At 36.3% G+C, this 72,089-nt stretch overlaps 4 protein-coding genes and 1 long non-coding RNA gene across 5 annotated transcripts; 1 reads left to right on the top strand and 4 right to left on the bottom strand.

Annotated features, from left to right (window-relative positions):
• Window positions 1-13,146: 13,146 nt before the first annotated feature.
• Window positions 13,147-15,405, bottom strand: LOC306856448. The gene is made up of 3 exons (XR_013783016.1): window positions 13,535-15,405; window positions 13,373-13,462; window positions 13,147-13,279 (listed from the first exon to the last, which is right to left on the bottom strand). It is a non-coding gene; the product is annotated as an uncharacterized lncRNA (long non-coding RNA).
• Window positions 15,406-16,357: 952 nt separating this feature from the next.
• LOC306855566 (putative ATP-dependent RNA helicase DDX52) lies at window positions 16,358-25,490 on the bottom strand (the record flags this gene model as incomplete). Its single annotated transcript, XM_079394331.1, has 10 exons — window positions 16,358-16,367; window positions 16,729-16,804; window positions 16,893-17,043; window positions 23,045-23,164; window positions 23,732-23,822; window positions 23,964-24,085; window positions 24,181-24,366; window positions 24,916-25,046; window positions 25,135-25,360; window positions 25,476-25,490. The coding sequence occupies 10 exons, from the start codon at window positions 25,488-25,490 to the stop codon at window positions 16,358-16,360; spliced, it is 1,128 nt and encodes a 375-aa protein (XP_079250457.1).
• Window positions 25,491-27,204: 1,714 nt separating this feature from the next.
• LOC306855565 (uncharacterized protein) lies at window positions 27,205-30,048 on the top strand (the record flags this gene model as incomplete). The annotated part of the gene is made up of 1 exon (XM_079394330.1): window positions 27,205-30,048. One exon carries the CDS (start codon window positions 27,205-27,207, stop codon window positions 30,046-30,048), a length of 2,844 nt encoding a protein of 947 aa, XP_079250456.1.
• Window positions 30,049-37,857: 7,809 nt separating this feature from the next.
• Window positions 37,858-48,928, bottom strand: LOC306855895 (hepatocyte nuclear factor 1-beta-B). Its single transcript, XM_079394842.1, has 9 exons — window positions 48,384-48,928; window positions 46,830-47,029; window positions 45,590-45,866; window positions 44,666-44,886; window positions 43,238-43,383; window positions 42,719-42,839; window positions 38,904-39,053; window positions 38,724-38,821; window positions 37,858-38,572 (listed from the first exon to the last, which is right to left on the bottom strand). Exons 1-9 carry the CDS (start codon window positions 48,752-48,754, stop codon window positions 38,552-38,554), a joined length of 1,605 nt encoding a protein of 534 aa, XP_079250968.1. The 5' UTR covers window positions 48,755-48,928; the 3' UTR covers window positions 37,858-38,551.
• Window positions 48,929-54,587: 5,659 nt separating this feature from the next.
• LOC306856024 (HEAT repeat-containing protein 6-like) lies at window positions 54,588-70,884 on the bottom strand (the record flags this gene model as incomplete). Its single annotated transcript, XM_079394989.1, has 20 exons — window positions 54,588-57,813; window positions 58,839-59,043; window positions 60,463-60,559; window positions 60,661-60,785; window positions 60,995-61,117; window positions 61,197-61,331; window positions 61,407-61,499; window positions 62,598-62,720; window positions 62,805-63,160; window positions 63,278-63,377; window positions 63,913-64,119; window positions 64,201-64,378; window positions 66,828-67,102; window positions 67,220-67,363; window positions 67,499-67,600; window positions 68,489-68,603; window positions 69,126-69,241; window positions 69,321-69,461; window positions 69,550-69,657; window positions 70,591-70,884. 20 exons carry the CDS (start codon window positions 70,882-70,884, stop codon window positions 57,182-57,184), a joined length of 3,669 nt encoding a protein of 1,222 aa, XP_079251115.1. The 3' UTR covers window positions 54,588-57,181.
• Between the last annotated feature and the right edge of the window lie 1,205 nt (window positions 70,885-72,089).

Here is a 72,089-nt window from a genome sequence, read left to right as displayed (position 1 = left end):
TGGGGGAAAATTATTTGATCCCCTGCTGATTTTGTTAATTTTCCCACTGACAAAGAAATTATCAGTCTATAATTGTAATGGTAGGTTTATTTGAACAGTGAGAGACAGAATAACAACAACAACAAAAAACAGAAAAATGCATTTCAAAAAAGTTATAAATTGATTTGCATTGTAATGAGTCAAATAAGTATTTGATCCCCTATCAATCAGTAAGATTTCTGGCTCCCATGTGTCTTTTATACAGATAAGGAGCTGAGGTTAGGAGTACTCTCTTAAAGGGATTTCTGCTAATCTCAATTTGTTACCTGTATAAAAGCCAACATGTCCACAGAAGCAATCAATCAATCAGATTCCAAACTCTCCACCATGGCCAAGACCAGAGAGCTGTCCAAGGATGTCATGGACAAGATTGTAGACCTACACAAGGCTGGAATGAGCTACAAGACCATAACCAAGCAGCTTGGTGAGAAGGTGACAACAGTTGGTGCGATTATTCACAAATGGAAGAAGCGTGACTGTGAAGTTCCGGACTAATTACTAATAGCAACCATATCACCCTGTAGCCCAAGACTGGTTGCCCACTGAAGCTAAGCAGGGTTGAGTCTGGTCAGTACCTGGATGGGAGACCTCCTGGGAAAACTAGGTTGCTGCTGGAAGAGATGTTTGTGAGGCCAGCAGGGGGTGCTCACCCTGTGGTCTGTGTAGGTCCTAGTGCCCAAGTATAGTGATGGGGAAACTATACTGTCAACAAGCACCGTCCTTTGGATGAGACGTTAAACCGAGGTCCTGACTCTCTGTGGTCATTAAAAATCCCAGGATGTCCTTCGAAAAAGAGTAGGGATGTAACCCCGGCATCCTGGCCAAATTCGCCCATTGACCTCTGACCATCATGGCCCTCTTAATCATCCCCATACACTGATTGGCTTCATCACTCTGTCTCCTCTCCACCAGTAAGATGGTGTGTGGTGGGCGTTCTGGCACACTATGGCTGCCGTCGCATCATCCAGGTGGATGCTGCACATTGGTGGCGGACGAGGAGATCCCCCTCACATTGTAAAGCGTTTTGAGTGTCTAGAAAAGCGCTATATAAATGCAACAAATTATTATTAGAATTTAAAGTACGTCACAGACATTAATATTGGTGGCGAGCCAATACATCTCGCATAAACTGTCTAGGATCATGCTTCTTAAGGAGGACAATAGCGTGTGAACCGGGGGTGACTGGATTGCCGTCCACCGCTGACCAGAGTGAGAGGATCCTGAGTTCGGAATGCCCTTGCCACAGTAGGAAGCGCCCGCACTGCCTGGAGGAGTGGATTACCACTGACGTCTGCTGAGCGTGCTTTGCTGGGATGGATTCTGATTAGGAAACCGACTGACTGTAATTGCATAGGATCCTAATTGAAACGACTATAATTTAAACAAAGGTACCTGTTTTCAATCTTATTTTATTTTGTTTGTGGCTCAAGAGAGTGAAGTGGCTGTTTGTTTTTGGCCCCTACGAACACGAGCAGCGACACAGGCCTGCAACAGGAACTGAGGGTATTTTCTGTAGTATTTGTCGGTACAGATGTATATTTTAATATAGTCAGTTGTGAACTGAAGTGGGCCAGTCTAAGGCATGAAACTCCAGGGCTGAAAAGGAGTCCCACTCCGGCCCTGCACAACAAAAACAATGCCGATGGTGTCCTTCATTCACAGGTTATTGACATTTGTAAGTAGCACGGATAAAGATGTCACTATCAGCCACTTCAGAGTTCCTGCTACCGGTGCAAATTTAACCAGGAAAACAGTCAGAGGGGAAAATTGGTTCTCTAGGAACCGCCATGCTGGCAAGTTCCTAGAACTGAGTTATTAGAACTATGCATTGTGAAGGCTCCTAATGAGCAGAGAAGATAAGGATCAGACTTACTGTCAGCAGCCTTTTTCAGAAGTTGCTTGAGAATGTGAACTCCTTTCTCATCCTTGCCATTTGACTGAGCATATTCTGGCTAAGTACACTCTGTACTCCTTTCCTATCTGTGGGACATTTAATTTTCACAATGGCATTGATTTTCTCACTGTCTGGCTGTATCCCTTGACTTGACAGTTTGTTTTTGTTTAGTTTCTGTCCACTTAATCTGATCTTCTGCTGAACTTTGGTCAGTCTACTGTTGTGCTCTTGAAGTGAAAATCCCCAAATGATGATGTCATCAGTGTATGCTCTGACTCCTTCAATAATGTTCTCCATCGCTCTGTGGAAGATTTCTGAAGTAGAAACAATTCCAAATGGCAGGCTAAGGAACGAAGATCTACCAAATAGAGTGTTGATGGCACAGTACTTTGTGCTGTCTTCCTCCAGACGTGTCATATAGGCACTCACACGATTGGTGAGTTCCAAACAGGATATATCGCCCTCCGAAAGGCACTTCGGAGTGAAAACAGTCATGGCTGCCATATTGAAGGGTCGTTCCAAACCGATGTGCTCAAAACTGGCCACTTCAAAGGGCCCTACAGAATGAGGGATTTCGAACTGATGGACACTTCAGGGCCTCATAATCCTTTGCGCTGATTCTTTCCATGATGTCGGCACCTCTGTGTGGGCACGATGATGGCGCAGAAGGGCACTTCAAGAAACAGTTATTTGGTCCCCAGTCCCCAGTCTGACGTAACCTATCCCCAAAGCTTTATGGGTAATGTAGTGTAAGACACACCCCAACACAACTCCCTCCCACAAAATACTATACTTATATACTTATAGAGTATATCTCTATAATATACTTATAACAGCATTAGGAAACAGAAAACAAGGTTACGTAACCCCTAGTGGATGTTAATCCCCCTATAAACAATTACAACAGAAAAGTGAAACTCACAACAAAATCTAATTTATGGAAGCACATGTTTAGCAAAATTCAATTTGAAATGTAATATGCAAAATGGCATTGTATTTCTGTATTTAAATGTGCATTTTCCCATACTTACAGTATGTGCAACATTTAGTGCAAAATGAAAATTGAAAATTCAATTATATAATTTAAATTTGCCATTTTCTACACTAGTTTTAATATGCAAATTATAAAACATATTTTAAAGCTTTATAAGTTGCAAAATTAAAATGAAAATGTATTACCCAAATTACTCAGATATGTTTAACATGTCCAAGCAAAATTTTAAATGCTGTTTTTCCTAAATGCATTTAGACTTAGCGGTAGGACACTTGGGATTGCATTTTCATTGTGATACAGCATGATAATTGTAGCAAAATGCAGTGAGAATTTCAAAATGCATTCTGAGCCAAAGGTGCAGCAAAATGGTGATTTAAATGTCTTTTATTTTTCTTAAATGCATTGGTACTTACATATATGACGTTTCAATTGCATTTTCATTAAATACCCCGCAATGAATATAGGTCAATATTCACCGTTAACCAAACGCTTTTCACCTGCCTGAACATCTCTCACTGTTTACACTCGGATTGATGCACATAAGCAAACAGACAGTGCTATACACTTATGCATTAATATGCATTTTGTATATTACATTTCAAATTTAATTTAGCTACACATATGCTTCCATAACCCACTACAGACGGCTTTTTTCTGAGGGTAGCTCCACTTTGTGTTTGGATCAGGTACGCTCTAAAAAAATGCTGGGTTAAATACAGCCCAGTACTGGGTAAAATATGAACGAACCCAGCGATTTACCCAGCGGTAGGGTTACTGCCCGGAAGGTTGGGTTAAAGATGTAACCCAACTGTTGGTTGAAAACAACCCAGCATGTGTTCTGTCCAATATTTACCCAGCACTGGGTTGTATTTAACCCAGCATTTTTTAGAGTGTAGGATCCTGGTTCCTTTGCATGTTTCACCACTGTGCCTGCTGTGCCCCATGTTTTCTCCACATGCAACTTTAAGAGAACCTCATCTCCCTGGTGTAAGTGGGGAAGTGTACGGGCAGAATGCCTTTTGTCAAAGAAGTGCTTCTAAGCTGTTTTAAACTTGCTGCAGGCGGATTTGATGTGGATGCAATTTCCTCTCCAGGACAGGCAGGGTAGTCTGGATTTGGCGTCCCAGCATTAGCTGAGCAGGGCTTGCCCCCATAGCTGCAATTGGGAGTGGCTCATCTAGTTTTGTTTTGTATGTTTAATTTTTACAGATTTCCTGCTCTTTTATTCAGGAAGAGACATATTTATATTGACATATTCTAAGTCGCTATAGACCACTTGAAAGACACAGAAGACACAGATGATTGTAAAATGCCTTTATTTGAAGTATAAAGGGTAAGATGTTAAGGTCTTGGGAGGCATTTCTCTTTCTTGTCTTCATTTGCCGTTACAACAGAACTGGTCTGACAGAGTTTTTCACCTCTAGAGAGAAGAACTGTCACCTGCAGAAAACAAAAACAGTCTTTTAATATATTAAGACGCTTGTCATTCAATTTTGAAGTGGAATTAGCAAAGCATGTAAACCTACCAGATGTTGTTTGTTCATGGCGTACGTCTCCCGGTCATTTATTATCACTGCACCTGATCCTTTAGGGTTTTCCACACACTGGACAGGGGTCTAAATATACCATTGCATTTGTTAATGTCATGAATTACTTTTAAAAATTATTAAATAAATAAAATTTATGAATTATTAAAAAATTATAATTAAATGCAATTAATGTCATCATTGATTCATCAGTAATTAATCTATTAAATATTTTGATCAACTAATCTGGTGTATATGATATAAAGAGTATGATAGTATAAAGTATTATAGTTTATTTCACAAAATCCACTTTTATTTTTCCACTGCTTTTTTTCAAAAATTAATTTGAACTATGCGCTAGAACTGCCAAATATAAGCATTAATGTAAGCTGTTTACTGTAAGCATTATTAGAAATGCTAATTTTTCTGACTTCTTTCGGAAATACAAACATTTCACACACACATATACCTTAATTTGACCCATTGTTTGTTGATAGGGGAGGCAGAATATTGTACCCTGAAAACAAATGCAAATAAAACCATAGTTAGCAGGACCTCAATCCAGAGTGTGACTTACAAGGAAGTTTGAACCCCGCAATGAAGACCTGAACTCCTCAAAAGAAGTCATATGTTTAAACTGCATGTTTTATTACGACTCTACACTGAAGGCACTAAAAACGCAATTTTCAAGTGATTGTTTTTTTTTTTATTATTCAGTTTATCATATGCAAGGCAAGGCAAGGCAAGGCAGTTTTATTTCTAAAGCACATTTAAAACAGCGACTGCTGACCAAAATGCTATACAGTAAAAACATAACAGCATAAAATTATCAAAGAATTAAAAATAAAATACATCCCCAACAATCCAATAAAATAAAACATAAAATAGCAACAGATTAAAAAGCTAAGGAAAAAAGATAAGACTGGTAAATGCTGGTAAATCATTCCACAGTCTAGGGGCGGCAATTGAAAAAGCACGATCTCCTTTTAATTTAAGATGAGATTGAGGCACAGAGAGCATCATGCTATTAGAAAACCATAATATTCTAGAGTTTCTAGGGTAAAGAAGATCTGTAATATATTCAGTAAAATACATTGACCGTGTAATCCCTTGTAAACAATGACGATAGCTCATGGATCGGGCCTTGTAGGTTTCCAACCTTATGTTTCCAGACCAGAACTTTAACCACTACACCACAATTTGTACATAAAGCATATTTGATACTATGTGTTACAAAGTAATATTCACAACGGTAATATTCAAAAGGCCTCGTTATAGGTCTATAGTGGTAAAGCAGTATGATGATCTTGATGGATGAAAAAGTGCCCGAAACAAGAAGTCAACAAAACATTCAACTAAATAATAAATAATAATAAATAACATTAGCAGCAAATGTAAGATTTTAGCCATTTATAGACTCTATAGACTAAACACAGATGTAACCTGCAGCCACAAAGCTAATAGGCTAACATCCCGTTTTTTTGTTGTTGTTTTTTTCAGACATCTAAACGTAGCACTGCTGACATTGTTCCACACAATACAAGCTTTAATAGTTACTCAATATTATCATATCTTCTTTAATAGTAATGATAGAGTGATAAAGGTTTTGGTGGAATATTTATACATAACTTACCATATCAACTATCCTTTTCCCCAACTTTGAACAAAAGTGTGCGTCTAATAAAGGTCCTCCAAATACTAGCAGCAAAAAGTTATATAGATACAAAATATATATGAATAACAAATAAAATGTCAAAAAAAATAATTACACCACTATATAAATTAACCATATATTGTTTCACTATATAATAAATGTATATATGATAATTATATTTGGACAGAATCAGTAGGAGTCACAAACTTTTATTTTAACAACTAATATTGCCAAATATTGTAACAGCACATTTATTACATGCTTATTACAGGCTTTATAAATTAATTAATTAATAAAAAGCCATAAAAGCAAATCAAGCAATTTGTTTCATTTAAACAAACTTATCTGTCACTTTCCTGTCTGTAACCTCCACATTTTGCTGCTGTCTTCATGTCCTGAACTTATAGAGAATAGAGGTTTACATCCTTTAGTTGCTCTTCAAGGCTCTTCTGAAGGTTCTTCCATGAGCTTTGGTCTCATTATCAACATGACAAATGTGAACATAGTTAAAAAAAAATTCTATTAAATTATGCGTGTGATGTGGTGGTTTTCTTCAAATGAAACCGTTATATATGCAACAGGATGCAGTTCTGCTGATCAAAAGCCAAAACCCCACAACCCACTGAGAACGAGCATGCAAAAACCATGTGAGCAGTTCTGATTAGTTCCCATAAAATAACATTAAATATGCTTTTGAATCAGAATCAGAATGAGCTTTATTGGCCAAGTATGCTTACACATATGAGGAATTTGTTATAGTGACAGAAGCTCCACAGTGCAACAGGACACAGATGATAAAAGAATTATACAAATATCCAAATAGGCAATGTACAAAACAGCAAAAACACAAAATATGATCCTTATAACAACAAATGCATTATTAACTATAGAGTTAATAACTATGATGTTATAATTATTTAATTGCATATAGCTTAACTCATTTTCAACAGTCAAACATCATGTTTCGAGGTTCAATTTTGTATCAGTTTCTTGAGTAGGATTTTTCATTCCTGTATTGTCTTACATGAGAAACATTTCATCCAAACATGTCAAAAATGCTTTTATAACTTTAAGAAGACTTCATGGGAAAATACATATTTTGTGTTTCATATATATATACTAGTCAACATTTGAAGTGGATCAAAACCTTTCATCAAAGTTGTCCTAAAACCAAAATGTGTTCTTATCTTAGGACAACTTTAACTTTTTTTGATCCGCTTGACTACTGTATGATTGCTTGAGTGTTGAAACGTTGTGCTTGTATGGAAGTTCAACACAGAAGTGAAACATCAAAAGCCTGATTCTGCCTCAAGACCCAAGAGCTGCTGAATCAAGCTATATAGGAATTGAATGTGAACATGTTAGCAAACAATTTCTCCTTGTTTAAATGTGATGTTAATTTCTAACACAATACACGTAGCTGTAACATTTTAATGTAAAGGTTAGTAAGCAACAATAGAGTATGTGGTTTTAAGACAAGACAGCATTATGTCACAGAACTGGCATACTGCCTTGCTACACACAGTAGGGACCTGAGCAGAAGAACACCCTCTCCATGGTCAAACAAGTGAAGGTGGACCAGTCTTGTTATGGAGCTGCTTTGCTGTTGCAAGAAGTGGAAATCTTGGGGAAACAAATGGATTCTTTGAAGTATCAGTCCATTTTGACAAAGATGTGATGTTTTGGGGGACTGAATCTCATGATTATTGGATTTTCCAACAGGACAATCATTACAAAGCATACATTCAAATCTTCTGAAGCTTGGGATTCGTAGAATGTTCTTGAGTAACCTGTTTGGTTTCCAGATTTAAATGTCATTAAAATATTTTTGGAATTTGAAGAAAGCAAAGGCAACATGAAAAACTGAAGGAATGGGCCAAGATTCCGGTCTCAGAAGCACTTTAAAGGGTTAGTTCACCCAAAAATGAAAATTAGCCTGTGTTTTACCTAGGTGTATATGACTTTCTTCTTTCAGATGAATCCAATCAGAGTTTTATTAAAAATTGTCCTGGCTATTCTAAGCATTATCATTGCAGTAGGTGGGTGTTTCTGTTTAACAGTCCAAAACACGTTAAATAAAGTGACCACATCCATAATAAACCGTGCCTCACACGGCTCTGGGGCATGAACAAAAGCCTCCTGCAACGAATTCATGTGTTTTTGTAAGGAACATATTCATATTTCAAATTCATATTTCACATTTAATAAACACTTTTCTCTCACTTCAGGTATCTGTCGTACATGGAAGCCGTTCCAGCGGATGACATACGAGTCACACGCGCACCCATGAGATATGCTCGCGAGTTTGTTTACAGGAGCAAAGGAAGCAAAGTTTCCTTGCATTAAATTATCCAGTCATGGCTTCCTGTTTCACAGAAATATACACAGAAAGGAAAACAAAGTGCAAATTCCCTTAATCATCCATCACAATGACAAAAACCAAAGAATATATTTCTGATATATTTCAGTGAAATTCCTATTTCCACCATCAGAGCAATAATTAAGAATTTCCAATCAACATAAAATGTTACAAAACTGCCTGGAAGAGGACATGTGTCTATATCGTCCTAATGGACGGTGAGGAGGAGAGTTTGAGTGGCTAAAGACTCTCCAAGGATCACAGCTGGAGAATTGCAGAAAATAGTTGAGTTTTGGGGTCAGAAAACCTTTAAAAAAAAATTATTTGTCAAACAGCACCTACATCACCACATGTTGTTTGTGAGGGTCTCACTCATCCAAAAACAATCTCGAGCATATTCAGTTATCAGACATGACTCAAAAACAACACAAAAATGAGTCACTGAGCACAAAACCAAGCTTCTGCTGGCCATTCCAGTCCTCTGACCTGAACCCTGTAGAAAATGAGTGAGGTGAACTGAAGAGAAGAAGCACCGTCATGGAGCTGTGAATCTGAAGGATCTGGAGAGATTCTGGATGAAGGAATGGTCTCTGATCTCTTGTCAGGTGTTCTCTAACCTCATCAGGCATTATAGGAGAAAATGTAGAGCTGTTAAACTGGCAAATGGAGGTTTCAAAAAGTATTGAATAAAAGGGTGCCATTAATTGTGGCCAATGTGTATTAGAGAAAAACATTTATTTCATAATGATGTTTCACCCCCATTTTAAATTCTTATTCTCCAATGAAAGGTTAGATTTTTGTGAAGTTTCTAAATAAAATATCAAAAGGATTAACAATGCAGATTCATTTTCACAGCCGCCTTTGATCATATTTAAGGGTACCAACAATTCTGACCACGTGTGTATGTGTTGGCTATTAAGAAAGGAGAAAAACAAACCTTGTGTCAGAGAGTCACCACAGTCACCGCAGTCTCCACCAACGACACTCACCAGATCCCAATCCCCTGATTTCTGATCACCGCCACCTGTCAGCACTAATCAGCAGCACTATATCCCTGCACTCCTCCCGTTCACTCACTGTCTGGTCTCAAACATTCTATGTTGACTAACCTGACCCACTTACCTTTTGTCTACCTACCAGTTGCTCCTGTGTTCCTATCCCCGTTCTCCATTGCTCCTGTGCTCCACCGTCTCCATGCTCCACTGTTCCCTCCGGATTAGGAAACAAGGACATTTACACTCAGATAAGCCCCAAGAGACTTTTCCATTCCCCGCCTGCTTACCCGGACTTACTGCTCATCTCATTCCCCTCTGCGCTGCGTTTCAGTAAACCTGTTGTTTGTATTGCACTTACCTCTGTGTCATCCTAAGACTGCACTGAGAGCTATTTTATTAAAACGACTGAATGCAGAAATGCAGATTAAATATATATATATATATATATATATATATATATATATAACAGATTATAATTAAAGTAACTCAATCAATCATTCATTAAAATGATTCTGAGGATTATGTTAATACAAACATATGGGTGTTTCTGTTCAACAGTCCAAAACATGTCAAATAAAGTGCGCACATCCATAGTAATATGTGCCTCACACCCCACACTCCGGGGGGTGAATAAAGGCCTCCTGTAGCGAATCCATGCGTTTCTGCGCTATCTGTCATAAGCGGAAGCCATTCCGGCAGATGACGTAGAACGTCGGCGTTGGGTGATTAGTGGCAAATGCTGAGAGAGAACAAACCGTGGATTTGTAAAGAAAAATGTCAGAGGATTTCAATATAAGAACATTTTGGAGTGCTCAAAATTGTAAATATGAATGGAAATATACTTCAGAGATATTTTACTCATAAGAATTTCTAGGGGTACCAATAATTGTGTCCAACGTGTATTTGAGAAAAACATTTATTTCATAATGAGATTTTTCCCCATTGTGAATTGCTTTAGTTCAATGAAATGAAATGTTTTTTTTATTAAAAGATCAAAAGGATTAATAATGCAGGTTTATTTTCAGAGCCTTCTTTGTTCATATTTACCAAGAGTAAAAACAATTCTGACCACGTGTGTAACACTTAACACAGTGCCATCTAGTGGCTTTCTAGAGTAACAGGCACAATCAGTTGATATCATCATATCCCACTTTCTTTAAAGAAACATAAACAAGTACATTTATTTTATAACACATCATAACTTGCACTTAGTATAACATGAACTAAATGTTTATGTTTGCACTTTTTATACAATTAATACAAATTATAATCTATAAACATTTTCTCATTGCTATATTTTTAGCAGTCTCTTACAGATTTAAGTTTTTATAATGTGCCTTGCAGATCTTCTAAGTGGGAAAGAATGACTGTTGTATGATGTACGAGTGTGTATGGATTGTGAACACTCACTGTACATATGCTTATTGTTGTAATGAGTTATAGACTTAACTTACAATAAAAAGTTATAGAGTTAAGATAATTATCTTAGCAATAAACATTACAACCGACAAATTAGATCAGGGGTTGGCAACGTCGGCCCTAGAGTGCCACTGTCCTGTAGAGTTTAGCTGCAACCCTAATCAAACACACCTGAATCAAGGTCTTCAGAGTTACTAGGGCTACAGGCAGGTGAGGTTGTTTTCAGGGTTGGAGCTAAACTCTGCAGGACATCGGCACGTTGCCTACCCCTGAATTAGATGATGACAGTAATGTTTTTCACATACCATGGCTGCAGTGCTGGAGATGTCGAAGAGCAACTAAAACTGTCGTTGATCAGTTAATGGTGTATTTGGATCTCAAAAGTGAATGTATCTGACTCTTGTCCTTGGAAATTCATATCTATTCAACTTTTACTAACCTATAGATGTTTGTAATCATTCTAAATGAAAAATAAATAAACAAATAATAAAAAATTTTGGCATGTATTTGTGTGTTTGGTGACCCCTATGTCACTTCCACATCAAGCCATCAGATTCATCCCCACAGATATGCAGTGATAAAGCACAGTTTAGATAAAATCTCCTGCATGTTACTTTATTATGCACTTATCATGTAATATTAAGTTTCAACTAGACTATAGATGGCGATAAAGAACCTAAAGCGTTCAAGTTTGTCTTTGAACATGTGGCCGTGTACAAATTGGAGATTTTCTTCATTTGTATCTACACTGCTGTCAATAAATGTCCAGCTTGTCCAGACGAACCAGTTTAAGTCTGTGTGATACCTTTCATGTCTTTGTAGACTTTGGCTTCATGTACAAAGCACTTTCTCGACCCGAACCTTCATTCATGATGCTCAGCAATATGTTGAAATGATGCCATTGTCAAAAAAGATGCAGAAATCCAATACAGAAATGAATATGGAATATGGTAGAAAAATACAAAGAAAGTAAAGCAGAAAAATGATTTGTGAAGATGATTCCTGGGTCACTGCCTGGAAAAGACTGACAGATTTCAGATATATCTCAATGATCTGGAAGTGCACAGGACTCCTCCCAAATGTGCAGAAATTCATTGGTATGAACTTTATACAAGATTCAACAAGCCAACCATTCACTTTAGGAATTATAAGAATCAGGAAATTTGACAGTATCAGTTCTGATGTAGTTTCATTAAGTCATCAAATGTTTAGTTTTTTTTGGTCAAAATGAACCAATTTTTTGGTCTCCCTCGCAAAACAAACAAGCAAAGCTATTATGGGAATGGCATGTATGGGAAATTAAATGACTTAATATTTTAGCAGGATGCCTTTTCATGCATTTGGCTTTAATACCATGACTGAGGGGAAACTCTTGAGCAATGCACAAACCTCCAACTGCTCCCCGGGTATGTGTGTTTGTGTGTGTGTGTGTGTGTGTGTGTGTGTGTGTGTGTACAGGTTTATATATCCTGGTGGGGACTTAAACCTGAATACACACAGACTCATATAGAAATCCTATTATTATTATTTATTTTCTAGACTGCCATGTTTCAGTCCAGATTAAAATGGAAAAATATAGGCTTTACATGCATGTAGGCCTAAATGAAAACAAGTAAATACAGTTTGACTTCCTTTCTTCTCTGTGACAAGCAGATAGACACAGAAAGTTGAGCTTGCAGCGCTGCTTTGTGTAGAGGGGTAATGATGGTAAACACTGTATTTCTGCTGTTCCATAAGCGCCACCTCCCATCAGAGAATGAACTTATTTTTCAGCCCGTCTGCTGATTTTGTTTAGATCAATGCGAAAATCAGTCTGAATTTGACACAACAAACATACAGTGCTATGAAATTTAACTGGTTGCTAATATGAATATATATAAATGTATAAATAAGCTAATATATTTCAAAAAATCAAACAATTCAGATAATAATGTATCTAGAATTATTCACGTATTTTGAAGTGCCCATGATAACACCGTACATGACACTGACACTGTTGCTACACTCACTGGCACAGCGTCTTCAAAGCATTCACGAAATACAGATTTAAATCGACAAAATGCGATGCACCTTTCTTTTCAACATCATCTTTTTAAAATCCATCTCTTACCACTATCTTGCTCACTTTCTTTCCTATTTTTACAATAGTTTTGTGTTGGATGTTTCCTTTTTACAGAGTTCTTGCTCCTTTATTCAGGAAGCAGCATATTCATATTGACATATTCTAAGTCGCTCTAGACCTCTTCAAAGACACAGAAGACACAGATGACAGGAAAAACCCTTTATTTAAGGTATAAAGGGTAAGACGTTTAGGTCTTGGGAGGCATTTCTCTTTCTTGTCTTCATTTGCCGTTACAACAGAACTGGTCTGATGGAGTTTTCACCTCTAGAGAGAAGAACTGCCACATGTAGAAGACAAAAACAGTCTTTTAATAAACTAAGTCGCTAGTCATTCAGTTTTGGAGTGGAAGTAGTAAACCATGTAAACCTACCAGGTGTTGTTTGTTCATGGCGAATGTCTCCCGGTCGTATATAATCACTCCACCCGATCCTTTAGGGTTTTCCACACACTGGACAGGGGTCTAAATATACCATTGCAATTGTTAATGTCCTGAATTACTCTTAAGAATTTACAAACAAACAAACACATATACCTTCATTTGACCCACTATGGCTTGATGATGATGGCAGAATATTGTACCCTGAAAAATGCAAATAAAACAGTAGTTAGCAGAACGGCAATCCACAGTGTAAGGAAGTATGACCATCGTAATGAGGATTCGAACTCCTCAAAAGAAGTCATATATGTTTAAACTGCATATCTTATTATGACTCTGCCCTGAATGACTCTTATTATGACTCTGCCCCTGCCTATTATATGCAATGACGATAGCTTATGGCTTGGCCTTGTTGGTTTCCAACCTTCGGTTTCCAGACAAGAACTTTAAACACTACACCACAAGCTGTATAAAGCATGTTTACAACTGTATGTGCTACAAAGTGATATTCAAAACTGTAATGTTCAAAAGGCCTCATTATAGGCCTCAGTTTAAGTGATTAAGCATCTTGACGGATGAACAAGTGCCCAAAACAAGAAGCCAACAACAATTGCTACTAAAAAACTAAATAATAATGAATAACAGTAGCAGTAAATTTAAGATTTTAGCAATTTATAGACTCTATAGTCTAACTACAGATGCAACATGCAGTGATTTACAAAAATAAAAAGGCTGCAATAGGCTAACAGCCCGATCATTTGCCTAAACCTAACACTGCTGTCATTGTTACATGCTTTAAATCATTCAATAGTTACTGAATATATTGTCAATATCTTATTTGATAGTTACGATAGAGTAAAAAACTTGTAAATATGAACATATCATGCAATATTATTTCATAAATAAATATTTACACACACCATGAGAACCGGGATTTTTGTAAATGACAACAAGAGGGTGCGCCATCTAACGAAGGTCCTCCAAAGACTAGCAAAAATATTATTACCAATAAAAAATATATGGCTATCAAAATAAAATTGTAATAGGAATAAATAATTATGCCACTTTATAAATTAAACACATATTGTGTAACTGTATAATTAATGTATATTATATAATAATTATTTCTAGACAGAATCAGTAGGTGTCACAAAAGCTTGAATTTTAACAACTAATATAGTCTAAGATTGTAATAGCACATTTATTACATGCCTATTACAGGCTTTATAAATAAATAGATAAATAGCCATGAAAGCAGATCAAGCAATTTGTTTCATTAAAACAAACTTATCTGTCACTTCCAGTCACCTCCACATTTTGCTGCTGTCTTCATGTCCTGAACTTATAGAGAATAGAGGTTTCCATCCTTTAGTTGCTCTTCAAGGCTCTTCTGAAGGTTCTTCCGTGAGCTTTGGTCTCATAATCAACATGACAAATGTGAACATAGTTAATAAAAAAATAATCCTGATTGACTGACTCATCAAATGAGGGATGCTGGTGGTTTCCTAGCTAAGGGAAACCGTTTACAAGAATGCAAAAACAGGATGCAATAGTGATGAAAAACCAAACAGCACAACCCACAGAGCATGCGAATAACATGTCAGCAGTTACTTCTCTGATAACTTCGCAGGAAATAACATTTAATGTGCTTTTGATCCCCTTATAACTAATGCATGATTAACTATAGGTTTATTGCATAATAATTATTTCATTCAAATAGCTAAATCCATTTTCAACAGTCAAACAACACTCGTGAAGCAGAGACTGAAACTGAAATTGTGCTTTGTATCATTTCCTTGAATTCAGACTCTGGGTAGATATTATATTTTTTAAACATTTCATCCGTGTGTCAAAATACTTCTGTAACTTTAAGAAGACTTCAGGGCAAAATATACATTTTGTATATACATATGTGTGTGTGTGCGTAGAGAGAGAAAAAGATAAAAGGCAGCCACTCAGAAAAGAGATTTGCTTGAATGTTTCTTTTCTCAAACTTTGTGTCTTTATTGAAGTTCAACTTCAAATTTCGCAATCTGTGATCGCGTGCAGTTGCTGACACTCCACCTGGAGGATTTTTCTGAAGAACAGCAGGCAGTTTAAGTGTTCAGGACAAACAAGGGACTCATGAACAACTATCACTAAACAAAAAAAAACACAGCTTTGGATCACGTGGCGGCGTTCAGGTAACAACACAGTATTAAGAATCAAGTGTATGTAAACTTTTGAACGGGGTCATTTTTATAAATTCAACTATTATTTTCTCTTGTGGACTAAACATCTTTTATGTGAAATATCTTATTCAGGTCAGTACTAAATAAACAATAACATGCATTTTCTATGATCCCTCTTATTTTGGTAAAATAATTAACATTTTGCAGATTCTGAAAAGGTGTATGTAAAGTTTTGACTTCAACTATATATTGTCAGTCCTGTGTCTTGTTTCCCCCTCCTCTCGTGTCCATATTTGGCCTTCCTGTTCCTGTCCTCGTTCCCTGTCCTCATGAGTTAATTTGTTCCCAGCCCTGCGTTTAATTGCCCCGCACCTGTTTCTGTTCTTCCTCGTTGATTTCCCTGTGTTCTTAAGCCCTGTGTCTCCCATGTCCTGTATTGTTCGTCAATTCCCGAGCTCCTCGTTCTGTGTTTTGATTTGAATAAACCTGTCTATTGGATATCTCCGTGTCTCCTCGCTCCTTGCTTCCTGTGCGGCGTGACATATATATCAATTAATTTTATTAACAAAAACAGGGCAAATGTATTAACATGGTAATAACACTGTAATGACACATATGTTTGTGCAATCACTTATTAACAAGTTACTGATCACATACAATGTGGTTTTAGTTGAGAAATATTATGTTATGGCTGTTTTATAAGCTTATGCTTCACCAGGTCCAAACAGCCCCGGGAACATAATGAAAACTTGTTTGCCCAACACTCCACAACATCCAGTATATTCTGATTGGCTGTTTTGTGATCATCTCACATGGCACTGAGGTGAAAACACAAAAAAACTACTTGATGCTTGAATCTCAGCATACCATGCACACAATACAGTGACGAGACATCACAAGTCTGACCTGCATTAAATCGCATTTGATCAAAACAAATCATTAAACAGACCCTCTTTCAGTTTATGATGCTAATGTTTTATGGAATGTAAAATGGAACAGCACTATCAAGCTCTGTTCCAACTGTTGATTGTCATAAGATCTTCACACAGTCTGATCAACATTCACTTTATTAGAGACAATAATATGGATAGAAAAAAAAATTAGAGATCTTACATTTGGACATTTGATAGGCATTAAATTTCAGGCAATACTATTAAAATTGTAGAGTGCTGTTATTACCTGAGAAGGAGAGGTTTGTCATCTTCTGTGAAGAAAGTTATTGCCTTTCCTTTGTGCCCTGCTCTTCCAGTTCGCCCTATAGAGAAAACAAAGCAGCAAGCTTAGTATAATAAGGGTAGATAACATGAATTGTCTACTCAAATAATAAGCTACAACAGACTAACCGATGCGGTGGATGTATTCCACAGAAGTGGTAGGGAAGTCGTAGTTGATAACCAGGTTGATGCCCTTGAAGTCAATACCACGGGCCATGAGAGCAGTGCAGATAAGCACCCAGATCTTCCCCGAACGGAAACTGCTCACAACATTGTCCCTCTAATGAGAGAGACAAAGAAAGACCAGTTAAAGAAAATATTATATATTATACTAATATTACATTGGAGATCAAAATTAAAGAACAACCTACGATTTCCTAAAATTTAAGGTCACAGGAGTAGAAGGGTTGTTTTTAAGCATATTTCATAAATTAATTGCATTCTGAAGCACAGTATTAAAAACTTAAACGAGATATTTAAAAAAGAACTGATCAAAATAAGAGACAGGGTTCAAGTCAAATGTCAAATTCCCTGACTTTTCCCTGACTTTCACTGACTAAAAAGCTGAATTTCCATGACCTATAATAAATGGAAAAACAGGCCGCTGTTGTGCTGAGCCTTTTTTTGTTATTGTTGCTTTTTTACCATTAAATGCTCTTTGATATTTTTTACACTTTTTTTTTTTTTAAAACTCAGTCTTTGAAGAGGTCATTTTGTAGCCAAAGCTACGGTGGCCGAGAGAGCTCAACGCGCTGCAACTTCAGAAAACACATGCAAATAGAAAAAGCACCAGCAAATCAAGAAAACATCTTCATCAGTTTGACAGCAGGGGCCTGTTTCAATAAGGAGGTTCAACCAACTCTGAGTTAAAACTTGAACTCTGAGTTGACTTACCCTGAGATGGGAAACTCTGAGTTTTCGGTTACAGAACAGCTGAAATGAGTTAGTTCAATCAACTCTGAGTTGACTGACTCTGAGTTAAGCGCATGCACCACGACTATGAAAAGTCATGATCAGCGGAGCGCCGAAATTACGATTCACCATGGCAACAGCTCCCGCCAAAAATATGTCAGCGTGCGTACCTCCGTCAATGCGTAACATTAATTCTTAATAACTGTCTATAACTTAATAACTGTTATAATATCTGAGGTGAAAACTGTAAATTATTGAACTAATATTCATTTTAATGGTATCTCATGGCCACAAAAAAAAAAAAAAGACAGAAAAAGAAACAAGAACGTGGCAGCAGCTAAAAATGAAGTATAAAACACAATTGAATCAAGGTAAAGCTTTAAACATGAAAGGTTCATGGGTGTGGGCTAAATGACTTTACAGACTTTATTTGACATTAAATATCATTCAGTGTCTATTTCAATGCGCTGCAGCTTTTTCCACATAGTCTAACACTCTTTTCACATAATTAAATATTCTCTAATCCAACCTGTTACATTTCTTAATTAGAGTAATAAAATTAACTACTGACAAGAAGGCAGAGGGAGAACCTGGACCAGCACCACTGACAGATGAAGAGGAGATGGTCAAGTATTGGAAGATTTCTAAAATCCAAAAGGAAAAATAATAACTTTTGCTTTTGTATTAGGAAATAAAAATGACCAAAAAATTGTAATAATTTGCTTATTTAACAGCTGTAGTGGTGGTTATGGCTCGTATACCCCTCCATCTGGCATCCTTCCATTTCATACAGTAATCATGCTTGTCATCAATGCATCCAACCACACTGGAAATCCTGAAGGAAATTCTGATTATTTCAGGTTACTTCCACAGGTCACAGAAAGATGTTATCAAGTGAACATCATTTATCAGATTAGCCTCATTTAAACCCATTGCTACACCATTGACCTACAGTCCTGTGATACTCCTCTTTGACGGATTTGTGCCCAGGAAAAAATTCCCAGAAAGAGCGTGAGAGCGATGCACACTTTACTTAAAATCTGCATATCTTATAATGTGCTCTGCCTCTCTGATGTTTAAAAGAAAACTACCATTTAAAATGGTACCGCTCAAATAAATATGCACATGAATACGGTGTAAAAAAACATATAATAACATAAATAATAGGCTATAAGGTATTTAGTCTTGTTTCCATGAAGGAATTTTTTTTTTAAATATTATTTTATTTTCCAAATTATCTGGCAATGGGGTAAGAAATTAAAATTAGCCTATTCCTGTTTCCGTTTGCATTAAGATTATTTTTCTTACACTCTGTAGAACAATTTGATATTTTAACAAGACTAAATATCTAAAAAAAAAGTTTTCATGTATAGAAAATGCATCTTAACTTAAATTTTAAATGTTTGTACTTGAAATAAGACAAACATACTCAGTAAGAAAAGCAATTTAGCGGCGTGAATGAATGAATGAGGTATTAAAACATCGCTTACACTTTAAAAAGGGGGAGGAGACCGAAAGAAACTCTGGGTTTACCAAAGAAAACCTGCTCCCGACCAGGTTAGGTTCACAGAGTAAGTTGCCATGGTAACTGACTCTGAGTATAAGTTACCTCTCTTTCAGAAACGGGCTTGACTTACTCTGCTTTCTCAGGTTTAACATACCTCCCATTCTGAAACCGAAAACCCAGAGTTTCCCTCATTTCAGGGTTAACATACTCAGAGTTTTCACTTAACCTCCTTTCTGAAACGGGCCCCTGGTGGTGCAAATGCTCACAACACAAACAAATAAAGAAACACTGCAAATGCTCACAATACAACCAAATACATTTTATATGCAGTGCATTTCTTTTTTTGGTTGTGTTGTCAAATTGCCGAAAGTTGTTTTCTTAATTTGCAGGCGTTTTTTTTCTATTTGCAGTGCGTTTCTTTCTTTTTTTTTTTGGTTGTGTTGTGAGCATTTGCAGCGTGTGCGTTGTAAAATTGAGGAAGTTGTTTTCTTAATTTGCAGGTGTTTTTTCTATTTGCAATGCGTTGAGATCTCTCGGTCACCGTACAAAGCTCCCAAAAACCGGTACAGCCTGGTGGCCTGGTGACTGCATTTGACATCGTGATAGCCAGTTGACGAGCGGGAAGGGAATAAGATGGCGCTGAAAAAATAGCCCAGGGCTCAATGCTAAGGATTTTTTCAGTGGTTAAAATTATTACTTGCCCTGTTAATATTTTCACTAGCCTTGCCACAAAAAATAAATAAATAAAATAAAATAGTTGCTGTTATCAACTTTGATTTTTGTATTCTAATAAATAAACTTATGACACCAATATTTTAGATACCAAATTTTTTTTACAAATCTCGATTTCAATGTTAATACCACAGCAAAAAAAAAAAAAAGTATATATATAAGTTCAGTATCTAATATAAAGTTCAAACATCATTAAAGATAAATAAGAACAAATGAACAAATTGCAAGTAATAGCTAAATTAAATATATAGCACAAAGATAGAAATGAAATTTTGCTTAAGTTTTTATGTTTGTAGGTGTTCAGGTACAGAAATGGAATAATTACTTATAAAATAACATTTGCATATTCTTCACTCTGTGTTGCAACATTGCCATTTGAAATTAGTGGCAAGGCAACCACTGCATTTTAATCATGAATCAATCCAAAAAAAATAAAAATGCAATGTTTTTAATTAATTTTAGACTGCATAATTTCAAAATCTGAAGAAACAGAATGGTGTGACTTTAGCTTTGTGAAATTATGCTACGTGAAACAGAAACAGCAGACGGGCTGAATGAGACACAATTTGACTCTTTGACAGCAGGTGGCGCTTATGGAACAGTGATAAAGCGTTTCCTTGGTTACCACTATAAACACAGCAGTGCTGCGCGTATTAACACTCATTTAAATGCATTATACAGAGGCAAGATGAAAAGAAAACGCTGTGTAAACTTTTCTGAAAACAACCAGTTCCCCTCAGAAACACATTCAAATAAAATTCAATGTTTAGGATTCCTATATTTCGCACATTTTGAATCTTGTTCTGCCTGATATGGTATTTTCTCCTCTTTGCGTCCGTCTTCAGCATCTCTGGCCTCTGTTAATGGCCTTTTACAGACTAATTAAATAGATTAATCATTGTTAAAGCTACAAAGTTACTTGCCAAGACGGGCATTTTTATACTTTTGTATATATTTGGCCATATATTTGCGAGAAAGATGCTGTGAGAAACTCAATTCAGGGCTCGCGCGTGTCCGAGACGCTGCTGTCTATACACGCTGTTTACACAGGTCACAGCGCGCAAAGTACTGAATGGAGTTGACGAACAAAAATCCCTGATATTCCATGACTTGGACAATAATTCCCTGACTTTCAATGTCTTGAATAGACCTTTTAAAATTCCATGATATTCCAGAAATTCCATGACCCGTGGGAACCCTGAGAGAGCACTTACAGATACCTCCAAGTTAAAAGTGTTTATCTGGCGTCTGGAGCTAATTTATATGACAAACCCTATTTAAGTGACAGCATTCCTCTAATTATCACTGAGACTGCGGGCCGCACTAAGGTTACTGAAAGCCTGCGACAGGAGGTTGTCCAGATGAAGGCAAAAGGGATGACCCTTTCACCCACTGCAAGCTAATTCAAGTCCCCCAAAAAGACTGGTTGTCCACAAGGCTGGTCGTCAAGACAAATGCATGAGAAGAGAGAATTATGTGGAATCGTTTCAGCACTAAACAGGGTAAGGATCTGTCTCGGCACGTTTAAGAGAAGCTGGACTGAAAGCGCACTCTGCAGTGACCAAACCTCTCATTAGCAAAAATAATCAAAAGGCTAGGCTCACCTTTGCTAAGGAGCAAGTTTAATTTATTTGGGTCTGGTGGGAAAAATTTAGTTTGGCAACAAACTGGGGAAAGACTGAAGCCCTAGTGCGTAAAGAAGTCAGTGAAAGGTGGAGGAGGATTATAATATCTATGGGATATTTTCAAGAGAAAGATGAGAAACAGTCAATTCAAAAATACAGACGAGCTGAAGGCTCAATAGTGCATCAGCAGAGCCACAGGCTGAGCTCTTCCATACCATTCCTCACTGATGCTGGAGTTTGTGCTAAAGGAGCCCCGACCAAGTATTGAGAGCTTAAATTAACATACTTTAAAAGAACTTGAACATTTCTGTTTTGCATATCCTTTTTTTGATTGATCTTACGAAATATTCAAATATTTTGAGTTACTGGATTTTTGACTTTTTATTAGCTGTAAGAGCTAATCATCAAAATTAAAACAAAAAAACTTTTGAAATGTTTCACTTTACATGTAATGTGTCAAGAATATATGAAAGTTTCACTTTTTGAAATGTTCCAAAAAAAATAACTTTTTCACAATATTCAAATTTTCTTAAATGCACCTGTATAATGCAATATTTTTGAGTTACAGGATTTTTTTGTAATACAGCTATGTTTTAATTATCCAGCATTGCTGTTTTTAAGTCACTTATTTGTATGGTACTGTACAAAGTTGTGTTAAAACATAATTAAGCCCTCTTAAACAAAAAATACCATGTTTGAGCTGTTATACATATTTTAGCCCACACATTTGCTAAAGTTGAGCAGCAAATATAAATCAAAAGAGCTCTCACGAAAGCTCTAGAGAAGAATTAGTTTTAAGTTTTGTCTGAAATATGAAGATCAACGTTTTATGGAGTGATGTAACCAAACTGGAACTTTTTGGACCCATAAAGGTATGTCTGGTACAAAAAAGGCAAAGTTTATGAGCAGAACTACACCATCTCCATGGTCAAACATGGAGGTGGACCAGTCTTTTTATGGGGATGCTTTGCTGCTGGAAGTGGACATCTTGACTGTATCATAGATTTGGATTCTTTGAAGTATCAGTCTATTTTGACAAAAATTGTGATGTTTTTGGTGAATAGACTAAAGCTCATGATTATTGGATTTTCCAACAGGACAATCATCCCAAAACAGACATTCAAATACACTGAAGCTTGGGATTGGTCGTAGAATGTTCTTGAGTGGCCTGTTTGGTTTCCAGATTTAAATGCCTTTAAAATATTTTTGGAATTTGAAGAACACAACATGAAATCAAAGATTATCAATGACCAGGAAACTGAAGGAATGGGCCAAGATTGCAATAGAAAGGTCTCAGAAGCTTGTAAGATAACGCTGAGATAACGTTCACTGGAGGTTGTAAAGAATACAAGATTCTCTACAAAATTTTACATATGGGGGTTGAATAATTTTGAATGTTTAGAGCCAATTAGATTTTTTCCCGGTTTCAGCAAATTTACGTCCTCCAATCCTTTAACGAATGATTAATGGTGTTGTTTTAAAGATAATCTGGTACTTTTATTAACCTGCTGTTGTGTGCGAGCCGCATGGATCACATCCACGTTTATTCCCTCGTACACCAACTCATGGAACAGCTCTCGGGCACGAACAAACTGAACAAACACCAACACTGGTGGCAGAAATCCCTGAAAGAAAATGATGCAAGTTATGACAATTTCAGTGCTAAAAATTAATTTTTTTATTTATTATTATTATATTTTGTCATGAGAATGACATTACACTCAAGGATCTCAAAGCCACATCCTAACTCATTGTTATTTTCAGTTCACCTTTACATCCACTGCATTAAAAAAATACGGTAAAAACAGTAATCTTTTTAAAATCTAAAATAACTTTTCTACTGTAAAATGCTATTTATTCCTATGACAACAAAGTTGAATCAATTACTCCAGTCTTCAGTGTCACATGATCCTTTAGAAATCATTTTATTATGCTGATTTGATGCTCGAGAAACATTTCTTATTATCAATGTCGAAAACAGTTCTGCTGCTAATATTTTCATGGAAATCATTATGCATTGTTTTCAGGATTCTTAGATGAATGTAATGTTCAGAAGAAAATGTATTGACAATATTTTTATAACATTATTAATATCTTTACTATCATTTTTTAATCAGTTCATCCTTGCTGAATACAAATAATAATTATTTCAAAAAATATTTTAAACATATATAATAAATATACATACCAACTTTCTTTGCTGTCTTGGGCCCATATTTTTTCAACTCCTTATTGATCATGTGAACTCTCAAGCCCACTCTTTCTGACAGCTTGAGCGACTCTCTGTGAATCTAGAGAAAAAACGAAGATGCTAGTCTTTACTGCATTCTGTATGCCAGTCAATGTGTTTAAACTGTCAGCAATATATAGATTATTTGTTGTAGTCTACAGTAATAATCAGCACGAGGTGGGCTGAAGGTTTACCCAAGCTCTCTGGTGGGGGAGATGATGAGGGCTCTGAAACCTTTGTTGAGGGGCTGGCGAAGGTGGGCCAGCAGGGGCAGACAGAAGGCCATAGTCTTACCGGATGCCAGGATCTCCCTTTTCTAAAACAAGCACATCCATGATGGGATCAAAACACTTAAATGAGCATCAGGAAAACACACACATTTATATCTGATGCAACAGAAACATGTCATACATGCATCATGAGAGGAACGGCCTGCATCTGTATGGGTGTGGGGGTTTGGAAACCCGCTGCCTTGATGTTTTGAATGATTCGTGAGTCCAGATCATTCTCCTTCTGCAGCTCTTTAAAAGTGGAAATAGAATCTGGAATATCTGTCCCGTGCACGTTAATCTGGTTTTGGTGCCGTATTTGACTCACCTAAAACACACAATCAATATTGTAACAAAAACCATCCATTTGTTTTCCCCAAGTTTAATTAGATCCATGTAGATACATAAATGTAAATTTTAACACCGTGCCATAACACAAATCACCCAAATACCATATCAGTTACTGGCTGATGTATTACATTTATTTCCTCTATTTTTATTTTTAAAATTCTCTCATATTCACCTAACTCAATTTAGGTTAATATTTAAAAACAATACTATTTCAATAACCCTGTTAAGTGCAATCTAAGGGCAAAACTCAATATGAACATCTATTTTTCATGCTGTACATTCATGCACTAAATTCAACAAAAGCGTTTAAAACAAGTGTTTTTTATTTTATTTTAGTTTTAATTTTATTGTTCATATACACAAAATGTACAGAATTTTAATATCAGCCATGACATGAAAATAATTATTATCATTGGCCAGAATTGATATCATCCCCAGATCTTATTATGTGAAATTACACAAGAATATTCAAGTGTGACCAATCAAAATGAAAAGTGGTGTGAAAAGCAATAACTCCTCTTTGTACCTTCTCCTGATGAAGCTGCATCAGTCTTTTTAAGGAGGGCTTGTCTTTAGACTCCTCCTTGGGGTCGTTCACCTTTTCTTGGGATGACATCCATTGGATCCCATCTCCCTCGCTCTTCTCAGTCTCTGCATCTGTTTCACAACAGTAAGGAGAAAGAACTATTTGAAATCTATAGCCACTGAATTGCTAGCGATCAGAAAATATTGAAAGATGACTTGCCTTCGGATTTTTTCTTAGCTCCTTTCTTTTTCTTTCGTGCTGTCTTCACTGGTTCAGTCCATTTCCGTTTCCCAGAGGCCTGCTCTTCATCACTGCCTTCTTTCTCTTCTTCACCATCATCTTCACTTAGTCTGGACTCCAGAGAGGTGTTCTCTTGTGTCTCTTTACCAAAAAAGCTGATTCCAGCCAGCTGGTTTGAGCTGTCCTTGCTCTGAGACTTCACTACCTAAGAGGAGTTACACAAGAATGAATAATGACCAAGTGTTTTGGTCATTATTTTGGTCATTAAGGTCATTGTTTTGGTCATTAAGTGAGCATGTGTTTATTTGTAACACAAGTACAGTAGCAACCAGCATTCCTGTTTCTATAGGCTGTTAAAGTGGTTTAAACCATGCAAAATATCAATAATTGTCTCACACAACTTGCTAATGCACTCTTTTAGCATTATTTTGGTTTACTCGGATTAGCATTAGCACTTTAAGGAACATTCAGTGGGAAATAGAAACGCATGTTAGCCATGGGCCAGTATTTCGTAAATTAACGTTATTCCCTGTGTTTTTACATTTTTAACGTTTTAGTGTCTTTTGTAGATCCTAAGTATTAATTTAATACAGCTGAGTCACATTCTGTATGTCTAAATTCTACTAGGCTATATTTAAGATTGCTGCCAGGCAACAAAACAAATACCTACACAAAAGATGTTGCAATGTAATGCAGAAATTTGTTGTAGCCTAATGATGTTTAAATTATGTATTGATATAAATGAGTGAAACAGCATGAGCAAGAGAGAGTTTAAACACAACATTCAAGAGCAATAAATCATTAACTAAAATAAAACTCTTCCTGTGACAGAAGTAAATAGAGTAGTAGAGAGAGCTACTTCTCATGTGATTAAGATAAGGAATCTTACTGACTACTCTGTCTGTGTGGCTCAAGCTTGCATCCAAAGGAGAACTAAAGCCTTTTCATAAAGAATGACAGCAGAGCCATCCCATGATAGGACAGGAAACGGTCCAATAGGAAAACACATAATCACACATACCTGTACATGATGAAATTATAATATATGCTTTATAAATTATAGCCTATACATGAGCAGAATCAGGTTAGGTTCATATGCCATATAGGTGTCTCATTCGGTGTGAATCTATGGGTTTAGAAGGTCTGTGAATGTATATGTGGGTTTTACTTCAGCTTTTTTTCTCCCTCAGATTACTTCACTTCCTGTTATACAGCATAAAACAAGATCACCATGTTGTTTTCAAGGGTTTTAGCAGAAAAGGACTAAAAGAAGAGGTGAGTCTTTGTGAGTGAGTAAGATGTTTCATTTCTGTGTATTGGCAGCTACTGTAGGAGGCATGTTGTAAGTGTTCTTTTTAAGTCTATTCTATATTACCCTTGATAGGAATGGTTGATAGCATTGATTTTAATTTAGACAATAATGATTTTGCTACATATCATACACTGGAATGTTTTTGATAAAGGACTATAGTTTTCCTGATACAGAGGATTTCCTGAAGGGAAAGTTACTTGACTTGAGAACTATTGCATGTTTTTAATTTTTAAATTCTTTTATTTTTCTGAACAATTATCGTGCAAACTGCTTTTTGTCTGTCTGTCTTCTGTAAAAATGCAGCAAACAGAAATTATTATTTTGCTCCTGTTCATGTTGATGGAATGAAGTATGGCAGGTTGTGTTGCAAAGTTTCGCTTTTATTTTTGAGAGAGGATCAGTTTGTCATTTTATCATAACTTCAGATTTTTGATAATTTTATAGATTGGGGGTTTATTCACTAATTCACTTCGGTGTAATTTCTTATAATTTATGTAATAATAAAAAACGTCTTTTTAAGAATTTATAGAGATTTATTAAAGTGAATATATATATAAAATGTATTACATCTTTGCCTTTTTAATTAGTGATTTGAAATAATTCATTTTTTTTTATTATTATTATTATTTGTAGGAAATGCAACGTCAAGGTCCTGGAATGCTGGGCAAAGGGCGCAAAATAAATTAATTAATTTAGGTGAATACAGTGCATTCCCAGTTTGACATGTAAAAAGAATCATGGGAAAAAACATGGGAACACTACAGCAACTCACATTATATATGGCCCTCTGTGGTTTCATTTCCCCATCAAGTACATTTTCCTTAAAGAACTGCACAATCAGTACTCCCCTAAGAGACATGCAGCCGAAAGTACTTTGCTACAAAATGGGCTTTTTCAGGATTCCGCAGATACCTAGAAATACACGGATTTTAGATGTTTCCTTCAATGCCTTTGCACAGATCCAGATTGAAGACTTTAATCCGTTGTCAAACTTACAGGAATTGAACATATCCAACAATAAGATCTCGCAGATTCAAGAGGGTGCACTTGACAATCTCTCCAATTTATCCCATCTCAATCTGGCCAGCAACAGACTACAAGGAATCTCGAAAGGTATGCTGCACGGCCTAACCAATCTGCTGGTGCTACGTCTGGATTACAATTATATACAAGACATTGAAGAGTCAGCTTTCAGCATGCTTCAGAATTTAAAGGTGTTAAACTTAACAAAAAACCACTTCTATTATATAGAGAAAATCAAGCCGGTCCTTGCATCACCATTTTTGGAGGAACTGTACATTGGAAGCAACCATTTTGATGCTTTCAACTCCTATGAAATGTCAACAAAGCCCTTGGCATTAAAAAGATTAGATTTTTCCAACAACCCTTTGGCAACATTTCAGCTCACTGACAATATATTTCCAACTCTCAGTCACCTTGATTTATCTTATTGTGGTCAAAACGGAACCATGACATGGAATGTTACAGAAAAGACATTCTTTACCTCAGTGAAAACATTATACTTCATGGATGTTCATATGTCAGGCCAGAATGCTGCTAATGTGCTTCAGAGCTTCAAAAATGTATTGAATAAAATCAGGCTTAATGCAAACGTTCGGTTGAACAAGACTAACCTTCTGCTCAACGCATGTTCTTCAACGCTACAAGTTGTACGGCTAAATGCTAACAAAATAAAACACCTAACCGACCACATGTTTGATCCCTGTTCTAACCTGACGGAATTAGATTTAGGAAATAATGAAATATCCCAGTTATCACAGAGTATGTTCAGAGGATTTACACAACTAAAAACGCTGCGTTTGCAAATCAATAAACTGACTCAAATAACAAACTCCTTTCAAATGCTCTTCACTCTCGAGTTCATTGATCTCAGCAGAAACAGCATCAACATGCTCACCTGTGATGACTTTGCCAATTTAACACAGGTGAAAACTCTGTACTTGTATGGTAACAAAATCGCAATCATTCATTCCTGTTTGTTCAAGGACCTGAAGAGTCTTGAAGTCCTCAAGCTTGGAACAAACAATCTGTTAAGGATCGGTGATGCTTTCATCAATGGGCCACATTCCCTGTTGGACCTGGAACTTAATTTTAATAAGTTAAGCAAAATCGAAAAGAAAACTTTTAGGAATGTGTCACAGCTGAACAATTTGTCCTTACAAGACAATCAGATTTCAGACATCGAAGACCATGCATTCGAAGGACTGAATAACCTGACGTCTCTAATGCTGTCATCAAACAAAATATCAGCTAAAACATTAACCAAACACCATAATGTGTTCTCAGGCATGCCCAACCTCAAAAATCTAGATTTGTACACCAACAGCATTTCATTTACTGATGATCAATTGAAATACCCTCCCTTTAAAGACCTGAAGCAACTCAGAGTATTGGCCTTACACAGTCAACGTCGTGGAATCGGCAAAATACCCTCAAATCTGCTTCAAGGTTTATCCTCCTTGGAAATGTTTTACGCTGGAAACACCAATCTTGCTAATCTGAATCCTGATACATTCCAGTCCTGCCCCCAGCTCTGGTTTTTGGATCTCTCCAAGAATGCGCTGTCCGAAGACCACTCGATCCCGACTGAGTTGTTCCACCCCATTTCGAAGCTAACCAAACTCATCCTTTCGAGAACACAGCTACGCTTGCTGAACTTCCTGTTGAACGCAAATCTCTCCAGACTTTCAACCTTAAAAGCTAGGGGCAATGAGATTGACACGATCAACAAAACTCTGATTGAGTCACTGCCTCGACTAGAGGTCCTCGACTTGGAGAAAAACACGTTCACTTGCGACTGTACCAATGCATTCTTCATTGACTGGTCCAAGAATAGTAATTCTACTCAGGTGGTTTATTTGAACAAGTACATGTGTAGCTATCCTAGTTCCTTGCGAGGAATGAGCTTGTCTTCTTTCAACACCGAATCCTGCACCTTGAATATCGACTTCATCTGCTTTCTTTGCAGCAGTATTGTAGTCATTCTCACCCTCCTCTTATCATTCGTCTGGCATTTTCTGCGCTTTCAGGTCGTTTATGCATACTACCTCTTCTTAGCCTTCCTTTACGACAGCAAGAAGAAACAGAATGGTTCAACGTTCCAGTACGACGCCTTCATTTCCTACAACACCAAAGACGAGCCTTGGGTAATGGAGGAACTTATTCCCAAATTAGAAGGAGAACAGGGCTGGAGACTGTGTCTTCACCACCGAGACTTTGAACCAGGAAGGCCAATAATAGACAACATCATTGATGGCATATACAGCAGCCGCAAGACCATCTGCCTGATCACTAGGAACTACCTGAAGAGCAACTGGTGTTCAAGTGAGGTCCAAGTGGCGAGCTTCAGACTCTTTGATGAGCAGAAGGATGTGTTGATTCTGGTGTTCCTGGAGGACATCCCCACACATCAGCTATCTCCATATCACAGGATGAGGAAGCTGGTTAAGAAACGAACCTACCTCCGCTGGCCAAAACCTGGAGAAGATATTAAGGTCTTCTGGCAAAAGCTAAAAATGGCTTTAGACACCAAAGAGATCATAAATCAGATCACAGGATGAACCAGTGAGGATATTAGAATGGAATGGAACACTCTCAGAAATAAAAGGTACAAAAGTGTCACTATTGTACCCTTTAAGTACTAATATGTACTAATACGTACCTTCAAGGTACCAATATGGACTTGTTAGGTACAAAAGTGTACCTTTTGAAAAAGTACCACCCCAGTGACAGTTTTTGTACTTTTTTTCTGAAAGTGTACAGTATGCTAAGAGTCTTCCTGTAAATTTAACTGGACATAAATTGTCTTTTTTTTTTTAATAACACCTTTGTGAAAGCATTTAAAAAAATATTTTAACTACCGTTCAAAAGTTTGGGGACTGTACTTGATTCTGCAATGTTTTTTTTCTCTTATGCTCTCCAAGGCTACATGTATTTGATCAAACAGATCCAACAGTATTATTGTGAAATGTTATTACATTTTAAATTTAAAATAGCTGTTGTCTACTTGAATATATTTTAAAATGTCATAAATTGCTGTGATGGAAGATCTCACAGTGTTACCATACTCTTATCACAGATAAAGTGAATTAAATGCAATATTTGTCAAATAAAAAATGTTTTGGAATATAATTACAGTATTTTGTGATTAAACTAGTTTGTGCATTTATACTAAATGGCTGTTAGACCACTTTTCTTCATACAAATACCTAGAACCATGTAGGCCAAGTTCATTTTTATACCATGGTATTGAGGTGCTATAGGCCTGTGTTTTACTGGTTATCATTATGAATGCTATATGGAAGACCAAGTGTTAATTTTAATCACTCAAACAGTCAGAATAATTCAATTTCACCATATAAAAATGAGGTTTTTTTTTTATAATGAACATGAATTTACATTTGCATCCTAACAGATTTAATCCTGCATCCTGAAGCTACTGTCAAATGTGCATTTTTAAGAGACAAAAAAGTAATATTACTAGTATTAGTTCCAACTTGCCTCAACATCACCTGCCAGGAAATGTCTAGTATAGCTAGCAAGACCTTGGTTAGCTATCCGGTGTATTTAAACTCTGCAGGACACCGGCGCTCCAGGACCAAGTGTGGTGACCCCTGCATTAGAGCATGCAGAAACTAAGAAATTCATTTTTCAATTAAAATATTTATTTTGTTGAGGACAAATAACTGGAAAAGTGTCAAGAATTCAAAGACATGAAGTGTTTGTCGTTCTCAGCATAGTCATTTAAAACCACAATTAAAATCTGGCTTCTACAATTTTCATTTATGAGCAAAAATCTGCCTTTAAATTGGAGAGAAACAAAGGTTTGAAATTTATCATGATAATTATTGATATCGACTGATTTAAAACATTTTATTGTGAATTTGTTTTGGCCATATTGTCCAGCCCTACTTTCAAGAGAACGATGCCATTTTCTTTTAATGCCTGATAAAGTAGCATTTATGAACACCGCTCCTCTTTGTGTGCAGCCATCACCGGGGAAACTGCTGTATTTTTGCCGTCCAAAAGATGCCAGAGACCTATTGACAGAGAATGAATGTGCATTTTCAATAAGCCTGTTTGTTGTTTTTGTTCATATCAATAAAAAAATCCACCCATTACGCAGCAAACACGCAGAGCTGTAAATTTTTGGGGAAAAAAAATGGTTTTAAGTCTGAAATGTGCTGTTTATCATTTTATAAAACTTTTTTTTTTTTTGTGTGAAAACCTTTATCTGAGCTGTAAACCATGATATCGATTTAATATGTTACTAGACATTGCTCTATCCCGCTCGTACCATAGAAATCTTAAAAAAAAGGTTACAAAAAGCCTTAAATTTGATTTTAAAAATTCTGCAGATACCATGTAGGCCTAAATAGTTAAATAAAATCCCTTCCTTTATATTTGTTGATATTGTGTTTTGAAAAGGAAGACAGACTGCATAGGGCCCAGATGTTGAAAGGGGCCCATAATGGGGTCCAGAAAACTCAGTGGAGGGGTGCAATGGGTCAAAGAAGAACACGGTACACTCTGATCAGGAGTGGTTCTAGACCCCTTTTAGATTGTCATTGACTTTTTTTTTGTTCAATTTGCACACTGAAAATGGGTTGGAGCTCTTATTTTTGAACTCTTAAAGCATACCAGATTAATGCATTTAAATTTAAAATGCATTAAATTTTCTCCCGGGGGGCATGCCCCCGGACCCTCCTAGGGAAGCAGGCCCACCCACCACTGCCTCACTAAGGGTGCTTCTCAATTCTTATTTGTGCATCCTAATTTCCTTTCCTTGCTTCCTTTCCTCATGTCTTAGCTACACTCCTCTTAGGATACGAGGGAAGGATGCAAGGAAAGGAAATGAGGACGGAGGAATCAAAGGATAAACACTGGAATATTCTTGACCACTCAAGCGTCACTTAAAAGTGTCATCACACTAAAGGGATCTGCCCTTATGTTGTTAAAGTTTGTTATTTAAGGCATTCATAATAAATATTAATAAAGCAAGATAAATATTAATAAAGAAATATATAACGTGTGGTTTATTTAAACTGCATAGGTAAAATATAAATGTAAATTATTGTGACAGATGTGAAGGGGGAGGAGAATTTATACGTGCGTCACGTTTAGTCGATAAAACACTTCCGCAAAGGATACACCTGTTCATCCTCGCTCATGACTCCTCAGAAAGCCTCCTCGATCGGTTTCCGGGGCATCGGATGGAGGACGGAGGAGTGAAGAAACAAGGAGGGATATTGAGAAGCACCCTAAGTCTTACATGAGCATGATATCGTATGAGCCCCCAACCACATCCATTAATCCCTGATGTTTTGGCTGCAGCCCCAGATGTTTTCAAATCCTAGAAACGCCCCTCATCATAAACAAACAATATTAGATGTGTGTCAATATAACGGATCTGTGCATTTATTGCGTTAATAATGTCACTCACAGCTCTTAATTAAGTAACTTATTGCTTTAATAAGTATTTGTGTATATATACTGAAGAAGGTGGTACATGATCTTGGTAAGCAGTTTGACAACATCAAATATTTTTCATCAAAAATTGTGCTCATTAAGACACCAGCAGACATGCTAATCCAGCACAAACTGGTGCATGAGATGTCACCAACATTAAGCATTTGAACCTAAAAAATAAATACGAAACTGGGTGGGAACAGAACCCCCCCCCTTCAACTAGGCTGTTCTACGGGCCTGCTGCTTAATATAGCGCCATCTGTTCATGAATAAAGTCATAAGTGTCAATTTTTCGAAATTGAGATTTATACATCATCTGAAAGCTGAATAAATAAGCTTTCCATTGATGTATGGTTTGTTAGGATAGGACAATATTTGGCCGAGATACAACTATTCAAAAATCTGGAATCTGAGGGTGCAAATCTAAATATTGAGAAAATCACTTTTAAAGTTGTCCAAATGAAGTTCTTAGCCATGCATATTACTAACCAAACATTACGTTTTAATATATTTACGGTAGGAATTTTACAAAGTATCTTCGTGGAACATGATCTTTACTTAATATCCTAATGATTTTTAGCATAAAAGAAAAATTTATAATTTTGACCCATACAATGTATTTTTGGCTATTGCTACAAATATACCCCAGCGACTTAAGACTGGTTTTGTGTTCCAGGGTCACATATACTATTTAAATACCAAGGGCTATATATACCAAACAATCAGGGGCACATGACACAATCCAACCAATGAGGAACAAGACACATGACTTGGACAGCCAATCAGAACATGATACAATGAACAAAGGAACAAATAGCAGGAATACAAGAGGGCAAAGGACACATGACTAGACAGGAACATAACTAAAACTCCAAAATAAAAGACATGAGAGCAAAGAACAAGAAACACAAATAAAACCCAAACTCCACGTTACATTTTCAGGATTTTTTAAAATAGGAATCTTTACTGTCACTTGTTCAGTTTAATACTGTATATCCTTGTGAAATAAAAGTTTAAAATAATCTTACTGACCTTAAACTTTTATATGGATTTGCATTTTTATATTTTATTTTCAAATTATTTGCAGAACTCCTGTAAACATAAATACAATAATATATACCTTACTTTAAAGCGTTTGATGACTGAACAATATCTTTAGTCAGCATGTTTGAAACTGTCTAAGTGAACAAGTCAACAAGATGTCAGTAGAGGGTCATTGTGGGCTGATGTTTGGCCCACACACTGGACCCCCTGATAGCTAGACAGAGGGGTGGAAATGGTCAAATAATAATGGCTCTTTCTCTAATTTTATCAGACCAACATCATATTGTAATTACCATATAAAGCCAGTAAAGCCTGGAACTTTTGCGTAACACCTGAAAAATTACAAGAAAAGGTCTGTTTACATGGAGAGAACAACTCTCACAATTGTTATGTTGGTCATGCATTACCAGAAGTTCATTAAAACAATAGAATCATAAATGACCACTCAAACCTTATTACCGCTGAAATAGAGCGCATTTTGGTGCAGAAGTAGAAGTAGAAGTAGAAAGGGTCAAAACAAACCCATAAACATAACATTTCTGCTTTTAAAATGTATTGGATGATTTAAACATTATGTTCTGTGGTAATCTGTTGATAAAACAGCTTGTTTTGAATCTGGAACATTCCTTTAACACCAAGCTATGGCAGTGTGGGATGATAATGGAGGGTTACAGGAGTAAAGTAAGCTTTTCTGTCTCATGTCTTTCTGACCTTTGACCCCAGTGAGTGTCCAGCAGAAGCTGACAGGATCTCTTCTGCCGACCTATTCTGAAGGGCATGTCTGCACATTCATTGCTCTACTCCTCCACTTTGTCCTCCATTGTCCACATCCCAGCATGTGTCCTCTGCTGCCTCTGCTGGACTATAAAGGAGAAGCTATTATGCTAACCGCTAATGTGTTACAATTGCAATACTGATTCAGTTCATACACAGACTAGTTCAGAGTGTTAAGATCCTCATCTATGACATGTACTGTATCTGCAGAAAAGTATGACAGAAAGCTTTAACTTGTTACTGATGATAGAGATCTTATAGAGACTGTTTGATTTAGTTTACCCCTCAATGTTAATTGTGCATCAACTATCAAACATGTACTAACATGCAGTTCAGGCTGCATTAATCATGCATGAATCCTTATGACTCTGGTTGTAGTTAATGATAGCTCTTGATTGGTTCATAATTAGCTCCTGTCTTCACTAATCATGAGTTCACGTTGAAGTAAGTATTAATTCAGGTATTAGTACATGATTATTAATATACCATTATTGTAAAGTGTTACTGATGTTTTCTGTTGAGATTAATGTTCTTTCACTAATATGCTGTTATTAAATAAAATTAAATAAAATAACCTGAACAGGAGAACTTCAGGAACATCTCAGTCTCAACGTTTTCTTAACATTTAGGGATAGTCACATAATTTTAATCTTTGTCTTTTGTGTGTGTGTGTGTGTGTGTGTGTGTGTGTGTGTGTGTGTGTCTGTGTGTTTTAGAATTTAACAACTATAGGGTGAGGAAATGTACAGTATCTTGTTGACCGATCCATATCTTAACTTGACTTATTCATAAATTGACAATTTAGCAAATGGTCACAAACTCCTTCAGAAGTCATTTTAATATGCTGATTTAGTCCTCAAAAAACATTCATGATTATCAATGTTGAAAACAATTGTGCAGGTTAGTATTTTGTGGATCCTTTGATGAAAAGAAAGTTCAAAAGAACAGCATGTAACAAAAAAAAAAAATCTTCTTTCTGAACAGTCTCAAATGTAATAACATTTTGTTTTGGGCAACAAACAATGATTTTTCTTTAATAAAGGAGCGACCCAATACTGCATGTGCTAAATGTTGCATATTTTATAGATGCATATTATTTTCTATAATATAAAAAAGTATAATATATATACAGTCGCGTGGTCAGAATTATTGGCACCCTTGGTAAATATGATCAAAGAAGGCTCTGAAAATAAACCTGCATTATTAATCCTTTTGATCTTTTTTTTGTCACAAAAATCTAGCCTTTCATTGAACTAAAACAATTTAAAATGGGGGAAAATCTCATTATGAAATAAATGTTTTTCTCAAATACATGTTGGACACAATATTTACAATTTTGAGCACTCCAGGGGGATTATGAACATTAAATTATCCAGCCATGGCTTCCTGTTTCACAGAAGTATAAATAGGAGGGAAAACAAAGTCCAAATTCCGTTAATCATCCATCACTATGAGGAAAAACCAAAGAATATTTTTCTGATGTACAGCAAAAGATAATTGAGCTTCACAAATTAGTGAAGAGCTAGAGCAGTGAAAATTCCCAATTTCACCATCAGGACAATAATTAAGAATTTCTAATCAACAGAAAATGTTATGAATCTGCCTGGAAGAGGACGTGTGTCTATATCGTCCTAATGCACGGTGAGGAGGAGAATTTGAGTGGCTAAACACTCTCCAAGAACCACAGCTGGAGAATTGTAGAGAAAGGCTGAGTTTCGGGGTCAGAAAACCTTAAAAAAAAAAAAAGGCAAACAGCACCTATATCACCACATGTTGTTCGGGAGGGTTTCAAGAAAAATTCTCCTAGCTCATCCAGAAACAATCTCCAGCATATTCAGTTATCAGACACGACTGGAGCTTCAAATGGGACTGGCTTCTATGGCTCAGATGAAACAAAAAAATTAGCTTTTTAGCAGCAAACACACGATAAAACGATGCCATGTGTACAATGAAATATACTGCTGTATTTTTGATGTTGTGGGCCTATATTTCTGCTGGAGGTCCTGGACATCTTGTTTAGACACATGGCATCATGGATTCTATCAAATACCAACAGATAAAAAATCAATAAGTGACTGACTCTGTTAGAAATCTTATAATGGGTCATGTTTGGATCTTCCAACCGTACAATAATCCAAACACAAACCTCAAAGACAACACAAAAATGGGTCACTGGGCACAAAAGCAAGCTTCTGCTGGCCATTCCAGTCCTCTGACCTGAACCCTGTAGAAAATGAGTGAGGTGAACTGAAGAGAAGAAGCTAAATTTAGAGCAGTTAAACTGGCAAATGGAGGTTTCAAAAGGTATTGAATAAAGGGTGCCGTTAATTGTGTCTAATGTGTATTAGAGAAAAACATGTATTTCATAATGATATTTCCTCCCATTTTAAATTCTTATTATCCAATGAAAGGTTACATTTTTGTGATTTTTTTTAATAAAAGATCCAAAAGGATTAACAATGCAGATTAATTTTCTCAGCCTTTTTTCGTCATATTTACCAAGGGTGCCAATAATTCTGACCACGACTGTAAGTAATATAATATAATATAAGTATAACATACAAAGTATAAATTTTGTAAAAATTCAAAACCACTGGCATTTCAGTTGTGAAAATAAATCAGTAGTGGTTTTCTTCAGTGTCAAAGACTGATACACTGGTACAGTTTACTTAAGTAGTAATCCACTAATTAATCCCCAGGGTCTTGGTTTCTGTAATGGAAAAAACTGTAATCACATGCTAGAGAAGTCATGTGAGAAGAGCAAAGGAAATGACTTCACCTGTTCACTTCCTAAAGGTGAACTCAGATGATACGTGCATGCCCTTTGACCAGTAAGACAACAAGGGAAATAGACCTAACTGGGGCATGGAAAACAAAAACACACCCTTTTATTGCCCATCTCGGTCTCCTCCACCTCTCCTTCACACATCTGAGTTTCCATTAGTGTGTGAAAACATTTACAATGCAAAGCGTGGTCCTACTTTATGATACATTACCGGACAAAACTTTTTGCTCCCATAAATAAACACATCATGTTTGTCTTAAAGTAATAAAAATGAGCACCAGAGTCAGAAGATATTCTTCAAAAATGTATTATTGATCAATTTACACAAATATAAATATGATTGAGGTGATTCCAAAACATATAAAAACAGCAAAACCTTTAGGCAGTTATATATATATATATATATATTCTACAATGGAGTATAATGGAGTAGTGTGAAATCAATCCCTGAGAAGTAATTATATTTATAGCGTCTTTTGGGATCACTTTTATGTGCAAGTCCATGCATTGAAATAGAAAGACCATTTTGATGTTGTGAAGAAATTTTGAATTTACACAGTAATGTGATGATTTTCTTTTAGAATATGGGATACATTTCAAATCTCAAAGGTGTGCATGGAAAAAAAAAAACATATCTCTGATTGACTGACTACTTGTTTTGCCTGAAAAGTTGACCTTATTTTACAACAAACCATATTTTCTCATTTAAGCGTATGTACAGTATCATTGAGGATTTCATCACCTAAAACCATTAGGTGTGAAAGCTTCGGCTCAGTATTCAACCGTCAAGTTCTGCCATTTTGTTCTGTCATCCATTATGGCTTAAAGGTGTAATATATCAATCACTAGTCTTCATTTGTTGCAGAATCCAGAGGCAGTGCTGCTCCTGTTGGTTCGCCATGCTGACAGGTTACCAAAGTAACCGAGAAACACAGATATCATGCACTGCTGTTGCTAAGCTGCCGAGGAAGTTCTCGCTCTGGTGCATTTGTTCACCAGGCCTGCAAAGGACACTGCAGTGACAACAGAGAATAATGATTATACACCACAATAAGCCATACAGATATGCACAGTTTATGTATATAGAGAGAAATATCTGTATAAAAATCTATCCACCTTATTTTGCAGAAAGTATGCTATTTCCTGTGAATGTGCAAGACTGACCTGCTTGCTGGAGCCCAGGTGTGTGATGGTGCTAGTGTCCATGGTCGCGTATCGAGATGGATGGGAAAACTGAGCAGCTTCTTGTTTGGGAGAGTACACTGAAAAAGACATGCAAAATGTGACTTTTGCACACGAATCACAATATTTTCTGCTGTCATAGGCAAAAAATGGTGTATTTACTGTGTGACTGTGTGAAGGGCTGCTGGGAGATGTGAGCTGTGGTCAGCTGTGTCAGGCTGGTGCTCTGAGGGAACTGCATGGGCTGCAGGGTTGTGAGTCCAGACACACTGTTGATGACGGGCACACTCTGAGACTGCGGAGATGTCAGACCTGGAAAAACATAAAAACACTGTTATCAAAGTGTTCAACAAGAATTAAAGTAATAAGAATCCTTTATAGATACTATGCCTAATATATGACTTAAATTACACATATCAGAATTATTATAGTTAATTAAAACTAAACTAAATGATAAACTGACTTTTTACTTTAAGAAAAAACATTTCTTAAGCATAAGAAGTGGACATTTTGAACATTTACAGAACATTCAGAAATAATGCTATATAGAGTGCATTCAGAAAGTATTCGACCCCCTTCACTTTTTTCAATTTTGTTATGTTGCACCCTGATACTACAATTTTCTTAATTAATTTTTTTCTTATTAAGCTACACTCCGTACCTCAAAATGACAAAATTAAAACAGAATTTTGGAAATTTCTGTAAATTTATTAAAAAGAAAAAACTGAAATATCACATAAGTATTCAGACCCTTTGGAACAACACTTGAAATTTCAGGTGCATCCCATTTCTCTTGATCATAGCTGAGACGTTTCTACACCTTGATTGGAGTCCACCTGTGGTAAATTAAATCGATTGGACATCATTTAGAAAGGCACACACCTCTCTATAAAAGGCCTCAAGCCATGAGATCAAAGGAACTGCCTGCAGAGCTCAGAGACAGGATTGCATAGAGGCACAGATCTGGGGGAGGCTACAAAACAATTCTGCTGCACTGAAGGTTCTCAAGAGCACAGTGGCTTCCATAATTCTCAAATGGAAGAAGACACATGAAAACACACTTGGTAAGGTAATTTACACCTAAGGGGGAAGTGGTGTGGTGACCCATACTCGGAATATGTGCTCTGCATTTCACCCATCCAAGTGTACACACAGTAGTGAACATACACCCGGAGCAGTGAGCAGCCAATGCTGCAGCACCCGGAGAGCAGTTTGGTGCCTTACTCAAGGATCTCACCTCAGTCGTGGTATTGAGGGTGGAGAGAGTGTTGGTTATTCACTCCCCCACCTATAATCCCTGCCGGACTCAAACCCACGACCTTCAGGTTACAAGTCTAACTCTCTATCCATTAGGCCACGACGGCCTCTAAAGGACCCTCAGACTCTGAGAAACAAGATTCTCTGGTTTGATGAACCTCAATTCTAAGCATGATGTTTGATGCAAACCAGCTCTGTTCATAACCTGCAGAGTACCATCCTAAAAGTAAAGTGTGCTGGTAGCAGCCTCATGTTGTGGGGGTGTTTTTCAGCGGCAGGGATTGGGAGACTGGTCAGGGTTGAGGGAAAGCTGAATGGAGCAAAGTACAGAGATATCCTCGATGAAAACCTGTTCCAAAGCGCTTAGGACCGGGCCGAAGGTTCACCTTCAAACATGACAATGACCCTAAGCACACAGTCAAGGCAACACAGGAGTGGCTTAGGGACAACAAATGTCCTTGAGAGGCCTAGCCAGAGCCCTGACTTGAACCCTTTCGAACATCCCTGGAGAGACCTGGAAATGGCTGTCCACCAACAGTCCCCATTCAACCTGACCGAGCTTGAGAGGATTTGCAAAGAAGAATGGCAGAAAATCCCCCAATCCAGGTGTGCAAAGCTTGTCGCGTCATTCCCAAAAAAGAGTCGAGGCTGTAATTGCTGCCAAAGGTGCTTCAATTAAGTACTGAGTAATAAATTCTTTAATAAATTTACAGACATTTCTAAAATTCTGTTTTCACTTTGTCATTCTGAATGAGAAAAAAATAGAATTAAAACAATTGTAGTATCAGGCAACATAAAAGTGAAGGGATCCGAATACTTTCTGAATGCACTGTAACTTAATCATTTAAAACTTTTTTTTTTTTTTTTTTTTTTTTTTTCATTAAATTCACAAATTCCCTGAAGTTCCTTCACAAATCCCATTTTGGGAAACCTTGACTTAATGTACTGTTTAATGCACTTCATGTTGTTAATAATAATGAATGGAATATTTATTTTTCTTTGTATTTTTATATCAACTGCACAAGATTGTCTTATTTAAATCAATGTCATAAACGAGTTAGGCCAAAAGTAATAAAAATTTACCAAAATGTGTAATGAAATAGTTTTGATTTCTATATATAAATAAAAATGGGGGCCACATTCTACACTTTTCAGCATTTTAAGTCCATTCATAACATTCTTTTTGTGTCAAAACAGTCTGATTATAATTGTACGTGTTTGTTTGTATCCTTAAACAGGATGATTTTGCTATTGTACCTTTAAGAGTTGAATGAACATGTAAATGGACTCTGTTATGACTGCCTGACGTCTGTTTACTGGCTTAGGCAAGTTTGCAAACATGGACTCAAATGCGTGACCAACCCATAAAATGTGTTCTTGTGTTACTGTGGTGGTCACACACCTCAGTACTCAAGGGGGCGACAGAACATCTGTGTCCTTAAACCAGTGTTACCATTCAGGTAGCTGGAAATAAACATGTTTATAAGATCTAACATTGTTTATTTGAGAATCCATACCAGCACAGCGATAGTGGCTCAACCAATCCACCTTGGAGATAGGGCTGAGTGTTTGACTTACTAATGAAAGGAGGAGGAGTGTTTGGGGAAATTTGAATTGGTTTTTGCAACTCTATTTGAGAACTAATTAGAAAAAATGAATGAGGACATTTGGACAGTATAGGTTAGTGGTTCTCAAACTTTTCAGGCCAAATACCACATCAGAAAAAAATCAGAAAATATGGAATAATATTCATAGAAAGTACACTGTAAAAATAAATCTGTAAAAATAGGGCCCAATGTACTGCATTAATATGAATTTTCTGTATTTATTTTTTACTGTATTTATTTGTTTTACCTGTATTTTGACGTTCGCACATTGCGCTGTGTTTAAGGGCTAATGGAAATGTCTGTTACTGTCCTGGCAGAAAATTTCTATTTTTTTTACAGCACATGTCAAAATGAGGGCTATAAAAGCATATTCAAAAGGGGATGCATAAGGATAAATTAAAAGTGCATTCGACTTTAGAAATAGAACTCTAAAAATGCTACAGTAAAACCTGTTTAAATGTAAGTTACCTGGCTTAACATATATATTACTATGTAAAAATTAAACCATGTAAATGGTTTGACATTGTATATGTAATTGTAACATGTTTGTTTTTTTTGCAAGCAAAACTATGAATGACTGTTTTTACATTAAAAAAAACAGTAAAAGGACATTCCTAGAGAAGTCCCTGCATGACAGATCACATATAATTATATTTTACATAAATATTTTATGGTGTGTTATTTATTTATTTATTTTTTACATTTTCTGTAATTTAGTTAATTTATATTTCATTATTTTAGTGTCATGTACTGTATGTTACCCTCATGATGTTTTTGTATATATGATCCTGTGCATCATATTCATGCAAGTATATATGGTTTTATGTTATATGATTACGATGAACACCAATCGATGGTTATCATTTAACAGTAAAAAAAAATAGGTCGTTCAAGTGGCTTGGTATACTAATATTTTCATCACTTAATAATATATATCATTATAAGTTGGCACCAATGTTGTAATATCTGAAACATTGTCACCATATTTTTTACAGTGAATTTCTAGCAACCACAGCTGCCGTTTCTATACTTTAATTTAACACATACCACAGTTTAAGAACAACAATGATATAAGACATGAAGGAGGAGGAAATAAAATGGTGATCCACTCACTTTGAGCAGCCAGGCTCATTATAAGGCTCTGTGCTTGCTGATGATGATGAGACGACTGAGACAGACTATGAATGTTAGTCAGAGTGCTCACAGGAGGCAAAACTCCACCAGAGACTGAGATCTGGACACACATATGCATGCACACAATGTAAATACATGTATATAAGGTACACAAACACTTTGCAGGTTAGAGCATGGTTCCTTTCCTCTGGTGCAAGACGTTGTTTTGGACTGTGAGTGCGCACTAACATAACATAACAAATGTTTATTGGGGGGGGGCAATTCACACCAGCCATAAAAGTGAACAAACGTACTGCCTGCACATGCTAGATCAATGCTCACTTTGACCTAGTTGAGTCAGTTTTCAAATAAAGGCGACTTTATCAATCATGTCTGTAAAATGTACATTGATCTCTGTGACTACATGCTATTTCGGTTCAAAAAAAGGGCTGGTGGAACCGTACTTGTGCACATTCTGACTGCACTATAATGTGGATGCTAAAACAGATTTCGCTTTACCATTTTGGCATCTGTCGATAGCAAGCCGTGGCAGGGGTCCAGACTACACGGAGACACCTGTTGCAATACTGATTGACTGCTACCATGGTGATTGATGGTCGTCGAGGAAGTGACCTCACTGGTTCCTTGTTGACTGTACCTGAGTTCTGCATTGAAAAACATAAGAAACATAATTTTTAACTGTATTGCTGTGCACAGTTAATGCTCTGACAACAAAAAAGGTCAGTTTTGTTGTTCTGTCACACTTAAAACGGCAAGAGAATAAAACTGCTAGTCACACATACTGACCTGATTCTGTCTATCTTTATTTGACCTCTTTGTGTAGCTGTAAATGCAGCTAAAATGATAAGAGTCTGCAGTCCAAACACTGAAGGGCCTTTATCGGACCTTCTATTCCTTAAATGTATTCTCATAAACATACCTCAAAACTGATTATGCTAAATGTTGTGCCTTTTCTTGCTCTGGTCAAACAAATACAATCAAAGAGCTTTTGAACAGTTGGAGGTCAGTGACTGTAGCAGAACACACAGGTTGAGCAAACACGCTGTTCTCTGACTCACTCTCTTGACGTAATATTAATCCATTCGCAAACATTCTGCGGAATTCAGTCCATTTCACAGGCTGACAGTTTACAGATTTTCAACTGAACGGTGTCCTTTTGTTGTTGTCAAAAGTTAAGCTGAAGCATTTTGATTTTATTACATGATCATTTTAAGCTACTGCATGGATCCTTCTGGGTTTAAAATACTTTTTTTCCAAACAGAGATCGATCTTCTGAGGTAGAGAGTGTGCTGAACACCCTCCCAGACACAAAGCTCGAACCTTGACTTGACCCTGGTTTGACCCTAAAGATTGCAGTAAGCGATTTTATGTCCCTCTACTCCACATGTGTCTGCGGGTGCGGCTGTGTGTTTTGTTCACACACTAATGGGATGGAGGAATTCCAATAAAACACACACACACTGCACCTGTGAGCCTTTTTACACCTGATATTAACACTTATAATGGCAAAATATGTCTGTAATTATTGGTAACTAAAACTATTAAAAGTTTAGTTGAAATAAAGTTGAAATGAAATATAATAAAATGTTTAAACTAAACAAATATTATAAATGCTGTTTTGTCAATTAACTGAAATAAGCTTAAGCACTACATTTACTAACTGGAAATAAATAAAAAACTAAAACTGAACTGAATAAAAATAAATTACACAAATATTAAACAAAATAATGAAAATGACAATTAAAATTATTTAAAATTAAAACCGAAAATACAAAAATGAAAGATGACTTGAAATATATATATATATATATATATATATATATATATATATATATATATATATATATATATATATATATATATATATATATATAAAAAATTAATATCAAGTTTACTGTGAGTATTTGCACAGCAGCAAAATCTTACTTGAATCTGAGCTACTGTGATGGTGCTGGATATGTGATGATGGATGGGACAACAGGGTGTTCATGCTGTGGGGTGCATACGTATCCATAGCCAACTTCTGTCTGAAGGCTTCCTCCTTACGCCGATTAGCAAACCAGTTGTACACACGAACCTCCGTGACCAGGTTAGATCCAAGCCCATGTGCTTTAGAGGGCGACACACCTCTCTGAACACACTCTGCCCTGAAAACAACCCAAAAAATAAAGAATTTGTATTTGTACAATGCATTTTTAAACACATTTAAGATATCTAAATACAAAAGAAAACAATTATTTCTAAATACAAAAGAAACAAATGTAATTAATGAGCAATTATATATATATATATAATTTTATAAAACTAAAACCAATGCATAAACTATAAATAAAAATAAAATAATAATTATCCTATCAAAGTACAAAAGTATATGAAAAACTTGCCAAAATAAAAATATTCACAAAACATTTTATATAGAATTAAATTGATAGTAGACACAGTATATATTGCATGTAATATAATAAAATGCAAAACATAAAAAATAGTATAATACAGGAAAATAAGAAACAAATTTAATTAATGGCACTTTGTATTAAATTATACACACACACACACACACACACGTATATTTATATATATATATATATATATATATGGCTACACTTTATGTTAAGGTGTCCTTGTTCCAGTGTAATTATACATTTAAGTACTGAGTAATATTAACTACATGTACTTACTATATGGTTAAGGTTTGGGTTTGGCTTAGGGTTCCTTGCATGTAATTATGCTTAATTTATTGTTATTATAATAGTAAGTACATGTAACGTGTAAAAAAGGACACCTTGAAATAGTTAAAAAGTGTTACAAAATATTTCTAATAAAGCTAAATCAATATAGAGAGAAAATTACCTGTTGCATTCCTCTACCAGCGCTTCCCTTTCTTCTTTGCTGGGGTTCTTCTGTCGATCATAAGCCTGGTAGAGTATCTCCTGAGATGCCGGACCCCATTTGAAGCGGTTTCGTCTCATCCTCTTAGAGCCTGGCTCCCCCTCATCTCCGATTGGTCCTCCAGAACCTCCCGCAGCCCCCGAACTGTGTCCGGTATGATTGAATTCTGGGAAAAAAAACAGGACCTGATCCTGACTGCCTGAGTCACTGAGGTCAGAGCCCTGAACACAGTCGAACTCTGCGGAAATAAGAGGGGGACACGATTGGGGCAGAGTAAGGCAGAATCATGATAGACAGTGCTTGGATGGGGAGGCCCATAACGAAGGCGCAATTTTGAGAATGCTAAAAATGCATCCAATATTGAGGCTAACAGAGCAGAGCTCACATGATCCATACTGGCCTGAAAAAAGTGAAATGTAGGCTATTCAGAGTAAATAACAACACATTCTTAATTACAGTCTACACATTTATTAATAAGTGCATTTTACTTTTCTGAGTGTCTTCAAATCCATCCAAACAAATTCTCAGAAAAGGGCGATATAAAAACACTAATATACTTTTAATATTGATTTTTATATAGATTTAGATTTCTAATAGAATTATAGTGTATACTGAATGTAATATAATAAAAGACTAAATATAATACATGTTTTGCAAGCATACTTATATATAAAGTATTATAGGCTTATAAAATGTATAACAACAAAACATTAAAACCAGATGCAAATATATAATTTAAAAAATAAATAGAGCTTTAAAATAAACAAATAAATAAATGTCACTTGGCATGAAATTTTGTTAGACTACATAATGTAAGGAGATTTATTCATTTTAAGCATGGCAAAAAATTGCCCAAATACTTGAAAGAACACACTTATTATAACCATTGGTTAATGCATTGACTAAAATTAGATAATGAGCAAAATATTTGTTACAGTATTTATTAATATTACAGTTAATCAAATTACAGCTGTTTGTTGTAATAATATTAACACATACAACTTTTTATTGAATTTTAATGATGTATTGGTAAATGTGGAAATGAACACAAATATGTTTTAAAAGTATTTTTAATTGTTCTTTCATGTTAACTAATGCAGTTAACTCAAATGAAACCTTATTGTGAAGTGTTATAAAATACAGTTTTCATATTTTCTTATGTTACAGATGGTAAAGAGTTGTATGTAAAGAGGCTACTTACGCCTGTCGATTTCGCGCTGTTTCTGGACATACCAGGTGTAAAGCGCGGCTCGTTTGGTCGTCTTCATCGGCGTGCCTTTATTGAGGTGCTGCGACAGGTGAGACTGATTGAGCCCCGTCACGTCCACCACCTCGCGCTGAGGAATATTGTGCTGCTGCATGTAGCCTTTGACAGTGCGCGCCACGCGCCACGGGTCCTCGCTGCCAAACACAGCAGCCAACGCTATGAGCTTTCACAAGCATGCTTTATTTTTATGTTTATGTCATTTGTTCGTGTAAATTGATGCCTTTATGTTTTGAAAAGTCTGGAATAAAAATAATAGGCTAAATGTGCAAACGTTTAAAATATAATTACAATATAATAATTAATATAATTAATTCACAAAATAAAAATAGCATTTAAAATATTTTAAAAGTGGCTCAAAAATATAACAATTTATCAATGAATGCTGCCTTAGCTATTAGTATTGAAAGTTTAAAAATATAGGGTAGGCCTATTACTATTTTCTAAAAGAGACTTTTCCGCCTCGATAGCTATAAATCGACTCCACAGTCATTTGGGATTCATAGGCTAAATGTTTATAGAAGAATTTCTAGGCATGCAATAAAATAATGAAGAAATTATAATGTTATAATATTATGGCTACATCATTTAAAATATATAAACAATATTATCATTTGTTCTGTGATATAGGCTAGCTTACATCAATATACGATGTCAAATTGACTTAAAACTCTAGGCTATATTTGCGAAACACATTTTGTCCTGCACTCAGCATACAAGTAAAACGCTTGTAATTGTTTTAATACGTTTAAACAAAAAAGGAAAATGTCTGACGGATCAGCCAATGTTTGTTTGGGGAAATAACCCCTCACATTAGAGAGTGCTCGAGGATGTTGATTTAAGACCATAACTTTGGACAATGAATAACTAGATATCTTTTCCCTCTGTTCATACGACATTGTGTATCTTTCTGTTGATGATTTCTAGAAATAAATTAATAACAACTACACGTGGTTTCGTTTTGACTTTACATCAATATAGGCCTATTTAATCTGATCTTTTACTTTTAAAAAGGAACATTTCGATTTTTGCGTAAATTCACAAAAAAAAGTTACATTGTTTAGTAATTAATTATTTACAATATTAAAATAGTAAGGAAAAAATAAGTAATAATCAAATAATATAGGCCTACTTCATCAGTCATTTTGGTATTGGTTTTGTCAAATCATTTTATATTTAGCTATATTTTACATGCAAAAAGTAAAACGCTCATTGTTAAAAAAATAATAAATAATAGGATAGTTTAAGTGGTCAACGCTACTGTTTGTTACGGTGTAACTACATAGGCTTCTACCGAGAAATAATAACTACATAGGCACACGGATCATTTATAGATCTGTTCATCGTTGCGCATTGTTCTTTTTAATGCTGAGAAACACAAATAAATAAATAGCAGGTACACTGTAATGTAACGTGTTGCCCTGAATTACCTGCATATAATAGGCCTATTCCAAAAACACGCCATTTATCAAATAAATATCTGTAACTCACGACAGCATGCGCTCGACCTCCGCGCGCTGCTCCGCCGCCTCCTCCGTGTTGAGAGACTGCAGCTCCCGCAGGATCGGCGGCGTGTCGAAGTCATCCCCGTCGTCCGAGCCTTCATCACCGGACAGTTTGCCCCCTTTACCCTGCGCGCTGGTCAGAGTCAGAAACACCGGCTTGGAATCACTGGAGTCGCTGCCGCCGTTGACACTCGCCGGGGACAAGGGTTTTTCTATTTTTATTCCGAATTCTGCAGGACACGGACACAAATCCTCCAGCGCCTGGACCAGCACATCCTTAGTGACCCCCGAGTCCAACAGCGCGCTCAGGAGCTCCTGCTGAAGCGATGTCAACTTGGACACCATGTCAGTAAACATCAATCCGGTCTCGCTGAAAGTCCTCGCGCCCTCGGTAAATACACGTGTGAAATTAACTGAAACGAATAATGTTTTTAAGGAATAGAAAACACGAGGCTAAAGTGTCTTTACGCAAACTTTTGCAGTTGTCCAGAGCACGAGCGCACCTGCTGAAGGAAGTAGTTCCACGTTCCTGCTGGGCGGAGCTGACTTCATGCTCATTGGGTGGTGCACCCTATGATGTTTACTCGTTTCTGAATATGCTAATATAAATAAGGATTTCGTAGCTGCTATTTATTAAGTATACAGGTTTGAAATGTTCAGTGTTGATGTGTTTGGTACCTCTGGGGTTACTTATTTGGTTACTTTATAGAGGGTGAAACAACTATAAATCTTTAAATTAAAGTAAGCAAATAAATTAATAATTAATACTAGCATTGTAATAACTATATAAACATTATTATTGTTATTATTATTATTATTAAGGGCATTAACAAAAAAAACGTTTTATTGTTTTGTGGTTTAAATGTATATACTTTATAAGTCTTAAACTTTTCACTTGAGAATCAAAGGCATCACTTTGATCAGTAGACCCAATACTGAAAATAAATAAGTTAATTAAATAAATTAGTAAGAGATAATCACTTTTCATAGAGCATTTTCATTATTCCTAAACCCCTCATTCTTTGTAACTTTGTTCTTTGTCTTTCTTTATTTCTGGAGATATATCTGACTTTTTAGGCAAGCACACTGATAAGCACATAATCAGCAGTAAATGTGTGAAAATGTAGTATTTATGTTTTTTTTAGTGCTGTCAAACAATTAATCGTGATTAATCACATCCAAAATAAAGGTTTTTGTTTACATAATATATGTGTGTGTACTGTGTATATTTATTATGTATATATAAATACACACTCATACAGTATATATTTAGAAAATATTTACATGTACATATTTATATAATTTATATTATATATAAATATATTTAATACACAAATATAAAATATTTTTGCATGCATGTGTGTGTATTTATATATACATAATAAACATACACAGCACACACACATAGGCTATATATGTAAATATTTTTTTTTATTTTGGATGTGATTATTGGTTTGACAGCACTATTTTTTTTTTAGACTGAAATAAAATGACTTTATAAAAAGATCATCATGAAACATCTGAAAAGCAAGTAATTGATAAGACCAAATCGGCTGCCGGAACATCATTTTAATGCACTCTGCATTTCAACCTTTCTCACACATTTTGGGGACTGGTCAGTTCTCAATGATTAACAGCAGTTAATACCAAACTTACAGAAATTACATATTTTTTTCCAGGATGTGAAACTACTTCTCTTGTGAAAGCTGCAGTGGAGTGTGACTGTATCGGATGAATAATTTGTTCGTTTTTCTCTTCAGACCTAGAGGTTTTTATGTTGTTCCTTGACACTATCAAAGGCTCTGCTGTCACCCTGACAAAGCCTCTTCCTTTTCCTCCACCTATTTTTTTGTATAATTTGCCTGCAGTTTGAACCCAAAGGTATTATTAATGTCACCAAGCCATCAGAGTTGGCCAGTAGGCATCCATTCACAGATATTTGATTAAGGGATTACAGATATGTTGCTTTTATAAGAATAGCAGGAATATGCTAAAATTATGCATTTAGTAAAACTTTTATAAGCTGGGGAATCAGTGACCAGAAAGATGAGTTCCGGTCAGTAAGCTGGACCTTGACTTGGACTCAAAAGGACACATAAACACAAGTATACGCTCACACACCCACACACAGACTGAGAGCCTGACAGAGATGGAGATTTCTGTATAAAAATGGCTTTTGTTGAGTGATAGCTGGTGTTCTGTGTGATAGGTGAGGTCTCGAGGCATTTATTATCTGCGTTTGCAGTGACAGAAGTGTGTCCACAGGTGTTACACCATATAAAGATTCCGTTGATCACTCTGTTAGACATTAACCTCAGTAATCTAACCTGCATGAGCTTCCTTTTCATGATGATGAGCAATGATTATGATTGTTTTGTGTTATAAAACAGCCTAGTGTGTGAATATACACACCAGACATTTTCCTATTTAAATTTCCTGTAATATTTTAGGATAAATTACGACCAAATTCAAGGATTATATATATAAAAATGGTTCGTTTGTTAGCTTTTCAGACTATAATTTTCAATTTTCACCATTTATTGTTATTCTTGTTGACATGTTTAAGGTGGGAGAAAAATTACAATAATTTTAACAAGTCTGGACATTATATATTATACACAGAGTCTGATGAATGTGCAATGCACATGGTAGACTACAACTGACTGACGGCTCTGAGCATTTGTCAAAATTAAAGAGACTGAAAGACATCAGACTCATTTCCTTTAAGGAGGCAGAGGAGCAAATGAGATCAGTCGCAGAGGAAATAAGGAGTGTGAGCGGAGCTACTCTCCCAGAACCGACTGCAAAGCCCCCGCCGAAATACACTTACAGAAACCTATCTACGCAGACAATTTTGCTTTATTTTTACATTCATTTTGTTCACTTTCCAGCAGATTCTTACAGTAAAACGCCATTTGCTAAATTTTCTTAAATTCCATAATTTACTGTCTTATTTTTCCAAAAAAGAAAAGTCTATCATCAAAAGCTGTCTTCATGCTGCTTTTTAAAAAATACATTCTACATTTGTTGTTTCTAGGTAAAGTTCCCAGAGAACGTTAAAGGATTTCCCACTTTTATTCGAGTAACACCCTGTTTTATCAGCATTAATTTCAAGTAAACTGAACTAACACTAATCCTTGTGGCAGTTTACATTATTGTAATGAAGGCCATCCCTTTTCAATCTACTCTTTCAGTCTACAATCTTTTGGATCGCACTCAAAGCAAAAATCATTTGCATTTCATGTAAAGCGCACAGACAGAACACCGAATAGCATTATAACACATATCACTCAAGCTATGATGCTGGACTGTGGTTTTACAACACAGTAAAGAATTCATGAGTTTTTATGGAGACTTTGATGGCTTCTCAAGAGGGGTCAAAGCTGACAAACGAGTACCGTAAATGTAAGAAATAGAGTAAATGCAGGTAGAGCATGTGATGCTGGCACACTACCAGACACTTTAAATGTCTGAGAATCTGAAGTAAATCATTTTGATTTCAGCAGGGATTCAGCATCACACATTATCGGTCTGTTTTTCTGTCTTTCACTCACCCATCCTGTGCACAGTCATTTACCTAAATGGTTACTCGGGTTAATCAGATATCGCTTAACTAAAGCACTGCAAATCTGTCAACCAACACAAACATGTGAACATCTATCAGCTTCCTACGCAACACGTATACAGAGAGATAAATGCAGTTTGAAGTAAAAGTGTAGTATTTCTTATGTTTTAGCATACGATTTTAAATTATAGCATATTTGAGATGAACATTCGCATTATTTATTTTATTAATCAGAAACATATATTAGCGTTTTAAAGAGCCTCATCCAATCCTAAGAGATTTTACGGTGTTTTACAGGTCCTAATTGTCCCTCATCTCTTGGGACCCCCAGTGGGAAGAGGGGGATGTGGGTGAGCGCTCGGGAACAGCCGTGTCTGAATCAGCATTCCTCCCTCCTGTTAGAGATGAGTGGACTCTGCCCCGCTGAACCTCACGCTCGCTTGATCTGCTCTTCACAGGAATCACACGTTTCACCCTCTTCTTCATCCTGATTGCACTCCTCCTGCTGCTTTTCTCTCTCATGCCTCAGTGACCCCGAGGCCCCAGAGGGCCAAAGTCAATCAAGGTATCACGTCAAACTAAAGCTCACGCCTAATTTCATTAAAGCTTCTAAGGTGCTGTCTTTGCTTTTGCCGTTCAGATATTTACAGTTACATTCCCACAGATGATCAGTTATTCAATAATAACAGAATATTAGGATATGTTAATGAACATTTTAAAAAGAAAGATTTTAAAAGTCTTAAGTGTTGATAAGTTGTACTCGAGATAAATTGGCCGATTTTTCGCCCGATCGGAACCAAACCACTGCAGAAATTTTCTGTGGACACTGAATATCAATAATTATCAAAAAAAAAGTTGAAATTTGGATTTTCGTGCGAAACAGTACACCAATTAGCGTCTATGCTAACATTAGCCAAATGTTATTTGAAGTATAACTCTGGAACGGAATGAGTTATCTTCACGAAACGCGGTACACATATGTACGAGCTCAATCTTTGGTCAAATAAAATAAATGCGCAGATCTGCCACTTGGGGCGTTATAAGACAGAAAAACATATAAATGGCTATAACTAGGCAACCGTTGGTCTGACTTGAAAATGGGTATGCAGTGTCTTCGTCCGAAGGGGCACAAGCGCCTATGAAGACATTGGTGTATCTAAAAAAATATGGCCGCCATTGGCCAAACAAGTTTAAGCACCTACAAGGTTAACGGAGGTCGATCGGAACGAAACTCGGTGGGCACATTCGACTCATGGCCCTAAAGGTCTGTAAGAATTTTGAAATAAATCAGCCACTAGTTGGCGCTAACGAGTTTTTTGGCTCTGTAATCACGTGGTGTTTTACATATCCACACAATTTGCATATCATTGATAGATATCCTCATAATGAGCAACTTTGCCTCAAGAACCATTGCTGTCAATCAAATCGTTCATTAATTATTCAGAAATATGTTAAAAACCTACTTTTGCGAACTAGTCCCTGGTTTTTCGCTCAATCTCGATCAAACCACTGCAGTAATAATCTCTGGACTCTCTAGATCAATAATTATTGAAAAAAAAATGTTGAATTTTGTCCTTCTCCAATTGCAATAACATTTTCATATTTTTTCATATATTTTCAAATTTTCTCTAGGTCAAGAATTATCAAAAAAAATGTTGAACATTTGCATTTGGACAACCATAAAATGGTCATTTTATAATATGTTCTTTACATAGTGTACCCAAAGAACTAAAATCCTAAAAGAAAGCCTTCAACTTCTCTCAATGATGCATAATTTCATTCTAAACAAGCATGCAAAATTTAAGAGAGATTGGGCAAAAAATAACACTTTAATAATTCTAAAACTTAAAACAGTGTTGTATGATAAATTCCAATTTACAACCACTAGATGGCAACGGAACACCACTAATAGGCTTATTAAACACTAAAACAGTACTGTTAATAGGTTTGCTTATGCAGATATTATAAAATCACGGTTATAACATTTAAAATCACTTTTAATTAAAGTTTAACATTTTGTTCATACAGATGTCAGTTTTATAATTTTGCCATGTTATGATCACAGAGAAACCTGAAAATGACATAAACTCTTAAAATCAGAAGACTTGCAATAAGTTTTGTCACCTATCACTTGTTTCAAATATCTATATCTGCAACAAAATGTGTATGCATGTATGTCTATGTATGTGTGTGTTTGCAAATATGCTTATAGAGTATTAATATACTAGTTTAATCATTTAATTTCAGTGTGTCTGTATGTGTGTTGTGTGCCTATTCTCCATTTTTTGGATGCGTTTAACTGTCAGCTATACATCCAGGTGTGCCAAGACCACCTTAAGTGCTTGAACCCCGGTAATTGCTGCTTGCAGCTATATTTATTTATTGTTTTTGTATTCTTATTATTACACTATTTTTCTTTTTATTATGATATGTAAGAGCTACATAAACTGTTTTGTCTATTAAAAAGTTTCAATAGTTCTAAATTTTTCTTTTTAAAAAAGCAAAACAAAACACCTAAGTTTGCAAAATCTTCTAGTTTTGCAGAATCAGACACAGAGACCAGCCACCAGTCAGGTGACTACAATTACATAGAAAATTGAGAGGCCACACAGCATTTTGACCACTGGATTTAAAGAAAGCATTTTACTGTTAAGACAAATTGCATCATTACTGTACAGTATAAAGGCAGCACTCAATAAGAAAATGTATTAAAAAAAAAAAACTCATGCCAGTTACTAAACACTGGTAATGCATAGCTGTGAAATACTGTCTTCATCATATCCAGTGAACTTCACTAATGATTGATTCTGGATGTCTAGGGGGAGAAAAAAAAACCCAAACCTGGGCGACTCTGTGTAATGTAATTTCCATGTTTATTAATGTTTGTTCACGTAATGTAAGAATTCCCAAACTTTTTCTCCAACATTTTAAGATAACATCTCAATTTATACTCATTTAAATGTTCACAGCTCTCTGATGTCAGTTTATGGTCATACCGACATCTAGGTAAAGAAATACAATAATTCATCTTTTTACGAGTTCAAATGTTGTGTTCAGATTGTTTTAATTTAAAAATATTTGAATCACATTTTTATGATTGAATTATTAGCTCTTCATTAAGTCATGAACCCTGGTTTGGGATATCCTGATGTAATGTTTATTGTACTTAATATGTTTATAACAAATATATAAACAGTTGAAGTCAAAACTTTACATACACCTTTCAAAATCTTCAAAATGTTAATTATTTTACCAAAATATGAGGGATCATACACAATGCATGTAATGGTTTATTTAGTACTGACCTGAATAAGATATTTCACATAAAAGATGTTTAAAATAGTCCACAAGAGAAAATAATAGCTGAATTTATAAAAAATGACCCCGTTCAAAAGTTTACATACCCTTGATTCTTAATACTGTGTTGTTACCTGAACGATCCAAAGCTGTGTTTTTTTTGTTTAGTGATAGTTGTTCATGAGTCCCTTGTTTGTCCTGAACACTTAAACTTTCTGTTGCTCTTCAGAAAAATCCTTCAGGTTCCACAAATTCTTTGGTTTTCCAGCATTTTTGTGTATTTGAACCCTTTCCAACAATGACTTATGATTTTGACATCCATCTTTTCATGCTGAGGACAACTTTGGGACTCATTTGCAACTATTACAGAAGATTCAAACATTCACTGATGCTCCAGAATGAAGTGTAAGGGGGGTGAAAACTTAGTGAATTTGAAGATAAAGGTAAATTTTACTTATTTTGTCTTCTGGAAAACATGCAAGTATCTTCTGTAGCTTCGTAAGGGCAGTACTAAATGAAAATATATATATTATTTCAGTGAATTTATTTATTTTTTGGTCTTGTTCATTATATTTTCCGCTAATATTTGACAACCAGAAAGTGTCCAGATACTCTGCGTCTATAAAGAGATGTAGTGGTAACCTTATGATTAACCTAATGGCTGCTAATACAAGTTACTGATTCAACCCTAAGTACGAATGACCTAGAAATGGAAGTTACAGTAAGACCAGTTCTTCTCAATTATACGGGGCAGTAATTACTGTCTGTAAATTACTTTGGAAGAAAATGGTGTGAAATCATGATTCACATTTTCACAAATTATTTAACCAGGATATTCCAGCTGTGCAGAATGCATAAACCCAATCACAACCTTAGTCCTAACATTACAAAATAACACAGAGAAACCCCAGCAAACCTGTTGTCTTAATACATTTCAGAGCATGAGATGTCAATACAGTTCTAGCTAAATTTAAGAAAACTGTATTACTTAAAAAAAAAATTGATAATTTGCTACAATGGGGTAAGTGAGGAAAAATGTCTGAACTCCTTTTATACCCAAACTGTATGTAAAATTACAGCATGTTGCTATATTAATGTCTGCATTAGTTAATATACTGTCATAACAGTCTGTATATGATAGTGTAATATACTGTCTTGGTATAATAAAAATGCATATTTTTAGTAACTTTACATTCTGTACACACCTGCATACCAAGTGTGTCCGTGAATAATTCAGAATGATTTCCTTGAATAACACTGAGTTTACAAGTAAGAATGTCTATTTGCTTTAAAATCACTCAAAGTGAAATTAGTTTCAAAGGAATAGTTCACCCAAAAGCATACATTTTCTTAAAATGTACTCACCCTCAGGCCATTCGAGATGCACATGAGTTTGTTTCTTCATTGTTACAGATTTGAAGAAATTTAGCATTACATTTTAATGTGAGAGGACAGCAGGGGATGGAACTTTTTCCATGGAGGAAGGGTTATGAATTATAGACCCATATTTTGGTCAGAAGTGACAATTTAAAGTAAAAAAAATGACTTAACGATGGACTTATTTCAAATACGTAGATTTTCACTTCACAAGATGCTAATTGATGGACTAGTCATGATTATTGTGACGCTTTTATAAGCTGTTTGAACTTTCATTCTGATGGCACCTATTCACTGAAGAGGATCCCTTGGTGTTGGCAAATGTGTTTCTATGAAGAAATCAACTCCTCTACATCTTGGATGGCCTGAAGGACAGTGAATTTTCATTTTTGGGTGAACTTTTTCTTTAAAAGTGTAACTCGAGAATTTACAGGAATTTTTTTGACATTTTGAAATGTATACATTTTTAATAAAATCTAAAAGGCAGGTTCAACCTCAGATAGTCATGGCATATGGCTTCATCACCGCTGAACACATCTGTATTTTCACTTTCGCTGTGGTGATTTGCTGAGTGTAAAGGAGGAATCTTTGCTGTCAGATTCTTTCAACTCCTCAAAGTTCCTCACTACATCTTCGAGGAAATTCACCACAGTCTTCAGATCCTCACTGCTGTCCAGCATGGGCTCTTCCAGCTGTCTCTTCAGCCTGGTCAGGGTCTCGTTGAGCACCATCAAACCATCTTCAGGAACCGCATGATCCCCAGCCTCCTCCCCCGCAACACCATCAACCCCAGGAGCCAGAGTCACACCCTTATCGCTAAGGTAGTGAATCAGGAAGCCCTGTAGCACTGGTCTGGATTGGTCACTCAGTGATAACCTCAGCGCTGGAAGGTCATCAGGCTGGCATACGGACAGAAGGTGCAGGAGAGCATGGCAGAGCTGTGAGCGTAAGCTAGCACAGTAACGATATTCAAGGAAGTCCTCCGTTTCTTCGCTGTGTTCAAGCGCCTGAGCCAAAGCTCGCCACACTTCGGCGAACTGGTGAACATCACCGTAACAATCTCGCGTTGATGGAACAGAAAGTGCAGCAGCGGATTTGATGCGTACTTTGAAGTTCTTGCAGGAAGTGACGACGTAGGACAGGGCAGAGTAAGCTTCTTTAGACCAGACAGCAGAACCTGCAAGCAAAATCATGTGCGTTAAACTGCGTTCACGCCATCAATTACCGTAATTATGAGATCCCACCTTGTAAAAAAACATTCACGTCCTTGTAGAACTTGTAAGTGCAACTCAAACTCTGCTCAAAGCTTTACTTACGTGGCCAAATTAACCCACCTCTAAATCTCTATGATATTCTGATCTCTAGATGCGACAAACAAGAGCTAAAGTGAACTTTAGTTCTGACTCAAATGCTTAGCGCATACGTATAGCCAAACACAGCGTGCTTTTGCGTGATAGCGTGCATCAACACAGGCGTTCAACATGTGCACTAGAAACTTTGCCCAGTGTCTGCGCTTTTTTTTGTTCTCTGTTTTTGTTGCGTTTATTTCTTACCCCCTCACTAAAGTGTTCAACACAGGTGTCTATTACAGTTACATCTCCTGTAGTTTGTTTTTGTTGTTGTTCTGTCGCTTACATTTATTTTTTTGACTGTGAAACAACAGCCCGGGTCAGTGTTGCCACCTTGTGGACCAAATAATTATTGCGAACAAATTCAACGTACACGTGTGAGTTTATGGTGTTAGATATGCACATACTAGGCTGTGAACAAAATTTACGTCACGTGCATAAACGTATACCTTATTGTATGCATAAAAATCCAAGTATACTTTCGCCATGATAAAGAAATGTTTTTCCAATCTAATTTTCGGTTTTTATACCACTTTAAACTTTTATTATATAAAATGTCATGTGGTGTAACCAAGTAAAAAAGTGATAACATTTTCCTTACACTTTGAATACACACAAAAAAACATGTAAAAGTGTAAACGTTTATCAAGATAAAAACTATTTCGTAATAAATATAATAAATGATATCATGTTTTTATACTTTGACTTTTAGACAAATATTTTTCGAATGTAAATAAAGTAGTGTATAATAGATAAATAATTATTATTTAAAAAACAAAACAAAACTTATTTTATTTTCAGGAACTGAATTTTTTATTTAATTTTTAATTCAATAAATCTAATGTTCACTCACCCAGAGGCAGGTTGTGATTTCTGAAGGCATTGCCCAGTGCATAGCAGGCGTTCCAGCGCACTTTCATGGTTGCATCTCCTCTAACTGTATCAATCAGAGCCCTCATGGCCTCCTGCAGAGGCTGCTCAAACACAGGCTTTCCCAGGTGCACCTGCTGCAGGAAGTGAAGCAGATTCCCAAGCGCACGGACAGCATTGCTCTTTACCTGCAACACAGGAAACCCTCATCAAGCTTGGAGTTCATTATCACTTGATACATTGTGGAAAGGCGGCTTTTGTTTCTGCCTTTAATAAAGATACACCATTATTCAAATTCTGACCTATATAATTCTGTACTATTTTAATATCATGGCCAATAAAACCATATATGGAAAGATGAACAAGGAACTGAAATGTGTTAATGATAATTAGTAAAGGTCTATTTTCAAATGATGAATTTAAACAATTTGTGACCCTGGCCTGAAAGCTGATGTATATAATTATAAATAAGCTTTCCATTGATGTATGGTTTGTTAGGATCGGACAATATTTGGCCGAGATACAACTATTTGAATATCTGGAATCTGAGGGTGCAAAAAAATCTAAATATTGAGAAAATCACCTTTAAAGTCGTCCAAATAAAGTTCTTAGCAATGCATATTACTAATCAAAAATTAAGTTTTAATATATTTATGGTAGGACATTTACAAAATATCTTCATGGAACATGATCTTTACTTAATATCCTAATGATTTTTGGCATAAAAGAAAAATGGATCATTTTGACCCATACAATGTATTTTTAGCTATTGCTACAAATATACCCCAGCGACTTAAGACTGCTTTTGTGGTCCAGGGTCACATTTATTCTTTATGCATGAACACAGATTTACACAGCTACTCTTAAAGGCAAAGTGTTATTACAGAGAACACACTCCAAGTAATTCTTAGAAAAGGTTACATTAGGTTTTTTTAAGACATCTTGAATAGACAGAAATGTCCACAGTTTAATAATCAATAACATTGAATAATTAATATCCAATATCAACTGATAACAAGAATTACAATAAAACACTTTGAAACTATACTAAAAAAAGTTTGGGTTCAGTAAGAATTAGAAAGGAATTAATAAGAAGGATGCCTTAAACTGACATTTACAATGTCCAAAAAATATAAATTCTATTCATTTGAGCTTTCTATTCATCAAAGAATCGTGAAATTTTTTTTTCAAGTTTCCAAAGTGTGATGATAAAAATAAGAAATGCAACACGAGCTCAGCTGAGTGTGTGTGTGTGTGTGTGTTAGTAACATTCAGTAAATTAAGAAATGAACTATAATTTCATTGATAACATTAAATAAAGTTGTTTAGTTGTAACATTTTGGCTTTGATGGGTGATGGGTTTTGGGATCTTATCTGCCCTAATAAATTAATTTTAACAAACAACTCACTCTCCAACAGTGGTACAAATCAGAAATTCCTAGCCTGTAATCTTAAATAATTGTATCATTTAGCGTAGTGAATAAACATTCTACAAGTTTCAAGGTGGAACACATTTTATATATAACGACTTTAGACATCTTTTGAAGATGCTTTGAACACATCATGTAAAAGGCTTCTGACATCAGTAACAAAAAAGAAAAACCCACCCTGTCTTTATCTCCTGAAGCTTTAGTGGCAGATCTCAGCATGTTCAGCAGCAGCATATCAGAGAACTCCTCCTGAAACTCCAGCCCCACTGACTGCCTGAGGACGACAGATGAGAAAGGAAACCATCAGTATTCTAGACTAAGGTAACACACACACACACACACACACACAAAGATGTGGTCATTTGTCTTTCTTACATGTTGACAATGAGTGTGTCGGTGAGGTTGCCAAGTGACCAGGCTGCCTTTGCACGAACGTTTGGCGAGCGGTCATCCAGAGCAGTGAGGATGGCATTAGCCGTGTCTGCCACAAACATCACATCCTGTGGTCATCAAAAAAAAAATGCAAAGTTAGTAAAGTTAAATCAGTGCAAAGTACGTAGATGAAGGTGGATTTACATTTAGCAAAACTTCATATATATTAAATAAGTAAAAAGTAAAACAAAATAATAAATTATGTTCTTAATATTTAGAATAGTCTAAGAAATTAAAAGTGAATCTCTTTCATTATATGAGAAGGCTGATCCCGTACCTCTCTCAGGCAGGGAAAGAGGATGTATACACCAAGAGCTCTCACTGCTGCCGCCTTTACCAGTGAGTTTTCGCTGTACGTCAGTCCCAGCAATATTGTGATACACAGCACTTGTGTCTTATCCTGCAGATAGTGATATACCTGTACATGAATATCACAAAGAATATCACATGTGGAAACTCAAGAGGTCAAACACACTCACAGGCAGCTGGCTGAAAGCTTGTGGCAAGATGGAGGAGAGGGTGTCACATGCACTAGTCTGTAGGGTGGGATGCTGCTCGTTCTGTAAGGCACTGATCAGTGGACCACCCAAGACCTCGGACCAGAACTCAACCACCTGAAAAGGGCAAAAGACCAGCATTACATCAACATCATAAACTTTGAATTAAGTTTTGTATCACATGTACAATACCTGACACACTGGCATGCATTTGGCACTTTGTAGAGTGGTGTTGGCATCAGCTCTGTACTGCTGGATAATGCCTGTTCCCAGTTCTTCCAGAAGCTTGTAAAATACACAGAAATTGTGAAAAATGTATGAAAGAAAATGACAGGTGCTTGCTCATGCTACAGTCACTGCGATGATTCTAGGTTGTTGCTAAGGTTTTCTGAGTGGTTTATACCAAGCACATTAACTTTAGCAATAACTATAAATATGTAGGTTTTAATAGTCATGCTAATTCTTTAATAATAAGTAAATACACACAACAACCATTACGTGAATCAGTTTCCATTATCAGAATCAGATCAGAACAATTTTTTATTGCACATTGCCATGAGTTTGAACTTTTAGAAAAGTAATAGTACACCTCACCTGAATAAAGGCCCATTCACACCAAGAACGAAAACTATAAAGTTGGGCTGTCAAGTGTACAACTTTTTTAATCTAATTAATTACCTGATGTGCCTCTTAATTAATTGCAATTTAACTGCATAGCAATTTGGGCTGATAAATCCCCCCTACCAGATAATGTAAGTCATTACTGTGTTAAATGAGAAAAGAATAGATATTACAAAAAAGTAGCAACAGAAAGACATATTTTGATTTAACATTGCATAAATAATAATAATAATAAAAAAATGTTTTTTTCGTGACATTGAATATTGAAATTAAAATTATTAAAATAAAATAAAAAAACACTCCAATTTGAAACTAAATCCATCAAAAGATGGTGGCATCTTGATGAAGGAGTAATTTAGTCAGTTCATTCTGATTCATTCAGAGATGAAGCATCTTTATGAATTGGTCACTGACTCACAAGACTTACAATTTGAAGTATTATTCATACAGCACAAATAGTGCAGGACAAGTTACTTGCTTACGTTTAAGAATAAAGTCCTGTTCACATCAAGACGAATGTTCGGTGTGAGAAACATTTCAGACCTAAAAACATTTAAATTAGTGCTTTTCCATAAGCGCCACCTGCTGTCAGAGAGAGAATTCACACATCCCATCTGCAGTATTTTATGCATTGGTCTGAAAGACACACATGGAAAACCCGAATTCTTATTGCGAACATGCCTTTAAGTTTAGGGATCTGAACAAAATGTTCACCATTGTAAGCACCAATGAGAGAAAATTACAAAAACAAAGATCCAATACTTTAGCGCCATGAAGTTGCACAGAAGGCTCTTGCTCTGTGAGACAGCGAGCACTGAGTTGCCCCAACTCCAACAGAGACGTCTGAGCCAATGAGAAGTAACACTTCACAAGATGAGCCAAAACCTGAAATAAACCACAAACAATTAAAGACAAACATTTCAAGATGCGCAAATGCTGTGGCTGCATCTTCACAAGCAGACCACTAACCTGGAGGGCTTCAAGTCGTACGGGTGAAGGTTCCAGCGATGCTCCACTTGACCCGCCGGCGTCACTATCAGAGTACAGTTCCTCACGAGGTTGAGTGACCAGGCTCACGCACAGCTGCAACAGCCAGCACGGCCCCTCCGGACACCCCTCAACTCCTCCAGGAGAAGCGGCCTCTCCGTCTCTCCGAGCGGGAAGTCTCCAGTTGTGAGAGAGCTCCTGAGGGGTGCTGATGCCAGAGGTGCTGAGGGCGGATGTGGATCCGGGCTGCTGAAGGAGGAGCTGGATCTCAGGGAGGGGGGCTTGTGTTGAGACTAATGCACCGAAGAGGGTGAGACAGGACACACGGACGTTCACATCTACCATGGGAGGAAGAGACAGAATGGTGGATAATCAAATTGGCTGAATTGTTAGAAACTTTTTTTTAGACCAATTATTCAACATCTGGAGAGTTTTAATAGTACAACTTATAGTACCTCTGTGACGCACATATGGACGGATCTGTTTCCACAGTGGGCTCAACAGGCCCGGTCTGAGACGATTATAGGGCACGTTGGACACTAGGTGGGCAAGGCACTGAAAGACAAAACGCAAATAGTGTTCACTTTCTTTGGACCACATTTACTTGCAGCTTGAACCAGCGCAAACCCCCTTTTTGTACTAAATTTTTTTTTTTTTTTAAGGCACATTGAAAAATTAGTGCTGAAAATGTGTGGACAGTTATTTTTGCAGCTGATCTTATTGCAAATGCATTTGTAGAAGTTTCCCTTTCGGTGGCAAAATATATGGGAGGAGAGTATTTACATGAATCATGAAACATGATTTACTCATTTTTGCGTTAGTGAATTTACTGGTATTTGTGCCAATTGATGATTGCAAAATTGCTTAAGTTAGTTCTGAGAAAAGGTCTAGCCTCATTCTGAAGCCACTGCATGCGTTACTTATAATTTAACAAATTATAATAGAAGTTCTTAATTATAATAGAATGCTCTTGAGCATTGCTAATGGGCATTCAAATAAATAATTTTTATTTCAGCCACCAAAAATGATTTTTAATGTTTTAAGTTGGAGTAAATAAAAAGAACACTGGTGTGAGTGTGTCTTCTTTTACCTTTAGGACCTGAGTGAGTGTCTGACAGGAGGACTCCGCTATGAGTGCTAGCAGCAAGCAGCGGTGCAGCTCTCTGACACTGGCAGCTAATGTGGCTGAAAAGGGAGTGAAGGCCTGGCGGGGTGCACTGGTGTCTTCAGCGGTGGAGAGGAACTGGCGAGAACCTTCTAGAAGAGCAGACAGAACCTGCAGAGAGCCTGCCCGTACCTAGGAGCAAATGTCATGCATCAAAAGTCAAATCTATCTCAGGTCAGAAAGTAAATGGCCAACAGTGGACTTGTGTTTTACCTTTGGGGAGGGATCCTTTAGGGCAATGGTCATGAGGGTAAGAGGAGGGGGGCCTCCAATCCCAGGAGCATCTGGAACAAAGGAAGACCAGTAGCCATAGAGGATTCGTTTCTCAACACACTTGACCACAGCCAGGAAGCACTGAAGGGCACTCTGCCGCACACGTGCCTGATACAACCTAGGAGAGACAGCAGCCAAAACAAACACATTTACATGTAAAGCCATGACAATGCAATCATATCTCATTACAAAACAGAAAAGTAGATTAACTAATGAACTTCTTACGTAACAGCCAATCATACTTTAGAGAAATGTTACCGAAATATTTGATGTAGCACTTTAAACTAAATAATAATAAATGATCAATAATACTATTTTATTGAACATTACACAATAGAATACAAAATATTCAGAATTGATGTAATATAATTATATTTAGTTATAGTTTAGTTAATTTAGTAATAAAATTACTTAAAGTTTTGCCAGAGTCATGCACAAAACCCTAATATTTATGATAACAATGATAATTAGTATTAATAATATTGATGATCATGAACTATTAATTATTAAGCATGAACATATGCATTATTTAACTAAATTACACTTTTAAATTAAATTATAATTTATTGTCCAAAATACAATATTTTCATGATGCATAGGTATATGTTGTTCAAATATAAATACTATTTAGTTATATAATTATGATATATAACAGTTGTGTCAGAGCAGAAATACAGTATCAGCTGCTGAACATTTGTGCAAAAAGTGAATATAACTGAATTCATAAATATATTATAATTCATGTGAATTACTAATTATTATTCAAAATTAAAATACATGAATTGTTATGCAAGTAAATTACTTATAATAACAACAATAATAATACATGTGTTTTTGTTGTTGTAGTAAAATGATTATTTAGTTAATCATATCAAAAAGAAGAAATTAAACAAGATAAGCATATCTGTTATTGGACACTTAAACATAAAAATAATAAATATTAGTCATAAAAAACTTGATCTCTACATAAATTATGTAAAAATACATATGCATATACAGTGTCATCCATAAGTATTGGAACAGTAAAGACAAAATTGCTCTGTTGGCTGTGGAGCAAGAGATTTGCAAATATCATTAAAAGATGAATATGAGACAAAACTACAGAATGTCACATTTTATTATTAGCCGTTTCAACACATACATGTTTTACCAAATAAAAAGAACAGCACTTTTAGAGTTCATCCACTCATTGATGTGAGCATAAGTATTGGGACAGTTGAACATGAGGCAGATATAAAAGATTAAAAGCTATTATTTAGTTGCAGATCCCTTGCGCACAATCACAGCAGTGAGTCTGTGACCCACAGACATCACCAGACTCTTGGTCTCATCCTTTGAAATGCTTTTCCCAGCCTTTAATGCAGACAATTCCAATTGTTGCTTGTTTTGGGGAGTTTCTACCTTTACTCTCCTCTCCAGCTGGTGAAATTCATCTTCAATCATATTTAAATCTGGAGATTGACTTGGGCAATCTAAGACTTTCCATTTCTTTGCCCTTATAAATTCCTTGACTGAACTGGCAGGGTGTTTTGGGTCATTGTCCTGATGCAATATGAAGCACTTCCCAATGAATCTGGTGGCATTTTCTTGAATATTGGTAGGCAAGATGGGTTTGTACACTTCCAAATTCATTCTGCTACTGTCATCATACATTAAATCATCAGTAAAGTTGAGAGGGTCTGTTTCAGAGACAGTCATGCATGCCCATGCCATGACACCACCTCCACCATGATTTACAGATGAGGCTGTATGCTTGGGATCATTGCGGTTCCCTTTTTTTCTCCACATTTTTGCTTTCCCGTCACTTAGATAAAGGTTCATCTTTGTCTCATCGGTCCATAAACACAGTTCCAAACTCTTCTGGCTCACCTTTGTGCTTTTTTGCAAACTCTAATCTTGCCTTTCTTTTTTTGCAGCTTTTATGATTTGTCTGTCATCAACTACTGTTTCTCAGTCGATCAGGTCGTTGTTGGTTGCTGGTGGTTTCTAAACTCTTGATTTCTCCATGCCCTTTGTTTTTGCTAGAGCTCTAATTGACTTCCTCTTTTCTTTTAGCATCCAAATTGCTTGCTTTTCTCTCAAAGTCAGCTCCCTCATCTTCATCCTGGTTTGTGTGTGTCATCATCGAATGCAAGATTCAGAATGCAGAAGTAATGGATATAACTGATACGACACATTCCCTGCTTTTAATATCTGAAGAATTAATGCAACAGGACACAGCTGATCACTTAGAAAGACCTGTGAGGCAACTGTTCCAATACTTATGCTCACATCAGATAGAGAGATGAAACTCTAAAAGTGCTGAACTTCTTAGCTGGTAAAACATGTGTTGAATCACCCAATAATAAAATGTGACGTTCTGTAGTTTTATCTCATATTCATCTTTTAATCATGTGTAAATGTCTTGACTCCACAGCCAACAGAGCAATTTTGTCTTTACTGTTCCAATACTTTTGGAGGGCACTGTATGTGTTTTTTTTTTCTAGGTCATTTACCACCTGTCAATGTTTTATTTGACCTAATAATTTAAGAAAGCTTTCCTGGCATAAATAGTCCGATGGTCAAACCTGAGTTTAGATTGCATTCCTCCCTCAGGGTCAGAGAATTCAGAGTCAGAGCTCCCTTTCTTCCAGGAAGGGTAGAGTTGTGGAGTCGCTCCTGACGGGGACATCACACTAGCGGACTGTGAGCCAAGTGACCAACCACTCTGATCCACTCCACCTCCTCCAGTTTTAAGAGGCCCAGAGATGTGGTCACCCTCTCCCTCCTCTCCATCCTTCTTTCCCTCAGCTCCAGCTTTCTTCCCTTTCCCCCGAGACTTGCGCTTCTTGTTCTGTTGGGACTTAAGCAGAATTAAGAGGTTTTTCTTCCTCTGCAAATGATACAGTTAATAGCCTTGATTTTACAACACCCTTTAATCTTGTATTTCTAACATATGTGCACATATATGGCCACCTACCCCAGCTGTTTTTTTCTGTGCAGTTGAGTCTTGTGAAGGTTCAGGTTTTGCAGCAGGAATAGTCTCATATTGAGGGAGAGGAGCGGGGTACAACACCTGTGGCATTTCCACACTTATTCCCGGCAAGCCATAGAACATGAATCTCTGCCAAGGACACAATTATCAATTATCATAATACAATTTGCTCCCCACCACTTATCAAATCAGCTTCATTTTCTAACTGTATAACCAATCTGTATATCTGCATCTATAAAAACAAGAATAGAACAGTATGAATACTTTGAGAACGGCCAATAAGGTGCCCAAATCCTGGTTTGGAACGGCTTTCCATTTTTCACCATTGAGAAAATACTGCATTCCCTTCAGAGCACTCTGCAATAACTGAAACACAAGCAATGGGAAGCTTTTACAGTACATAAACAAAAGAAAATGTGAATAACCAACAGTTTGACAGCACTTCCGTGGGTGAAGGCACAGTTCACCCAAAAATGCGCATTTGCTAAAAAATGGTGCCGTCAGAATGAGAGTCCAAACAGCTGATAAAAACATTGCAATATTCCACAAGTAATCCATATGACCTTATTCATTTTAGAAGATGTTAACTAATGGACTAAAGTCGTGTGGACTTTTATCAGCTGTTTGGATTCTTACTCTGACGGCACCCATTCACTACAGAGGATTCAAGAGTGAGCAAGTGATGCAATGCTAAATTTCTCCGAATCTGCTCTGATGAAGAAACAAGCTCATCTGCACTTTGGATGGCCTGAGGGTGAGTACCTCTTCAACAAATTTCCATTTTTAGGTGAACTATTACATTAAAGGGTTACTCCACCCCAAAATGAAAATTGTCATTAATCACTTACCCCCATCACTTACTTTCATCTAAAATATCTTAAATTGTGTTCCGAAGACGACGAAGCTTTTACGGGTTTGGAACGACATGGGGGTAAGTGATTAATGACAAAATTTTCATTTTGGGGTGGAATATGCCTTTAAGGTGCGGTCACATTTACCATTGCGATGAGAAAACTCATAGGTCATCTATGCGATTGTGAGCTCCACATGAATGCGAACATGTTCCCCATTCAAATTCTGCTCAAGTTTAAATCGGTCATGCAAATTCACATTGACCAACAGAAAAGTGTTTGGTTTGAACTGGGCTTCATGCGTTGCCACACTCATGACTACAGAAATTGGACATCATCTAACTTTCGCTAATGTGACCTCACCTTGACGTAAAGTAGAATCAGATAAACATGCAGTACTGACTGTACAGAAGACGATGTCCTCCACATCAGATGGTTTGGGGGACTGTAGTGTCCGCAGGAGGATTCCATAGCACACACCTTTATATGGCTCCTCTAAATATGGCTGACCAGGAACACTAGTACACAAAAAAAATTGACATTTAACTCTAAAGGGCCATTCTCACCAAGGACAATAACTGTAATGACAACTATAACATTTTAATTATCCTTCATTACAACAAGACAGAGACATGACACAGAGGGAAAATATCAGTGGAGTCACTTTTTTCCCCCGTGTGTGCTTATAATAAACAGAACATTATAGCTCAATGGTACAGTTATATGGTTATCTTTTTTGATACGAATGGGCCATAATGCTGCTCAATTGTTTCTTTGCTTTTAGAAATGGTATTAATAGTCAAATCTTATAGCTAGTTGAAAACAATTAAACCCTACTGTCCAAAATCTACAAACTGACTCTGGCCTTTCAGCTCTCTGGATTGCAAATTGGGGAAAACATCTGGGCAAACGCTGCATAGTGTATTCCAGCCTTTAGTTAATTTCTTCTAAAACAACTTCAACATTTTAGATGGATATGAAATAGCAGCCAGTTACAAAGACTTGATTTATGCCATGATTTGACACTGGATATGGCTCACCTGAGACATAGATTAGCTATGCAATACACAGCAGAACGACGTAACTCTATGTCAGGCTGGCTGGGGTCACCGTAGCGTACCAGAATACCACTCGGACCAAGGAGCTCTGGAAGATGCTGGAGAGGATTCAAAATGATGAGGATTAGATTCTAAACATTATAAATGAGTGAGAGTTGCCAGATCTGAAATTCTTACCCTGTGACATCTGGATCCATTGCCATACACTAGTGACGAGAGGGCAAGCAACACGTCCGGGTGAGTCCATGAGCTGCATGTGCGCAGAGCTCGTGAGCAGTATGATACCAGAACATCAAGTGTATGCTCATCCACTATTATCTGTAAGTACGAACAAAAAGTATAAAAAAAAGATGCCTTTTGATAAAAAGCCATTCGCATATTCAATATAAGGTCATACTGCAAGTACCTGTAGCTGGTTTAGAAGTTGATGAATCAGTTGGCACAGTTTGATGATAAGATGCTCTTGGCTGAGAGGAACCAGACGGCTTGCATGCATAAGCATCTCACACACAACCTATGAAATTTGACAGGTAACCATATTAAACGACCACTACCACTGAATAAAGCCCTATCACAGACTTAAGTTCTGCCTTTTTTAGATTACAAATGGCTAAATTTTTTGTACATGTTAATTTATTTATTATTACTTTATATTTTAATTAATTTTGGGCATATATATGTATATGTAAACATTACATGAATGTATACAGTAATTGAGTTTATGTTTTTAAAAGAAGTCTCTTATATTCCCCAAGGCTGTGATACATTATTTGATCAAAAAATTCAGTGATACAGTAAAAACAAAACGTCTTAATATCAAGATTGAAAACTGTTTTTGCCGGTTCATTGGTTTTTTGTGGGAACCATGATACACTACCATTCAAAATTTGTATGTAAGATTTAAAAAAAAAAAAAAACCTTCTATTTAGCAAGGACACATTAAATGGATCAAAATGGCAGTAGATATGTTTATAATGTTCAAAAAGATTTCTATTATAAATAAATGCTGTTCATGTAGCTTTCTTTCCATCAAAGAATCCTGAAAGAAAATGAATCCGCAAAAATATTAAGCAGAATAATTTTTTTTTTAAATGATAATACAATTTCGATAATACAATTTTATTGATAACTGAGCACCAAATCAGCATATTAGAATGATTTCTAAAAAAAAAAAAAAAAAATCACGTGACAGTAAAGACCGGAGTAACGTAATGATGCTGAAAATTCAGCTTTGCCAACGCATAAATAATTTAAATTTTAAAATATATTAATGCAGCATCGGTGAGCATAAAACAACTCTTTCAAAAACATTTTTACATTTTGTTAATTCCCAACTTCTGCATATATGAGGTACTCCATTCGAGCGTTAGATACAAACATGCCGTCTAGGTTTTGGGAGACTGGCAGCTTGACAGCTTTAAAGAAACCCGCATAAATCTGCTCATACCTCTGCTTGAATGCTGTCGTGGTCGCCGCTGTTGTAGTTTTCTGAGATGAGCTGGTCGAACAGTAAATTGAGCTCAGTTTTCAGAGTCGCGCTGTCAGACGGTCTCAGTGATGCGAGTTTATTAAAGCAGCGACTGATCTGATCTTGCGCCTGCGCGGAAGCGTCGAGCTCATGCTGTGCCTTTGATAGAGGGACAAACCTTGCTATATCGGGCGAGGCGGACTCAAATCCGTGTGTGTTGCGATTAGAAGAAAAACTTAAGCTCGAATCAAAAAACGTTACCTTACCGGCCATCTTTACAGGGTCAAAATAGCGGCTTTACTATGGTAACCACGAACCACGTCCGAGGTCAACCGGAAATGGCCGTTTTTAAATTAAAAGTATTTTATATCAGTCATTTTTGACCAAAAGCACACAGTTCTACTTCAGTTATGACTTTCATCAGGTCAATGTCTGGCTTCAAAAGTTCACCAGAGGAAAGAAAAGTTGTGTTTTCCTCAAAAATGTTTAATTTATTATTCTTTCTGTTTTGATAGATCCATTAGCTGTGTAATATATTAGCTGAATGCACAAGATCGAGTGCAAATAAAATCAGTGACGAACATTTAAATATAATTCATATTTTTGTGGGAATTATTATAAAAAAATTTTTATTAAATGTTACAAATCTCCAAAAAAAAAGTGTTTGTATGTTTACTTAATTGTAATTCATATTGTGATGTTCTTACCAGGTAGCGGTAAGCCCAAAAAAAGCCCAAAATGATGAATTATCCTTTTAGACAGATGTAGAAAACACACAAAAAAGTGGCCTTTCAAAACGTTAATGTTTTATTTTTTTTATCAAATAAATGCTGGCTTGATGAGCATAAGAGACTTGTTTTAAAAACATTAAAAATAGTAATGTGTCCAAGCTTTTGACCAGTCCCCTTGAATAAGCAGGCAGAACGCTTTCAGGCACATCCTGAATGATGTGTATTACATTATACTGTTTGGGATGGTTTTTATTTATAAAATATTTGCCAAAATATGCTTCGATTTCTGTTAATGGTATGCTCCATGTTAATTGGGTAAATGAATTGAGAAATTGTCCAGCAACACTATATAACGATCTGTTTCAATTTCAGGCTGCACCTGAGAGCCGGGATTGTCAAATAGTAAGGTGAGTCCTTTTTTTTCAGCTTTCAGTGGCGTTTGAGTTATTCAAGCTATTTGATTGCCACGGTTTATAACTGAGTATTGATAATATTGAGTGCCTGATACAACTAGTGCTGTTCATAACATACTGTTTGTTAGGGCCAATTGTGGATTGATGCTTTCTGGAGAAATGCTCCTTCAAATAACTTCACACTCAGCATCCTGAACAATATACCTGTCATGACAGTCATAGTCCTCTAGCAATGCTATAGTTTGGGTGCAAAGCGTTTTTCATCTCAAGTCAGTGATTCAAGGAAGTGTGTATGACACTGATGTCACGTGCACTAATTTCCACAGTGGAGCAT

The sequence above is a fragment of the Barbus barbus genome, assembly GCF_936440315.1.
Source record: "Barbus barbus genome assembly, chromosome: 36".
Taxonomy (NCBI): Eukaryota; Metazoa; Chordata; class Actinopteri; order Cypriniformes; family Cyprinidae; genus Barbus; species Barbus barbus.
Note: the sequence above shows the minus strand (reverse complement) of the source record. Positions and strands in the feature narration are given on the sequence as shown.

Bases quoted from the DNA above. Each gene is read 5' to 3' on its own strand.
- LOC306855895 (XM_079394842.1), bottom strand. From the start codon at position 48,754: ATGTTTACTGACATGGTGTCCAAGTTGACATCGCTTCAGCAGGAGCTC. The intron at 47,030-48,383 runs GTGAGTTACAGA...TGTGTTTGGCAG, and splicing joins GAGGTCGAGCGCATGCTGTC to CGAGGACCCGTGGCGCGTGG. The intron at 44,887-45,589 runs GTAATTTTCTCT...GGTTGTTTTCAG, and splicing joins CTGGTAGAGGAATGCAACAG to GGCAGAGTGTGTTCAGAGAG.